Source organism: Amaranthus tricolor, chromosome 9 (assembly GCF_026212465.1).
Source record: "Amaranthus tricolor cultivar Red isolate AtriRed21 chromosome 9, ASM2621246v1, whole genome shotgun sequence".
In the NCBI taxonomy this organism is placed as follows: Eukaryota; Viridiplantae; Streptophyta; class Magnoliopsida; order Caryophyllales; family Amaranthaceae; genus Amaranthus; species Amaranthus tricolor.
This window is the reverse complement of record NC_080055.1, coordinates 26,781,361-26,851,562: the sequence shown is the minus strand read 5'-3', so window position 1 is coordinate 26,851,562 and position 70,202 is coordinate 26,781,361. Positions and strand designations below refer to the sequence as shown.

At 30.8% G+C, this 70,202-nt stretch overlaps 8 protein-coding genes across 14 annotated transcripts; 6 read left to right on the top strand and 2 right to left on the bottom strand.

Moving 5' to 3' along the window:
• The first annotated feature begins 2,627 nt into the window (after positions 1–2,627).
• LOC130824072 (protein PEROXIN-4) lies at positions 2,628–9,193 on the top strand. Its single transcript, XM_057688956.1, has 6 exons — positions 2,628–2,732; positions 3,138–3,207; positions 6,608–6,727; positions 6,805–6,933; positions 7,424–7,553; positions 8,852–9,193. The coding sequence occupies exons 2-6, from the start codon at positions 3,202–3,204 to the stop codon at positions 8,938–8,940; spliced, it is 474 nt and encodes a 157-aa protein (XP_057544939.1). The 5' UTR covers positions 2,628–2,732; positions 3,138–3,201; the 3' UTR covers positions 8,941–9,193.
• A 2,617-nt stretch (positions 9,194–11,810) lies between these two features.
• LOC130824258 (probable LRR receptor-like serine/threonine-protein kinase RFK1) lies at positions 11,811–24,012 on the top strand. 3 transcript variants are annotated; one of them, XM_057689188.1, is made up of 24 exons: positions 11,811–12,285; positions 13,711–13,882; positions 14,038–14,109; positions 14,193–14,261; positions 14,343–14,414; positions 15,013–15,084; positions 15,203–15,274; positions 15,363–15,434; positions 15,510–15,581; positions 15,658–15,729; positions 15,815–15,886; positions 16,494–16,562; positions 17,345–17,410; positions 18,283–18,345; positions 18,436–18,483; positions 18,677–18,720; positions 19,568–19,956; positions 20,039–20,234; positions 21,004–21,147; positions 21,643–21,761; positions 21,846–22,056; positions 22,329–22,566; positions 22,677–22,827; positions 23,256–24,012. In XM_057689188.1, exons 1-24 carry the CDS (start codon positions 12,201–12,203, stop codon positions 23,526–23,528), a joined length of 2,913 nt encoding a protein of 970 aa, XP_057545171.1. In that variant the 5' UTR covers positions 11,811–12,200; the 3' UTR covers positions 23,529–24,012. The 3 variants fall into 3 exon arrangements, with proteins under 3 accessions (XP_057545171.1, XP_057545172.1, XP_057545173.1); XM_057689189.1 differs by lacking the exons at positions 11,811–12,285; positions 13,711–13,882 and having other exon boundaries at positions 14,040–14,109; positions 14,328–14,414; positions 23,256–24,009; XM_057689190.1 differs by lacking the exons at positions 11,811–12,285; positions 13,711–13,882 and having other exon boundaries at positions 14,040–14,109; positions 14,328–14,414; positions 15,013–15,104; positions 23,256–24,009.
• A 379-nt stretch (positions 24,013–24,391) lies between these two features.
• On the top strand, positions 24,392–31,276 carry LOC130824259 (MACPF domain-containing protein CAD1-like). 2 transcript variants are annotated; one of them, XM_057689192.1, is made up of 7 exons: positions 24,925–26,521; positions 26,639–27,481; positions 27,654–27,889; positions 27,980–28,175; positions 28,805–28,988; positions 30,068–30,222; positions 30,484–31,276. In XM_057689192.1, exons 3-7 carry the CDS (start codon positions 27,654–27,656, stop codon positions 31,120–31,122), a joined length of 1,410 nt encoding a protein of 469 aa, XP_057545175.1. In that variant the 5' UTR covers positions 24,925–26,521; positions 26,639–27,481; the 3' UTR covers positions 31,123–31,276. The 2 variants fall into 2 exon arrangements, with proteins under 2 accessions (XP_057545174.1, XP_057545175.1); XM_057689191.1 differs by lacking the exons at positions 24,925–26,521; positions 26,639–27,481 and adding an exon at positions 24,392–24,911.
• Positions 31,277–31,538: 262 nt separating this feature from the next.
• LOC130824260 (oil body-associated protein 2B) lies at positions 31,539–34,025 on the top strand. The gene is made up of 4 exons (XM_057689193.1): positions 31,539–31,948; positions 32,063–32,145; positions 32,554–32,668; positions 33,668–34,025. Exons 1-4 carry the CDS (start codon positions 31,666–31,668, stop codon positions 33,904–33,906), a joined length of 720 nt encoding a protein of 239 aa, XP_057545176.1. The 5' UTR covers positions 31,539–31,665; the 3' UTR covers positions 33,907–34,025.
• Positions 34,026–35,016: 991 nt separating this feature from the next.
• Positions 35,017–38,140, top strand: LOC130823933 (cyclic phosphodiesterase-like). Its single transcript, XM_057688763.1, has 3 exons — positions 35,017–35,599; positions 36,597–36,651; positions 37,773–38,140. Exons 1-3 carry the CDS (start codon positions 35,312–35,314, stop codon positions 37,973–37,975), a joined length of 546 nt encoding a protein of 181 aa, XP_057544746.1. The 5' UTR covers positions 35,017–35,311; the 3' UTR covers positions 37,976–38,140.
• Positions 38,141–41,850: 3,710 nt separating this feature from the next.
• On the top strand, positions 41,851–55,312 carry LOC130824267 (floral homeotic protein AGAMOUS-like). Of its 4 annotated transcripts, none has more exons than XM_057689200.1 (10): positions 41,851–42,022; positions 42,333–42,415; positions 42,607–42,856; positions 48,831–48,918; positions 49,009–49,070; positions 50,129–50,228; positions 50,796–50,837; positions 51,511–51,552; positions 52,770–52,935; positions 55,070–55,312. In XM_057689200.1, exons 3-9 carry the CDS (start codon positions 42,621–42,623, stop codon positions 52,932–52,934), a joined length of 735 nt encoding a protein of 244 aa, XP_057545183.1. In that variant the 5' UTR covers positions 41,851–42,022; positions 42,333–42,415; positions 42,607–42,620; the 3' UTR covers position 52,935; positions 55,070–55,312. The 4 variants fall into 4 exon arrangements, with proteins under 4 accessions (XP_057545183.1, XP_057545181.1, XP_057545184.1 ...); XM_057689198.1 differs by having other exon boundaries at positions 50,117–50,228; XM_057689201.1 differs by having other exon boundaries at positions 41,852–42,022; positions 48,837–48,918.
• A 1,382-nt stretch (positions 55,313–56,694) lies between these two features.
• LOC130823986 (GDSL esterase/lipase At4g18970-like) lies at positions 56,695–62,202 on the bottom strand. The gene is made up of 5 exons (XM_057688842.1): positions 61,916–62,202; positions 60,709–60,833; positions 59,475–59,714; positions 58,209–58,449; positions 56,695–57,385 (listed from the first exon to the last, which is right to left on the bottom strand). Exons 1-5 carry the CDS (start codon positions 62,160–62,162, stop codon positions 57,171–57,173), a joined length of 1,068 nt encoding a protein of 355 aa, XP_057544825.1. The 5' UTR covers positions 62,163–62,202; the 3' UTR covers positions 56,695–57,170.
• Positions 62,203–63,297: 1,095 nt separating this feature from the next.
• Positions 63,298–65,738, bottom strand: LOC130823439 (GDSL esterase/lipase At4g30140-like). Its single transcript, XM_057688058.1, has 3 exons — positions 65,459–65,738; positions 64,930–65,103; positions 63,298–63,658 (listed from the first exon to the last, which is right to left on the bottom strand). Exons 1-3 carry the CDS (start codon positions 65,691–65,693, stop codon positions 63,420–63,422), a joined length of 648 nt encoding a protein of 215 aa, XP_057544041.1. The 5' UTR covers positions 65,694–65,738; the 3' UTR covers positions 63,298–63,419.
• Positions 65,739–70,202: the final 4,464 nt, after the last annotated feature.

Below are 70,202 nucleotides of genomic sequence, written 5' to 3'. Positions count from 1 at the left end.
ATTAATTTTAGGGAAATTCCACATGGTAGCATCCAGTTTTCATGAAATGCCAGTGGTAACACTCTTTTAAGAAAATTCCACATGGTAGCATCCAGTTTATGCACAAACTAATTGCCGTAGCATTTTCCGTTAAGTTCTTGTTAAATTCTGTTTAATTCATCATTTTGTAAATTTTTTCCACATTGTAGCATCCAGTTTTTGTTTAATTCACAATTTTAACGTTTAATTCACCAATTTAATGTTTAATTCACCGTTTAATTTATTAACGCCCATAAATGTTGTAATAATTTTATTTTCATTCAAATTGTTGGCATTATAAAGTTCAAAATGTAAGTAATCAAGCACTAATACTAATACATATTTACTTCGAACAAAATTAGAGATAATTCTAATAATAATAAAATGATGCACAAGTGGATACAACAAAAGGCTAAGATTTTGTTAGAGGTTATGAACACTGTTTCCCCATCATTTCCATCAACACCAAATCCTACTTGCCATCTTCCTGTTTGTTGACAAAGTTAATCATTAGTTTTTTGTAATATTGGTTTATACATTTTTTTTTCATAAATTGTAAAGAAAAAGATAAATAAATAGGTAATTTTTTTGTAGCAAATCTTTTTATTAGCAAGAAAATACTTGCTTTTATTTTTAGAATTATCTCTAATTTTGCTTGAAGTAAATATGTATTAGTATTAGTGCTTGGCTACTTACTTTTTGAACTTTATAATGCCAACAATTTGAATGAAAACAAAATTATTACAACATTTATGGGCGTTAATGAATTAAACGGTGAATTAAACATAAAATTGGTGAATTAAACGTTAAAATTGTGAATTAAACAAAAACTGGATGCTACGATCTGAAAAAAACTTACAAAATGATGAATTAAACGGAATTTAACAAGAACTTAACGGAAAATGCTACGACAATCAGTTTGTGCATAAACTGGATGCTACTATGTAGAAATTTCTTTAAAAAGTGCTACCATTGGCATTTCATGAAAATTGGATGCTACTATGTGGAATTTCCCTTAATTTTATGAAAGTAGTGTTAAAAGATTCAAACAATATTTGCTATTTTTTTATACATCAGCCGCAATATATATAGAAATATAAAATAATCTTAAATTATGAATAATGTTAATAACACTAATGAGCTAAGAACAAAGGAATTATCTTTAATAAAAAAATTTTCTACTTAATTCTGTTTTAACTTATTAAAACGTGATCTTGACTAGAGGTGCTCGATGAGGCGGGTCGGCCCAATGGATCAAGGGTTGGGTCACATTTTAACGGATCATTAGCGAGTCGGGTTAATAACGAGTTGGGTCATTAACAGGTTAATAAGTATTAATTGCAAAAAAAATTTACCACTTTTTATAATATTTTTAAATGATATTATTCTATACATAAGTGGGTCGGATTTAATTGGGCTTTAACCTGGCCCGATCCGATCCGCCTTATTTAAATTTTGACCCGACCCCCTGCCCCAGCCCGTTGAACACCTCTAATCTTGACGATAATTATATAATATAAGGAAAAATGATAAGAAACTACCTAATTTATAGGTTTATTTGCAAAAAACTACCTTATGTATTTTTTTTTGCAAAAAGTATCTAATGTGATATATTTCTCTGCAAATGACTACCACTTAATGGAAAATGTTAATTGACCGTTAAGTTTGAGGGTTTGACCAATTTGAGAGGTTAAGTTGTCTATATGACAGTACCTCATTGGTCCTCGTTTTTTAAATAATTAAAATTAAAACACATAATTTAACAAAATAAAAAAATAAAAGATATTTGACGTCATTTTTACCCATCATAACGATTTTTTTTCTAAAAAACGGACGTTGTTATCACCCTTATGGGATAACTCTTTCGAAAATCCGGTCGAAATAAGTACTTATTCGCGTATTTAATTTTTCGAAGCAGCATATTCGCGATTACCCATAGGCTATAAGGGTGTTTCGACCGGATTTTTGAAAGAGTTATATCATAAGGGTAATTACGACATCCTTTTTTTGAAAAATCATCGTTATGATGAGTAAAAATGACGTTAATTTCTTTTTCAGTTTATTTGTCGGGAAATAGGCGAATAAGTACTTGTTTCGACCAGATTTTCAAAAAGTTATCCCATAAGGATAATCTCGACGTTCGTTTTTTGAAAAAAATCGTTATGATGGGTAAAAGTGACGTCAAATATTTTTTTCGGTTTACGTATAGGAAACTAGGCGAATAAATACTTGTTTCGACCGGATTTTCGAAAGAGTTACCCCATAAGGATAATTACGACGTCCGTTTTTTGAATAAAAATCTTTGTGATAGGTAAAAATGATGTCAATTATCTTTTATTTTTATTTTGTTAATTTATGTGTTTTAATTTTAAATTATTTAAAAATACGAAAACTAATGAGAAACTGCCACATAGACAACTTAACCTTTCAAATTGGTCAAACTCTCAAACTTAACTGTCAACTAACGTTTTCCACTAATTGGTAGTTATTTGTAGATAAATATATCAGATTAGGTATTTTTTTTTAAAAATACATAACATAATTTTTTACAAATAGACCTATAAATTAAATAATTTGTAAAAATTTTTCCATAACATATTAGAAGAACTATCAACAAGTTATGTTAGGTTGGATAGTTTATTCCGGTTCTTTCCTTCTCTTACGAGTTCCGACGCTGTTTCTTGACATCTCTTCAGGCCTTAGGGCATCAACGGGTATGGAATCCCTTCTCTTTTTCTCACTCTATCATCAAACGCTTAACGTTTTAAAGTCTTTGGCCAATTTTTGTGCATTGAGATCTAGGTTAAGTTCTCAATTTAAAACTTATGGGATTTTCGGTAGTTGATTGTTAATTTAATGTGGAAGATTGAATCATTTTCGGCTTATGGTGTATAATAAAATAGGTCGAATTGCTTTGAGTTATTCACGCTTAGTTAATTCGTTAGGTTCTGTGGAAGTTAAAAATTGATTGGTTTGATTGCATCGAGCTGCTTAATTGTTATAGTTTGTTAGTTAGATTTTCGGCAGATTGATTTTTTTTTTTTTTTTCCTTTTCATGATCTTAATCGATGTCTTGTATTTGATCATATCTTTCGTTTATGAATTGTGATGATTTGCAGCTGATTTCTTGGTTTGTTTTTGAGTTTTTCCGAAGATTGAAGCTTGCTGACTCTGACTCTTAGTATGCAGGTTTGTTTTATGTTAATTTGCTGCAATATTTTCTTTCTACTTCTATTTGATTCATTAAACCATATCTGGGTCTGTCCTTTAAGTTTTCTTCAGGTTTCTAGATTGTATCATTTGAGTCCTAATTGCTCGTTGGCATTTGCAAGCTTGTCAGATTACTCAGATATATTTACCTTAATGCTGCTTGCTGTGTTTTGCTTGCCACTTATGTTTGTTTCCTGATCATTGACTAGGATACATACGAGCTTGTTGGAGCTATAGCTTTGTTAAGCATAACCGATTAGCCAATGTATTTTTTCTTGGAGTTTAGGTTTTGTCTTACAAGTTCAACAATGACAACAATTTATAAATTGAGCAATACAACGATTAAAATAAACTACAGTTTGAGCAATACAACTTTGAATATAAACAGAATAATGCAAGAGCAATGTAGAACGATGTTCAGGAAGAATTGAAAAGTGATTTAAGAATCTTGGTGTGTTGAGAATCGCGAATGAGTCTCTGCCTCAAGAAAGTATTTGGTGTGTATCTCAAATGCACAAAATAACACGTTTACAAAAGCCAACACGCCACTTATCTCTTGTATGTGCTTGCTCAAGAAGGATAGCCAAGTCAAATATGGAACTAAGGATTTAGAATAAAGTTGGAAGAATTTATTTTATGTCCTCAATAGACTCACCCAAGTTGAATATAGAACAAAGTGTTTAGATTCACCCAATAACACGTCTACACAAACCAACACGCCACTATAGTTTGGTAACTTTATTTAAATTTTTTCCCCCGAATTTAGATCTCTTGTGGTTGGAGTTTGAAGTTTGTGTTAAATTGGGCCAGACTTATTGTCAATGCCAGCATATAATTGGGCAAACACAAGGTGTACACACTTTATAAGCCAAGGGATATATCCCAAATCATATGACAATGGAAGGAAAGGTCCCAAAGACTTATAAAAGTGTGCACACTATCTTTAATTCATTGATGTTTGACAAACCGTCTTAACAGTTTGAACTATAATCCAAGCTGTCAAATGAAATTTTCTACTTCCCGATTCCTGAAAGAATTATCATCAACTTCAACAAACCTAGTGATCACCAAGTTTTGAGTTGAAACGCTATAGGTCTTGATTGTCTTTCCCTTTTAATTGAGTCTTTTTTTGGCGGAAGAGCCTAACACTATAAGGTACTTGTTGTCTTACGGCATGTCCAAGTTTCAAAAGGTCTTTAATCTATGGCATGGGTATTGAGAGAGTCGATAACTTCTACTCAAAACCTTTTCAACATTTTCTTTGTATACAACCTGCCGTAAGCCAACTATATGTAATTCGACTCTTCTTTTTGGCTACCCTTTTTTGTTGAAGCATGCATCTGGCTAGTTGATTTTGCAATTTTTTCTTCATAGGAGCTATCAAATTCACTTCAAGTTTTTCCATGCTCTATCAGATCTTTTCGTAACAAATTTGCAACCACTTTGATTTTCATCCATTACCTTGAAATATTTGGCAACTTTAGCTACCAAGATATTTCAACGGGAAGATAAGTAGAGTGCAATGCTTGTTGTCTGCTTGTACATTTGTTCTCGACTTCTCACATAATTACATAAAGAGAATGAAGTACTTGTAGGATCACCAACAAAGAGTTTGAAGTACTTGTCATTTGTAATTCTTCATTTGTTCTTAAATTCTCATAGAACCACATGCATTGGAATGGATTAACTTGAGTTCTTCTTTCACCCTCTATATTGATGTGTTAGGAAATGTGTCTATTTTCATCTTCCAATGCTGACAAGTTTCCATACTTGGTCTATATAGCTATACTCGAAGCATATTGTTCTAATTTATGAGCAGCAAAATACTCCCTCCTATTTTAATCAAATGTCCCATTTGTTTTTCGGTACTATTCACCAATCAATCTTAGTTTGTATTTTATTCTCACTCTATACATTAAAACACGGTTAAACGAAATTTTGTTTGATTTATCTCAATTTATATTTTATTAATATTAACCTTTTATAATTTTTTATCAAGCACAATTAGAGGTATTTATGATTTAAATAGTGCATCAACAAATGTGCAAAATCAAATGGGATTTTTGATTAAATAGGAGGGAGTAAGAAATTTGTAATGTCCTAACATTTTCTGGAAATGCTAGACTCGTCATGCTCAATTCTTGCATTTTCTGTTTAACTATAAACAAGGGGAAAGGTTTTTTTTTGACTTAAACTCGTTCAGTTTCATTCTGTAATTATCTGAATAATTACACGAGTTGCATCCAAATATAGTAGTATCCATTTTATGTCTCCAGAGAGACACTTGGAAAAATTTTTTAGAAGTTTATATGCAGCAATTCTCCATTTGATTTAACATCTATGGTTCCTTTTCCTTAAACTTAATAATAGAACCATCACTCCTCTTTATTGGAATATCTACCGAGTTGTATCTCAGTACACATACCTTGGTTATTTGTCATGAAGTTCATGCAACTGGTGTCAATGAGCCATGCATCTTTTAAATTTATCTGTGAAGCTTGAAAAACATCATAAGTTCAAAAATGTGCTGAGCTTCCTTGGGTTAGAATACTTTTGCTTTTACTTCCTGATAAAGTAACTTTCTCTTTGTGGTCAAATTTGTTGTCACATTTGTGTGGAGTTTTGATGGTACAAGAAATTTTTTTGTTTAAGACTAAAAATTTCTTGTAAGAGGCTATACACTGTCATTATGATTCTAAACATTGAATTTTTTTTTCTTTTTTAGAATTTAACGTTGATGTTTTTAAATAAATAGTTGAGATATAAAATTTAGAAATTACACTTAGGAATTAATTTTCACGCCCTTTGAGTTTGCTACTGAAAATGACATTCTGTGAGGGAAAATGTCACTCTCAGCAGCAAACTTAGAGGGACAGAGAGAGTATGTGGTAGGCGTGTTTGATTAATCAAAGGACTTCAAATACGTATATATTATTACATGTCCGCTTTTGAAAAGAAGATTGATTTTTTGTGAGGGTAAGGGAGATCCTATAGGCACCTATGCCCAAAGCAGGAAAAAGGGGTGTTTAAATGATAACTTTGGCCTCTGCGAATTTTCCAGCTTTATCTGTTCAATATTTAGACGCTGGAGTCATTATGCTGGACACAGTATTTACAAAGGCGTTAGGGCATAAAGCTTTCAGGTTTGTTGCCTATAGAGTAAGTCAAGTTAGTATATGAAGACCATGGATGTTATTTCTTGTGGTTCCACAATGTGGTAATTTCTCAACGTATATGGATAAATGTTTCTTGTAACGTTTTGTTTGATGTAATTTACTTGTTTTTTTCAGGGCTTCTTCATCCCTAACCCTATATGTTGTACTTTATTTAATAATAAATTTTTCCTTATTAGAAAAATAACCTTTAATTTTCTTGTCAGGCGTCCCGGGCCAGACTGTTCAAGGAATACAAAGAAGTGCAGAGAGAAAAATCTGCTGATCCGGATATTCAACTTGTTTGTGATGACTCCAACATATTCAAATGGACGGCTTTGATTAAGGTAAATATTTTGCTATCAGCATGAATTTCAGCTGCTCAATCTTTTTCTTAACCTTACCATGCCACTCCTTCATTCAGGGCCCTTCAGAAACTCCTTATGAGGGTGGTGTTTTCCAGCTTGCATTTGCAGTACCTGAACAGTATCCTTTGCAGCCTCCACAAGTGCGATTTCTGACGAAAATATTTCATCCAAATGTACACTTCAAGGTTAGAAACTCTGTTTTGGTGTATATGGTCTTTTCTTTAGTGCCAATGTTGGAACATTGGGTCTAAAAGAAACAACATTTCTCAGTCTTTGTTGTTTCTATGGGCTCATCACTACTTAGTCTTTAATTTAGTTGATGGGAGATCATCCATCCATTTTCTCTGACACTAACTTGTATTGTGAGTATATAAACAGTCTCATTTCCTCGGATGGCTGGAGTATGGGCAAAATATTATTTTAACTTAATAAAAGTGTAAACCTACACCTTGAGTAGCGTAACCTGGAAAATCCCCTCCCTAGATCTGAGAAAGCAAGATCTGATATTCAAAATACAAGGGAGGGAGGCTACTATTAACAACACCAAAGCCTTAATCCCATAAAATTGGTCGGGTTACATCAACAAGTAATCTAGTCCTAGAGATCATCCATATAAAGTCACTATAAAATGGTTGTTTACTCTCGTGTAACATAAGTGCTTATTTTGGCATGCAGACTGGAGAGATTTGCTTGGACATTTTAAAAAATGCTTGGAGCCCTGCTTGGACATTGCAATCTGTGTGTAGAGCTATAATTGCTTTGATGGCTCATCCAGAACCTGATAGCCCTTTAAACTGTGATTCAGGTACCGTGTTTAGACCTTGAAGATTAATTTCAATTTTCGTCTGGTTTTTTACTCTATATGTTATAATAAAGGAGGTGCGTCTTGGTTTTCATGGTAAATTGTGTTCTTTATCCAACATTGTAAAAGAAAAGCGTAACATTGCTTGCGTCTCAGCTCAAAGTCCACATCATTAAAATTTTAATACCGCCTGTGTATCAGCTCAAAGTACCATTGTACTGGCCCAACAAAGTCAGCTTGCATAGGGAGGGAATCAGTGTAGGTGGGTGGATGTGGATAAAGAACAGGGAAAATTTGCTAGGTTGATCTACTGTTGAGTCATGTATACAAAATATTTTCTCATGCTTTTTGTACCAGTATAATCAGGAAAATCAGAAAAGTAGCAATAAATCTTTGATTTGTTATAAAGATCTTTGATTCATAGGAATAATACATTTGAGAAAGAAAAATGGTATCTACTTGGTTTTTGAGTAGCAGTCTAGCAGAACAAATCATGGAAAGGTGGAGCCTAGTTTTTGTTGGAACAAATTTATTGGAGAGCTAAATATGGACTTGATTCTTGGAGGAAACAAACCCCAACTCAGAATCTATTATGGTCCAAAGGTTGTAGTGAAAAGGTATATGTAACCTTAGTTGTGGATGGGACTAAGGAGAAGTTGGTGGAAGAGCGGAAATTTTTGGCTGCTATTGATTGGTGTCTTCAGATAGGAACACTCTGAATTTGGAAAGCAAAAGATTTGTGCTTTGTCTTCCATGTCATGGCAATGTATGCCACCTTTTATACAGCGAAGGAGATTAAAATTTCATTCCCATGGATATCAATTTGAATGGACTCATGAGATGCAATCTTAAGCAAATCCAAGATCAAAGCAAAGGAATCAAGAATTCGGTAAAATGCTGAAAATATAAGACTGCTTCATAGTGACGTTTTTGGTACATAAAGGTAAATCAAGAAGCAACAACAATGCCAAAACCTTAGCTTTAGAAGCAAGGAGGAAAAACAAGAATTTTGTATTTATGTACTGTGTTTACTCTTAAGGCAAGAGTAGATGTAGGAATGCCGACTTTGAGTTGGGACGTTTTTTGGTAAAATATTAAACTTTAGCTGGGACAGACAGAGTAATTCTGTTTCCTTCCTTGCCGTCTCTTCTATTTATCGAATTTCATCCATACATATGCAATATTTGATCACGGCCACCTGTTTATAACTTTACACTGCCTTTTTAAGTGTGTTTTAAAGTCTTAGCAGGTTAATTAGAAAAGGTTGCTAATATCTGAACCCCACAATTTGACTCTTCCAGGAAATCTTCTGCGGTCCGGAGATGCAAGAGGATTCAATTCCATGGCAAAAATGTACACCAAACTGGCAGCCATGCCGAAGAAAGGATGAGCATAACCCCGATATGTTTTCTATTCCATGTCACTTGTATTCTGTTTTCACTGATGTAAGAAATGAAGAGGAAAATGTATTCTTCATATCATAATTATGTGTACAAGCTTCTATCAATACAGTAGACTGAATCAAGAATGTGTATTTTATTTGATTTTCATAACAGGGTTTTCAGTTGGGATTGTTGCTCATATGTATTTGTACTACATTACAACAAGCAATTGGATGAAAGTCCTTTATGTATGTTAGAGCATTGATTGCATCTCTAACTATCATTAAACCAAGAAGTGATTGCTAGAGGGATACTATTTCCTTTTGGCCAATGTATGTCATGTTTGTGTAAAATTTTGTTCCTTGCACATTGAAAATTAGTTTGGTGCTTCAGCTAAGGCTTCATAAGAAAATTCTTCCAAGTTGGTGTCAATAGTTATATTGTAAGCATGCGACAAATCATGTTTTAATGGGAATGAAATTGATTTCAAATATCAATTCAAGGTAAAATATGAGTACTAATTTGGAGAATTTTTTCACAATTAGAAAATTTTTATATAAATTTTATTGTAATTATATAATCAATATTTAAGTTCCACAAAACTCATGTATTAAATCAATCATTGTCCATTCAATTTCAAGCATATGATATTTATTATTATTATTGGCCTGAATTAGTTTTCTTCTAAAGAACAAGATGAAAAAGACAATGCCGCATACAGTTATAGGTGCCGAATTTGATGTGACATGAGCACACTTCATAGCAGGATTACGGTCACACAAAAACATGACAATAATGAACACCTATTACTATATTTATTATAAGAATAAACTGAAAATTAATAGTTGAATTTTTCTTTATAAAATTCATTTCGATGCATTATAATTGGAAAGTATTAGGTGGTAATGAAAATTTGTAAAAAAAAACTTTTGTGATTAAAGTTTCATTACCATGAAAATGATATAAAACTTTTGATACTATAAATCATTACCATTACCACCATTTAGTACTACTAACCAAACGGACCGTTATGGTAATAATTTATTGAGATAACTTTAGATTTTTTGCCAAGACTTACTATACATGATTTGGAGATATTATTTGCATATAGGTGCAAAATGCCTTGAAAGCTTTAAAAAATATCTTGGCAAATACATAAAAAAAATCATACAAGCTATTTTTTGAGTTAGACAAAATGCTAGAAATGACATAGATCGACCATGAGCTCACTACTTAAAACTTTTGCTACAACATAGCACGATATAATGGCAAGCAATCCGTGCCTAGGCATTGCACATGAAAGATGTTGCCACGACTTGAAATATGCCATTGATTTTAATATAGATTTAGTGTAAATATTTTTATTTTGCGCTACTTTTTAATAATTTTTTTACTATTTATAATGTTTTTTCAGTTGAAATTCACTTTCTAATCCATACTCCCTAAGCAAAAAATTGATGCACCATATTTTAATATAAATCTAATCCACACAAGACCTACTCCATTTCGTTGATTGATAGAATAAAATGGATAGAGCCATAGGTGTAAAAGTGCAAAATTGGAGAAAAAGTAAAAGAAGGAAGTGTTGAACATTTAGAGTATATAGACCTAGATTTGTACATACTACATACTTAGTATAGTAGTGGGACTAAAATAAATATATTATAAGTCCAATTAAATGCCTCAAAGAATTTGATGAATCATTACTTTGATTCATAAGTTTTGTTTGATGAATCATTATTTTGATTCATAAGCTTTGCTTGGTGAAACATTACTTTGATTCATAAGCTTTGCTTGGTGAAACGTTTTTGTTTGAAAAGGAGGTATTATTTGATGCATAGCTCTATAAATAGAGGTTGCATGCCAAAGGATATTCCATCTCATCTCCATATCATTTCTTATTTCTCTTTTAAGAATACTTCTATTATTGTTCTTCCTTTCATGAGATAATATTGAGAGAGTAATTACCTCTCAATATCATCAAAGTTCTTAATTCACTACAACACTTGTATTTACTATTGCAATTTCCTTGTGATAGGATTTTGTTGTGTAGATTGTATCTTATTGTGAATTTCATTTTATTATCCCAAGCACCTTTGTGGGAGAAATATCACAATAAGAAAGTGCATGAACGTCTTCTACTCATATCAAGTTTCTGTGCGATTTCTTTGATTGTGGCAACCATATCTTCATCGTCTCCTTGGTGATTCAACAAGAGTTCAAATATACAAAAGGTTACAAATAGTGTAGATTTATCTTGTAACATATATTTGTAATACATCATTATTGTAATAGGAAGGGGCAATTTTGTAAATATCAAGTAGGCTGTACCCGTAACTAGACACTTAGAAATTTTCTTAAAACTTGAAAATATATCATCATCACATTCAGTGTATCTCGCTCATCAGCTCACAATATGATCAAGGAGGAGAAAAGAAAATTGACAAGACGACAACCATACCCAAAAAAATTAGGCAAAATATTTTGATTTGAAAGTAATCTAAAAATAGTAAAGCAAAATCTAAAAATATTAAAAATTAAAACAAGACTAATTCTAAAACGTGGACAAAAGACCATGTGTTATGTTATGTAGATAACTTTGACTTAGCAGAATTTTATTTCCTAAATCTGACTTGGAAGAACCTCAAAATTTGTAAGAAAAATACTTACTAATACTATGTCTCATTATAATTAAATCAAAGATAAAACGTACGATTTTTTTAATAAATTTAAAAAATAATAATAAATAGAAAGAGAAAATAAATCATGCATAAAATTAAAGTAACAGAAAAAAAATATATAAATAAAATTAAAAGAAAATAGTAAACTATTATTTAAAAATAGAAATAATGTAAATTTAGTGGATATGATTTGAACAGAAAAGTGTCACTTAAGGCACAAGGCTTCTGTACATCATAAGTGACGAAAATGGCTGTAAATCACAGTGCTATACAATGAATGGGATTAGCCATAGTCAACTTAATGACCCACTTGCAAGCTACATTCTTTAATCCACAATTTTTTATTTTTGTCAAACTTTTGTCCAATTTCTTTTCCTGTTTGAATTAGTAAACTTAAATTGTTTAATACCATATCTTTCTTTATCCATAATCTAACCATCTTTTTCAAAGTTCAGTAGCAAAATCACTGTAGCAACTCGCAAATTGGGGTTGCTTGATCAAGGACAATGAATCATAGAGTTCATTCCTGTTGAATAAGCATAACTTTTACTTTGTAAATCATAATTTATGGTAACAGTTTTTCATAAATGATGACAAGCCCTTTTTCTCTGTTGATGGTTTTATTGGGTTTTCTTCTGTCTCCAATACAGTCCAAATTAGTTGAAGATGAAGGTTAGTATTTCATTTATTTTTTATATTTTAAGGTTGTGAAGTTTTATTTTTGTTCATATTAGGGCAAAGAAAAGACCTTTTGTTAATTCTGGGTCTGTCAAATTTTGATGTGGGTTTGTTAGTGGCTTACAAAATGACAAATTTATTACTAATTGTGGGTTGTATGTTGAATTATGGTCTCTTTCTTGTTCTTTTTGATTGGATTTGACGTTACCTGCTTTGGTATGACTCCAAGATTATTTGCATTTTTAGAGGGAATTGGAGGAGAGGACTAGGGTTTAGACTGTTTTTGAGAGGGATTTCAAATTGGATTGGTTGGCAAATACTTACGAAAGTAGCATTATGATGTGGGTATTCTATTTTTGATGGATAATTACATTTGGGTATATTTCAAATTAGCAATTTTCAAGTTGGTGGGATCTTGTAAGTAGTCTGACTATGTTCAATTGATTGGTAGTTTAGGTTTGAGTTTGGTATAAGATCATTAACTAGAGGAGTGTTAATGGGTTTGTGTTAATATCTAATTTTATGTTGAATGAGATGTGTGAATGTAGCTAGTTATCCATATTCACTTTCAAGTATTCTATCCTTTAACTTTTCCCTATCAAATTCAAAGGGCTCTTTCTTGGGTAACTAAATGGGGAAATTTTCGATGAAGGGACTATGTGTTTTTTTTTTCTTTTGTATCACCTGATTATAAGTGGTTGTAGCTAGCAATGACCAAACAATATTTCGGAAGATGGAATTTCACATTGACACAATCTCATGTCGAAGAACATTATTGATGTCCTTATTGGTTTAATTTAAATTGTGTACCATGTAGAAAAAGAACTTACCTGTAGATAGTACTAGTCCTACTACGGAGATATGGACTTTTTCCTTTACTGCTGGTTCTTGTGACATGCTCGTATTCTTCCATTGCGTATCATAATGGAGTATTCTAAGTTGGTGCAAAATCTTCTAGCTAGGTGTTCTATAGAAGTTTTCAAACTCTGTGTTGGACTCCGGATAGGGATGGTCATGGATCCAAGATCCTATTGGACTTGTCCCTTTTTTTTAAAATCTAGGTCTTATTTTTTGAGACCTATTGGATCCGGATCGGATTTAGATCTCAAAAATGAAAACTGGTTTTGGATTTGTGTTTAGACCCTCAGACCCGGGCCCAGACCTAGACCGGACCTCTAGACCTGGACCGTAGGTCTAGATCCCTTAAACATTAATGGGTCTATCTGGACCCGCTCCAGATTCGCCCCATGACCATCCCTAACTCCGGGCTTTCCATCTATGGAGAATAACAAGTTCTGTTTTAGAGGTTACCTTGAGATTTTTATTGAATTCTCTCAATAGTAATTTTGCACACCGTTTGACATCTTGAACTTAGAATGCAGTGATAGTGTGAGTAATATATCAATGTCTGCTATGCAGTGATCGTTCTTCACGAAATATTGCAAACAATGGGTGCCACGAACTGGAATTTCGATAGTGCTTCTTGTCCAATTCAATTGGTTGGCGGAACACCACAATTACCACTAAATGCTGAAAGCAAAATAGAGTGTGATTGTCAGCATGAGAACAACACTTGCCATGCTGTAAAAATGTATTACTCCATCCATATCTCGTTCCTAATAATTTCATTCGTGTCGTTTGGATTCTTTACATTCTGAAAAAAATTATTCCAGTTCTACGAAGAGAAATGAATTAAGTTTTTAGCAAAATTTGTGAATGGGAGATCATGTGTTATATGCATTGCAGAGTTCTCAAGGGTTACAGTCTACCTGGGATTCTTCCACGTGAACTGGCGAAGCTTTCTTATCTCCAAGAAGTGTAATACCTTGACTTCTGTTCATATACTTTGCATTCATGACTTTTCAGATTACAGTATGAATCATTCATTTCTATCTTTGTAGTGATTTGGCGTACAACTATCTATCTGGCGGAATTCCTGTGGAGTGGGCTTTGATGCAGTTAAAATTTATGTAAGCACATTCATATCTTTGGCATTTTAAGTTTCTTGGGTGCCCAAATTTTATAAAGTCATGCAGGTGAACCTCATGCAGCTCTCTACTTGCAAACCGGTTATCTGGTGAGATCCCGAAGGAGCTAGGAAATATGGGAAGTCTCACTACCCTGTATGTCTTGATTTCTTATCTTTCTAATTCCTAGAGAGTTATCTGTAATGTTCGTGAAAATTTCCATTGTTTTCCAGTAAGCTAGTAACTACCTGTTATATTTGTATAAAGCTGTCCTATATCTTAAACGTTTTCATAACCTTCTATGTAATAGTTCTTGACTTCTTGTTTGAATTTACCTTAGAAGACGGGTACTACTAGTAACAGTTACACAAGTGTACAAGATATTATAGCACTTGAGACTTGTCCTGAAGAAGCTAGCGAGTCAATTAAGCTGGATCCACTTAAGTTACATTGGGGCAATGTAATGTTGTATGATTGAATGAGATGACATAATATTTCAATGTAGCGGTTATTCTAAAATAAGACGTAGATTTTCAAATTAAGGTTTCTTTTATTATTTCAACTCATAATATTTCAAATGTAATGCTTTTGTGCATTCTATTGTCAACAAAGGATAGTTTTAGGCAACTTTATTTAAGTTGGTATTCTTGATTTTTCTAATCGAATAAAGAAGAAAGTTTGGTAGTATTTTTCTCCCCCTTCTGAGAAGACTACAAATGGGTGTTTATATTGTAATCTATATCATTTATTGCAGGAGTCTCGAGGCCAACCAATTTACAGGCCGAATTCCCGATGAGCTAGGGAAATTAGTCAACTTGGAGACTTTGTAAGCAATTTGTTTCATATGTGGGGATCAAGCTCTTGAAATTTCTTTTTTTGATCAGTTAAAATGTTGATACTTCTGCTTAAATTTCACACTTTCCGTCTTATGATATGCATTACAGGATGCTGTCCTCGAATAAGTTAAGTGGATCACTGCCTCACTCACTTGCTGGCCTGATAAATTTAAAGGATTTGTAAGTTTGGAACACATTAAACATATATCTTATTCTTATTCGCTTTTCCCACACCATAACTTGACAGTTTCTTTCGTTTCTTCTGAAGTCGGATTAATGATAATAGCTTTGATGGAGTCATACCCGTTTATATAAAAAATTGGAAGAAGCTTAATAGATTGTAAGTTTCTAGTCTCATTGACTTAACGCTGCTACGTTATACTCAACTACTGAATCATTAATCCGTTCGTTCCAGGGAAATGCACGCAAGTGGACTTATGGGGCCTATTCCATCTGCATTATCCTCCTTAGATGGACTAACTGAATTGTGAGTATATGCGATGAACTATTGAAATTTATTATTGTTTTCCGATCATGTAATTGGTGGGTTTCTTAATTTACAGGAGAATAAGTGATATCCACGGGTCTAGTCAGAAATTTCCAGATCTGAGCAATATGACTGGCCTAGAAAGACTGTATGTTAAACCCCGTCTTATGTGACTGAAAGATTAAGGCTGATTTTTAAAATTTAGTAAGTAATTCTGGAATATGGATTTCTAGTGTGCTGAGGAACTGCAACTTAGCTGGAGAGATTCCAGCATACCTTTGGAAGATGAATAAGTTGAAAATGCTGTAAGTGGCTAACTTCTTTCGTTAGAATTTAAAATAATAGTGGAATCGTATAATTGTAGCAGGAGCTAGTATTTGAGGGGTATACTATCTTTGCATCTTGTATTGGTCTATTTCCTTCACAATATGTATTAGGAAAAATTGTCCTGAATAATTCCACCTATTGCCCATCTGCCGTGAATAATCCCTACTATTGATTATTTTTAAATAATACAACCTATGTATAATTTTTTACTGACAACACCCCTTTCCACATATTAACCGGCTATTGTAGGTAACTACTAGCCGTTACACTCACTTATTCTTCCTCCTTATGCTTCTTCGTTGGTCTAAACCTACTCCTCTTTGGTGGTACTTAATTACAATAGCTGGTTAAAATGCGGCAAGGGATGCTGTCAGCAAAAAATATGAAAAGGTTGGATTATTTTGAAATAATTAATAGTTGGGATTATTCACAACAGAAGGACAATAGGTGAAATTATTCAGGACAATTTTTTCTATATATTATTCTCATATAGTTTGTTAGTAAACTCCTGCTTCTCAGTGCATAATGAGATATGATTGCTTCATGACTGATGCCTCGACTTCTTCTGTATGATTATTTTTACAGTGATGTTAGCTTTAACAAGTTAGTGGGAGAAATTCCAGATGACACAAGTGCGAAGGACCTGAAGTATATGTGAGTAACTCTTGGAACATATAATTGATTGAGATGAAACATACAATTGCTTGTGCCCAACAATTTTGCATTTTTATGGTACATTGTTTTTATTGTGCAACACCCACACCTTTCGTGCCATATTACTCTCATCATTTGAGTATTCACGTAAGCATTATGATCGAGGGCTCTCCTTGGAGTAATAATCTTTCTTGTTCCTCTTCCTCCAAGCCATGCATCATTCTTGGAGTAATAATATTTTCATCACCCACTCTCCGCCTTACATTTGCCTGGAGAAGATGACGAGACCACAAAATGCTCCTCCAAGCATAGCTAGGGTTAAACCCTGTAGAAGTGAACCATATAGAGGAAGGAAAATGTCTTGCCTTAAAAGTTTTCGGAAAGTGGAAATTAGGGTTGGTATGAAGCCTCCACACTTGTTTTGCTAGTAGAGTCAATTTGAACTTCTCTAAATCTTTGAACCCCATTCCAGCTTATTCTTTTGAGGTGCACAATTGATGCCACAGCTTCCATGGGATACCATTCGACGTAAATCATAGTGCAAATATGTGCTTTCGGTTGCGTTAACAGCTGCAAAATGGCTTCAGCTTCAAGGGGGAACCACAATAATTCACTCTAAATAATTTTTCTACCTTTTTAACTTTATTAAGGTGGCTCCCTCAACCATTTTTTTGTTTCACTATTCAGCCCTTAGACCTTGACCGATTCTTGTGTCATATTCTACATCATTCCTACTTTTGTGCTATGATCATCCTGAGCTTTTTTTTTCTTTTTGTGAACAGATTTTTGACGGGCAACATGCTTAGTGGAAACATTCATTCTTCTTTGTTGCAGGATGGAAGGAACATGTAAGCTTGTGATTTTAGTATCATATCTTTATTTTAAACTCTTTTAGATAGCTCCCTGTTCGTGTTACCCTGATTTTTTATGGTCTGCTTTTTTTCTTTTTTTTTTTTCTCTCCACCTTTTTTTTTCTTTGCGATGAATCTGATCATTCATCCTTGATTTAATATACAATCTTTTTGCCAATATATGCTTTCTATCAGGGATTACAAGTTCAAAATCGTAGGTTGCACTAAATAATTTGATGGGTATTACTCTTAGGTCTTAGCTGATACTTGATTGTCTTGAGATACAAGTAAATTTTGGCGTAGCCAATAACAACACGAACAGAAACCACACACTAGTAGGCAAGAGTCCATTTTTATTTGTGGGTTAGTCTGTCTGAATCAGAATATCCGCTGGTAAAAAGTGCAACAAATAAGTATATAACAGAAGATCTTTATGGTAGATATGACTTTTAAGAACTAGTAGTCATGGCCCTAGTTATGTAAAACAAGAGAGGCACCTCAAAAACCTTAATTACTCATAATGAGAATGGAAGGCGTGAAATGAAACGGTCCGCAAACTAGTTCACCAAAGTACACTAATACTAGTTTTCTGGTCTTGCTTATGTCGTTGACTCACAGCCGCTACAAATATGAATCACCCTATTTCCCTAAACGTAGAAGTCTCAAAATCAATGTAGAAGTGTTGTATCTTTGAATCCTTCAACATCAAACGTAAGTTTTCATATATGCTTTGTCTTATGTTTCGTTGGCACGCTCACTTTTGTATTATGATATTGGAAATTAACTTGTTCGGAGTTCGGACAGTATGTATGGTATGCGTCGCTTAGCATATTATGTATATAGTTGACAGAATTTTGATGCTTTTACAGTGATCTGTCTTACAATAAATTCACATGGCAAGATCCTGGGCAGCCCACTTGTGGTGAAAATATGTAAGCCTATGATTTATTTGACTTCTCATAGTTTGTTTCCATTTGGTGGTTTTGTGATGTTTTTGTTTTTGGATGTTGCGTTCTGACTAGGAAATTTAACATAAACTTATACCGAAGCTCTGCTACTGGTGCTAACTTGTAAGTTACTATTATTGCTTATATTATACATTAATGAACATTCTACAGATCTCCGCTAATTGTTCTTATAGAAGGTCAACAAGAAAGCCAAAGCCTTAAACCCAACATATGGGGTTCTTCTAGAAGCCTAATGTATCAATTTTGATTCACTTATTGAAGGCTAAAGTATCGATTTTTTCTCTCTTATCTGTAGAAAGGGAGTGCTTCCTTGCTCAAAGAGCATTGAATGCCCACGATGTAAGTTTCTTTCTCCTGAGATGCATTGGTTTTGCCAAACCATTTTCTATTGCAAAAAATAACTAATTCTACCTCTTTTCCTTTCACCTATGAATGAACACTAAATATTTTTGATATATGCACTAATGCATTGTTATTTTAGTGTTGAGAGATTAAAATAGTAATGAGTGAGGGCTGTCCTGTAGTTGGTTATGAACGTAATGATAAGTAAACACATTCTTTTGTTTGTTTTATAAAAAATGATTCACCTGTAATTTTTTGTAGTATGCAAGAAAGTAATAAAAATGTTTCTAGTTGATCATGCACGTGGGAGGAGAGTTATTAAACTATGTAGTGGAACGTGGATTCACAACATGGAGATAAACATCAAAGAAAATTAGATAAGACTTGTCTTGTATCATCATATAACTCTGTACACACATGGCCCGTTTGGTAATCGGTAATAAATGGTGGGAATGGAAACGATTTGTGGTGTAAATTGTTGTCATTCCCATGGTAATGAAAGTTTGATCATAAAAATTTTTTTTTCTTCACACTTTTTCATTACCACCTAATACCACATGTTCAAATGGTAATGCATTTTGTGAAGAAAATGAGATTGTTGATGGAGTATATCTATGACTATTAAACTTGACAAGAGACATTCATACTAAAATTACACTAACTTTCTATTACCATTCCAACCATTTAATGCCGATTACCAAACAGGCCGTCAAGGAATGTGCTGTGAGGAGTAAAGACTATACTTGGGAAACATTATTCATGGGAAACATTTATTTTTCAAATTGAAAGATTACATTATTAACATTGAATTTCTTGATGATTTGCTTTACTACTCTATTGGCAGATGTCTGTTCTTTACATGTTAATTGTGGTGGAGATGATTTTATAGCCGAAGATGACAACAGAATGGTTACATATGAAGGAGATGGAGGTGTTCAAGGCGGAATAGTCACATATTTCAGGAACAAGGAAAATTACTGGGGATTTAGTTCCACTGGTGATTTCATGGATGATGCTGATTTGTTAAGTATACGGCATATTACGAAGCGGCCTAGAAGTAATTTATCTGATTTATACACGACTGCACGTATTTCCCCAATTACCCTTACGTATTTCGCCTACTGCCTGAAGAATGGTAATTATTCTGTTAAATTGCACTTCGCTGAGATTGAGTTCACAAACGACAGAACGTACAACAGTCTTGGGAGGCGTGTTTTTGATATTTACATCCAGGTACTAATTGTTAATCTTTCTGCGTTGCGTGTACTTCAAGTCGATGATTATACTGATTGCTCTGATTTTATGTTGACTACAGAACAAATTAGTTCACAAGGATTTCAATATTGAAGATGAGGCTCATGGAGCTCAGAAGCCAGCAGTCAAATTTTTTAACACAAGTGTTTCAAATAATGTTTTGGAGATTCGATTTAACTGGGCTGGTAGAGGGACAACAAGAATTCCTACCAGAGGAGTTTATGGGCCTCTCATTTCAGCTATATCTGTCAATCCTGGTGAGTGTCGCATGTTTGGATTTTTTTTCACCTAGTTTCTTCCTAGTTCCTACTTAGGGCATGTTCTCTTCAACTTATTTTTTGAACTTATTACTTATTCTTATTGAAATCAGATCAGATGAGATTTTTGTTTGGTACTTGGGAACTAGAAATCTCACATCATTACATTGCTCAGTGCCACTAAAAAGCCAAAAAGGCTCTTTCTTGGGTGGAGTAAGAGGGTCACATGCATGCTACTTTATCCTTACAATAACGAGGAGGATGTACTCTTGATTGCGAAATAGAACTATAATAAAAAGGAGATTTAACGACTATTCTAATGAATTGTACTTGAGTGCATCACTAGGAGTGATATAAAAAATACCACATGTGCTTCATGTCATTTAGATGTGTTTAACGAGTTTTTGTTTAGAAATTTGTTTAATGGATGGGCGGCTTTGTCTGACTCTGCATGAAGTATTCCACGTGAAATTTTACCGTGGCTGGTCTATGTTTTAATTTCGCATCACCTGCACCTCGAATGCCTTTCAAGTACCGTGTTAAATTGGTCCCAATTTACGTAGGCATATATTCGTAATAATTTTATAGCTAGATTGCTCCTACTGCTGTCATGTAGAAATTCTTAGTTTTTGTGTGTTGTGTCGGTTCTATTGTTTGGTGGGATGATCTTTTCATATTTTGTTTGGAAACAAAAGCTACATTGTATTCCATTGTTATTCTATTTATTGCTCGTTCTGTTTCTTCTGATAGTACTGTCCCTTTTTTGCAGTTTCTGGACACTGCTCGAGTGACAGGAAGCACAAAAGAATTATTTACATCTCTGTTGGAGTCTTCTCGTTTATCTTGGTCATTTTGGCTTTGCTTCTTCTCTGGTGGAAAGGCTGCCTAAGAGTCGGGAAAAGGAATAAACAATGTAAGTTCTGACAAACTGTAGTGAGTATAATTTCCCTGTTTTTTAGATGCAATACTTTCCTTTTCTGGAAGCTTGTAAATAATTGCTGCATACTATAAGTGGATTTTTTCTCTGTCTCCTCAACACATAGGTTACTTTTAACACCCCCCCTCCCTCCCCCCCCCCCCCCCCCCCCCCTCTTTTTGACGTGGCCTCGAAAATTTACATGCATCTGGTCCCATATCGTCGTATTTAACAAAAATGATATTAAGGAGTACTTGGTGAACACGAATAACAATTGGGTGGAAGAAACAAATTTACAAGATTAATAGAGTGAATAATTTGTTGACGAGACGATTGTTAGTTCTCCAATTAAGACATGCCATACAAATGAGTCTGAGGTGTGTGCCAGAAAAATATTGTAATGAAAAACCCATCGGTGTATCGTATCTTTGTTTCTGAACTTCATGGAAGGTTGCTTATTGTCTGCTATGGTCTAACCAAGCTCATCGACAGATCTTGGGGGACTGCAATTACAAGTTGGTGGGTATACATTGGAACAAATCAAAACTGCGACAAATAATTTCAATCCTTCGAACAAAATAGGCGAAGGTGGTTTTGGACCTGTTTATAAGGTATTTTTTGCTTCTTGGCGGCTCATTTGTTATATTGTAGGTAGTTCTTAAAGTTAAACATAAAAATATGGTGAATTCTTGCAGGGTTTATTGCCAAATGGAATTCGTATTGCGGTGAAGCAGCTTTCTTCTAAATCAAAGCAAGGAAATCACGAGTTTCTGAATGAGATTGGCATGATTACTTGTTTGCAGCACCCAAATCTTGTTAGGTTACTCGGATTTTGTGCCGAAGGGGATCAGTTATTGTTGGTATATGAATACATGGAAAACAATTGTCTTGCCCGTGCTTTGTTTGGTAGGTTATTTGAATTTTAAACAAGGTATAACCAGTGAAACACAATTCACTAGTTAAATCGCCTTTTGGGTTCGTGATTTGGTCAAAATGGTTCAAAAATAGCCTAAAACCGACCATAATTTGCTTATTCCAATTCGCGATTCCAAGGCAATTAGCGAATCATGTGACACTGGGTATAACCATATTAGTATTTCCTTGGTGGGGACTCATTGGGATGATGATGATGATAACCACATTTTGTTGATTTTGGGTTTATTTGGATGCAATTGTAGGCCGTGATCAAAATCAGATCTTCCTGGACTGGAAAATGAGAGTTAACATATGTATCGGAATTGCTAGAGGTATAGAGTTTCTTCATGAGTACTCGACTCTCAAGATTGTACATAGGGATATTAAAGCTACAAATGTTCTTCTTGACGGAGAGCTGAATCCAAAAATTTCCGACTTTGGATTGGCTAAGCTTGGTGAAAATGATAAAACCCATATCAGCACACGCGTGGCAGGAACAATGTAAGTTTTGTCTAGGAAGCCATGTCAGCCCCCTGCCCCGCTGCTTAGCCTTCGATTTTAGCGAATTTCATGAAATGACTCACATAACTCTTTCTTGTTGTTCTTTCTAGAGGATATATGGCTCCAGAATATGCATTATGGGGTCACCTAAGCTACAAGGTTGATGTCTATAGTTTCGGAATTGTGATTTTGGAAATCGTCAGCGGAAGGAGCAATAGCAGTTATGTGCCAAATGATGACTTCTTTTGTCTTCTAGATTGGGTATACATTTTTAACCTACTCAACAACATACACCATTTCATTATCTCAATGCCATCAAGTAGTTTTCATAGGTTTGTAGTAGGGATGTTCAATGGGCCGGGCCCCCATTTTGAGCCCTTATCCGGCATGGTTTTAGAAGGGCTTTGTAAGGACCGGGTCAAAAACTGGCTCTACTATAATTTAAAGGAAGCTGGCTATAAAAGGGCTCAATAAGGCTCTACTTTGGAGGGGTCGGTACGGAATCTTACCTTTGTTAGCGAATAGCAATAAAATCGAACTTGTTTCCGATTGACCCTTGGTAGCAAACATCATCTGAAACTTCACATAAATAAAATAACGAGCATTTTTATCTACTCGCTTTCTACAATTTCTTCCTCAACACTTCGTTGAGTTGAATAAATTTCTTATAACATCAACTTACATTTCAGGCATGTCACTTAAGACAGAGTTGTAACTATGTGGAACTAGTTGACCAAAGGTTAGGGTGTAATTACGACATCGAAGAAGCAGAGAAAATGGTGAATGTTGCTCTTCTTTGCACTAATGCTGCCGCCTCAGAAAGGCCTATCATGTCCGAGGTAGTGAGCATGCTCGAAGGCAGAATGGAGATACCAGATCGAGTTCCCGATTTTCAAGATTACACTAACGACCTTAGATTTAAAAGCGTAAGAGGTATCCATTACACCGGTGCATCAAAATAGCCCTTGCAGTTGCAGAAGTTCATGACTCTATTTTTCTTTGGCTTGTGTTTTCAACTATTACTCGGTTCTAAACTCAGTTATTAGTTATCAGTTATCAGTTGTATACTTGTATTATAGTTCTACACTATATGTATATAACACTAATAGATAATTGTTTTCTAAAACTCAGTGCGAAGCACGGTTTTAGGTTGTATTCATAATAACAATTTTATTTTGTTTTTCAATTAAATTTTTATCGGTACATTAATACCAAAACTTTATTTGTTAATATAGGATTTGATTTATGAATCAAAACAATTGAGAGTAGGATATTGTTGCTAACAAAGATATTACTACATCTGTTTGTTTTTGTTTGTGATCCACCCTCATGGCCCACAATTTAATGAGAAGTATAGATACTTTAAATGCATGTTTTAGCTAACAAAAATTAAATTACTAATGAAATAGAATCATTTTGATTTGTAAATTACCATAAAATGAAAAAATAAATACCAATAAAGTAAAGAAAACAAAAATAAGATAAATTATAATCCTAAAAACTATAGTCCATTAAATTCTTACACATAAGGATAATTTGTCAATATTACAAATCACGGCTATTTACTTAGGCTACCATACTTTAGAAAATCTCAATTTTACATGTATAAATCAGTTTATAGGTAGACTAAAACTTGAATAAATCTATCTCTTGTCAAAATTTACATTTCAAAACTCCATCGTTGATCTGAATGAACACGTATTCGCAACAACAAAAAAAAAAAGAATTTAGGAAAAGTTAGAAGGTTTGAAAGAGGACCAGTCAACCAAGAATCTTCCACTTCAATTCACTAAAACGCGTTGAGTAGACACCCAACTAACATTAATGCATCATCATAGTTCAAAAGGCTCAAACTTTGGACAAAACAAACTATTTTTCTCCTTCAAAAGTCCAACCTACCCCACCCATTAATTAATTCTACAAACATTTGGAAACCCCAAATTGAAAAACCCAAAAAAAATTTGTAAAAATTGGAACTTTGTAATTGTAACCCACCAAAATTTGCTGCAATTTCTATCTGTTTACATAAATTTTAAGTTCTATAATCTTGTTTAATGGCAGAAGCATCCATGAAAAACCCAAGAACAACAGCAAAAAATGATGCTTTACTTACCACATTAAGCAATGCAATTCAAGCAGTTGGTAGAGGATTTGATGTTACTTCTGACATTAGATTGTTATACTGCAAAGGAGCACCTGGGTCTCGTTTGATTCAATTAGATGAAGATCATACAAGGGATTTTGTTATCTCAGATGATGTTATACTTCCTAATGTTTCTGATGATATTCAATGTTCTAGTGGGAAGAAGGCTTGGGATGCTACTCCTGTTTGGAGCTTTCATGAGGTGAATTTTTTTGTGTGTTTATTTATAATTATATGAATGAATGCATGACTTTTTTGCTTGATTTTGTTTTGTGCTGGTATTATTTCTGGGTATTTGTTAAATTTTTTGATGTTGTTGTATATATTTAGCTTGTTAATGGGTTATATATGGCTTGAAACCTAGATAATTTCTTGATTAGGGTTTTTTTGTTGCTTTGCATTTGAAGATTTGGCTTCTTGTTATTAAAAGAAGTTTTTTTTTATTGGAAAAGTTCACTTGTATGATCTCACATCGAACAATTTGAGAAAGGTTGACTAACATATAATTTAATGGGCTACTCCATCTATAACAAATTGATTTTAGGATGAAACCTCATCAGTTTGTTTTGTGTGCAGTCAACTCTCCTCTTGTGTGGTCTTGTGTACAAACCCAACTTTATCAGTATTTTTGTTGATGTGGTTGTGCACTTGAGCTCATTATAGAAGGGGTAGAGTAATTGTTGTGAGGTAGTGGATTAATTGATTAGAGGAAGAAGATTAAAATAACATTCAAAAAAGAAACAAACAAGCAAGAAATACTTGCAACTTGCAAGATGTATGGGTGATTTTTTTGCTCTTTCTAAACCAACAAAAAGTTGATTTACTTATGTAATTCAACATTACAACATCAATTACAAGAACTTTTTTTAGTCAAGTGTTTGCCTCTCACAACTAGATTTTAATCTAGCACAATTTCTTCTCACTTTCTCATGGTTTTTCTAAAACCCTAGAATAGAGGGTCGCCTTTCTCCTCCTCTAATCTTTTTCTCTTCACTAACCGATTTATAGGCCCCCAAAATCAGAGGAAAGACTCCTTAAAACCCTAAGATAGAAAACATTATCCAATTCGCAATTAAAGTATTCTCTCGGGAGATCAATCAATTAGTTCAAATTGAATCATCCAATCTTTGTGACTTGCCTAGAGTGCCCTAAAATAGAAACATTTTCTTTGAGAAATACTCAGACATTAGAAAACTTGTTTACATTGTTTTATTTTACTCGATCGTAGTGAAAATTAGGAATATTTTGGACAACAACGTAAAAATAGCAATTTCGGAACAATCATCTAATTTGAAACGTGTTTAGTTTAACCACCTAACTTTACGATTCTTTCAATAAACAATTACCCATTGCAACCAGTTTTGACAATTCTTCACGTGGCTCTCCCTTTCATGTTTCTCTTCAATTTCACTGCAATGTGACCATAAGACCCCATTCTATTTCCACCCTTTTCTTCAATTTTCCACCTTAAAATGCTTCATCGTCAATCACCAAATAAAATTGGTTCATGGAAGAGATGAAGGCTTGCATTCATTGGCAAGGGAGTAAGTTTGTGTTGGACATGCAAAGAAGATGATTTCTATGGTTTTTCAGAACTATAGAAAAAGTTTTGATTTGAAGGACATAGCTAAAGAAGATAAGGAGATGCCAACTTTGCAAGGACTTGACATTGGGTTAGGGGAGATGAGGCTTTAACTAAGTGTTCGTCAAGAAGGAAACAGTGAAGTCAAAAGCCAACATAAATTTATTCAGCTTGAAGAGCAACTACTCGTCACCAGATTAGCACCCAACTACTAGTAGAGTTAGAAGAAGGTAGAAACCTCACTCCTAAACTGTCACATGGCATAATTTTGAATTTTGCTAGTAGATTTCAAATATAATTGGATTATGCCTTGGAGTTATGGAATTTTGGGTGAATTTTGTGGGCAGAATTTGAAGATAATATTTCGCGTGTGGATGACGATGGTTGGAAGTTAGATGTGGAGGAATTCGATACATCCGTGATTCTTGAGGTGTATCTAAGATGGGACCGCAACTTTGAGCATCTCCTTGAATACAAAGGAATTCATAAAGAGCCAATGTACAAGCCAAATATTAAATCATGGGTAAAATTTAAGTGGCTTATGCGAAAAAGTTTCATGCCATCGAACTACCAGAAAAAAAAATGTACATTTGTTAGGGTTCATCACGCGAAGATAGGCATGGAGTGGAAGACTATTTGTACTTGGGATTGAGCAGTTGACATAAAATGCCAAACTGATGAGAAGGAAGAACTAAAATTGGGTGATTTCATTGGAGGGCTTGGTGTGATCTCTATGTGAGCAACTTGAACCTTGTTCTTATTTAACATTTGATGGAGCATGTAGGTTAGCAGCAACATTTTACAGGCAACATGAGAAGGAGGTTTCTTTTAGTTAGTTTGCGAAGGGCAATTGAAAATATGGAATCGAGGCGCATTGCATCACTAAATGAAGTTTTAGTGCTTGAGAGTTGTTTTACTATTGGCGATTGAACTTTGAGTTTATAAGTTTGGTGTTTTCGAGTTTCAAGCAGTGTAAAAACAAGGCTGCTTCCCATCAAAGGTTTTCAAAAATAACGAAACACTACTTTTCCGTATTGTAAAGGTGTAACAAAACCGTGTTTTGGGCCGTATCAAGGGATATCTTATGATTTTGACAGATATTTAGGCGGTACGATAACCGCATAACTGTCGTTACCGCATCACTGTTACGTTACTAGATTCGCGAATTGAACTTGTCTACAACAAAAGAGGTAAACTTTTATGAATCTTCGGTTAAACCTTTTTACTTTATGGACATTCTTTTCTATCTGCCTAATTTTCATTTGTCATATTTGCTATTTAGTTCTTTATATTTGATCGGGAAGCTTATCTCTTATTCAATTTGTGATTAGACACTGTTTTCACACTCGTCTTTGAATCCAGATGTCAGAGCATTTCAATAAGAAGTCAGGGTTATCCAGAAGCATTCCCCTTGGAAGCTTTAATGCCATGTTTAATTTTAGTGGAAACGCACAAGCAGATGCAGCATCTACTAAGTCTCTTGCAATGCTGGGCTATTTCATTCCCTTGTACCGACTTGAATTGAAAACTAGATTAACATTAAAGGATGAAATTAAAGCTTTTGTCCCTTATTCTTGGGATCCTCCGGCATTGGCAAGGCAAGTTTATTTGCTCGTCTATTCATTGTTTCATATCTGACTAGCAGCAGCTTCAATTGAATAGCTCATGTGGGTTCTTTTCTTTTTCAGTTTCATCGAAAATTTTGGTACCCATGTCGTTAAATCTACAACAATTGGTGGGCGGGATGTAGTTTATGTCCGGCAGGACCAATCATCACTTTTGTCAGTATCGGACATTGAAACTTATATGAAAGACATTGGGGAACAGAGGTTTTCTGACTTGAGAGGCCAACCTAGTGCTTCCCCACTGAAATACAAGGACAAGGTTAGTATTACTGCTTTGCTCAAATAAGAGTGAATTCTGTAAGATACAATAGTTGCTGTGTTTTATTTCATGTCCCTTCAAATGTGTATTTCGGGTGATAAAGTTTCTTTTTCTCTCTCAATCTATAATGGTTTGTTTGCGTGTGTGTTGGAGCCTTGGAGGGGCGAGTTGGAGCAATGCAATTGTTTCCCTTTGCCCTATACAACAATAACATGACATTACTAGAGGTGTTTAACGGGTCGGATAATTATAGGAATTGGTTGCGAAAAAAATTGAACCACTTTTTTAATATATTTTTATATGATATTATTATATACAATTATACATAGGTGGGTCAACCCAACGGGCCATAAAGTAGAATAAAAAAACTATTATATGAACTTTTAGAAACGGGTCAAAGTAGGTCGGGTTTAAACGGACTTTGACCCGTCCGGCCCATTTAAATTTTGACCCGGCCCGTTGAACGCCTCTAGCAATTTCCCGGATGTCATCAAGTGGCTCCCACGGAGGCAGGGTTTTGGGGTTCTGCTGTACTCAACTTTACTCTTGGTAATGATAATAATTCCTTTTCCCCATGTTTTGTTAAATATAATCTTAATAATCAAAACTTAATAAACATGTTCTTGCAGGATGTTACTGTTATTTTTAGGAGGAGAGGAGGGGATGATCTTGAACAGAGTTCCACCAAGTGGGCAGAGACCGTAAATTTAGCACCGGATGTAATTGAGATGAAATTTGAACCTATCGTGTCTCTAATTGAAGGCGTGCCGGGTCTAAAGCACTTAGCCCATGCTATTGAGTTGTATTTGGAGTGTAAGGTTCTATTCACATTTTAAGCATCTACTCTCCTTATTTCCATTTTCTTACTCTTGTTAATTTTTTCGTTCTTTAAGTTTATAGGACGACCAATGAATGCAGTATTATTCTGTTCTGTATGGATAATTTTTAATTTACCGGTCTCTGACACATTCTACTCTGTCCCTTTGAATTTGTTACCTTTGCATTATTCTTTATAGTTTTTGGTTTGGTTTTGGGGAGGATAAGACAAAATTTGGAAATGTGTGGATAGTATGACGATAGACATTAAATTTGTGGATGAGAATTGATGAGAGAAAGCGGGACCATTTCCAAAAGAAGGAAATGTAGTTAGTTCAAAGGGACGAATCAATAAGGAAAGTTTAGCAAATTCTAGAGGATGGAGGGAGTATACACCAAGTCTTTAGAGATAAAATGAGACCATTCTGAATAAACCTTATATCAATAGTTGGGTCTCCAATTGAAATACTTTTATCTAAAGAAATATAGTTAATTCAAAGGGACGGACAAATATTCTTGGTTGATGAGAGGAGTTCTAAAGGAGCTCTAAAGAATTTTGCTAGTTAGGAATTTTGAAAAACCTAACTTGTTAGGGTTTTACAAGAATCTAACCGGTTTACCATTTACATTTAAGGAAAGAGAATTTTTTGTCAATGGTTTAATTTAGTAAAGAAATGAGAAACAAGAATGAATAAGAAAACAAAATGTAGCTGTCAAGTCTTGTGTCTTCGAAATTTGAGAACCGGAAAAGGCTCACCGAAATAGTCGTAAGGATCTCATGTTTATTCTTTATCTTTCTCATTGGGTAGGGTGTATATTTTTAGATCATGAAACTGTAAATTTTGGACATCGATCGGGCAAAGATTTATAATTTCCAAGAAATGGAAATGGCCCATTGAATTATGTGCATTTCTAATTTATGTGTAAATGCATATGTTTGCTATCAAAAACGACACCTTTGTTATCCGACTTCTTCAAAACCCAACTTGGTGGGAGCCACTTAATGGCATTGAGATACCGGAAGGAATGAATAGTTTGCATTCCACTTTATTAATTCGTATTCATGCTTTTTCCAGACAAGCCGCCTCTTGAAGATCTACAATACTTCTTAGAATTTCAAATGCCACGAGTCTGGGCTCCCGAACATAGCAACATACAAAGAAAGGAGCCTGTTTGCCCGTATCTTCAATTCAGTTTGATGGGTCCCAAGCTTTACGTAAGCCCTGAGCAGGTAATCGTCATCTTTATTCTGATTTTCTTATGTGAGTATGTTCACTGTCACATGATTCACTAATCTCCTTGCGAATCGCAAATCAATAAAAGCGAATTATGGTTAGTTTTGGGCTATTTTAGGGTCATTTTGAGCGAATTGTGAATTCAAAAAACAAACTAACTAGCGAATTATGTTACATAAGACAATCAGAGTGCATCGAAATTTTGCAACGTGAGAATGCTAAGTTTGTTCTTGTATTCTTGTGGTTCAATTCAACAGGTTACAGTAGGGCGTAAACCAGTCACCGGTCTGAGGCTTAGCCTTGAAGGTTCCAAGCAAATTCGGCTAGCCATCCATCTTCAACACCTAGTATCACTCCCGAAAATCCTCCAACCGCATTGGGATTCCCACATGGCTATCGGTGCACAAGTATGGAAAGGACCCGAGGAACAAGATAGCCGTTGGTTCGAACCGATTAAATGGAAGCACTTCTCTCATGTAAGCACCGCTCCGATAGAATATAAAGAGACATGCATTGTCGATCTTTCTGGTGTACATATCGTAACGGGAGCTCAGCTTGGAGTTTGGGATTTCGGTGCTAAAAGTGTTTTATATCTCAAACTCTTATTTTCCAAGGTACCGGGTTGTACTATAAGGCGGTCTGTATGGGATCACAGCCCGACAAACCTCGCCACATTACATAAAGCCGATGGGTCTTTGACTGGTGAACAAACTGCAGATGATAGGAAATTAGATAGCACTGGTGCTGTTGCAAAGCTCGCAAAACTAGTTGACTCGACAGAAATGTTTAAAGGACCGCAGGATTCGCCTGGTCACTGGTTAGTAACCGGTGCAAAGCTCGGCGTTGATAAAGGGAAAATTGTTTTGAGGGCCAAGTATTCCCTTTTGAATTACTGATGTTCTTTTCTCTGTTATTTTAGAGATGCACCATTTTTTGTAGTCCTGTAGTCATCTGTCGATGATTGATTGTATATTCGTAATAAGCGATGTTCCCTTTACAATTCTTGAGTTGCGTTTGCTATTAAAATTGGATGATTAGATTTTGTTAGAAGTTTACTAGTATAGATTACAGAGTGGTAGAATCATCGGGCCTATATTGTCCAACTTTAGGTTTTCCCCAAATAGATTTGTTGTGCAATTGTTACTGGTTCAAATATATACATGATCGTGTTCCAATCTGGTTGGTTCGTGTTCTTCTTGAGATTCTATCGAATGTTACAACTCGAACATAGGTATTATTAGAAAAGTTTAAACATTACAAATCAAAAAATATGGTATCCCTTTTTTGTAGCAAATGAATGAGCTATTTTGAAGGTGCACATTCCACTTGTTTGTTCTTGTATCATCACAAACATCATCTTCCTCCAAAGTTGAAATCATTTAGTTTCTACTTATAATTCCCGATAAGACGGTGAGTGAACGAGTTAAGAAGATATAGAAATGGCGTCGAGTGATGAAAAGCCGGGGCTGATGCCAGGAGCAGATGACGGGACGACACCAGGGAAGGCATTAACAATGGGGCATCAGATAATGGACAAAGGATCAAAGCTGATGCAGTCTTTGAAACCTATTAATAAGATAAGCGAGCATGTTACCACCTTCTCGGTTTATAGCCAAAACATATCTCGACAGATTGAGACTCATCATTTTATTTCTAGACTTAATCAAGATTTCTGCCAATGTGCTGTTTATGACTCTCATCTTCCCAGTGCTCGTCTTATTGGTTCTTTCTTTTATCCCTTTCTTTTATAGCATCTGTCGTATTTAATTTGCATTTTTTTTGTTTTGATTTGATTTTTTTGTTTATTTTATTAATTATAATGTATCACTCTGATAGGAATTGAGTACATAATATCTGAGAAAATATTTGAATCGCTTCCACTAGATGAACAGAAATTGTGGCACTCCCATGCATACGAGGTACTTTTACGCTACTTATGATTATTAGTGATTAATAAGGCATATCAAAAGATTCAATAATACCAATTCATAACCCTAGTACCGTTAAATGGCTCCCACCTAGATAGGGTGAGGTTTGAGAGGATCGAATATATACAACCTTATCATTATTAATGATAAAACTAATAAGAAGGTTGTTTCTGATTGACTATTAAAAATAAACGTAAACCCATTATAATATGAAAATAAAGAATTAAAAATTTTTGACTCCATCTAATAAGAAACATATATAATGCATATCAAAAGATTAAATTGGTAAAATAAAAAAAGTTAAAGATAATGTCAAGATAATTTTTTATGCTTCTAAGGCATTGTGCAAAGTAATAAAATAAAAATGTAAATTAATTATTACTATATAATATTTCATAGATAAAAGCAGGACTTTGGGTAAATCCTGGTGTTCCAGGAATGATTCAGAACCCGGAGCTCCAAACATTCGCTAAAACTTATGGCAAATTTTGGTGCACCTGGCAAGTTGACCGAGGTAATATTATTCTTTTGATAACTCTTAACGCTCATGGTTCATATCGTTTGTTGTCGATCTTAAAAATGAGAATAATGATCATATAATTTAACGCTAGTTAGAAAAGGTGCTTGACAAAGTAATAATTATGTTTGTTTTATTAGAATTATTGTTTCTATTTATATTTATGTTTGTAAAATTTTAAAATTGATAAATACTTTCTCCGTTTTAAATGATTTGTAATATTAGAAAATTATATTATTTATGTATTACTTTTAATTTGTTATCCGTATTTAATCTATAAATAAGATCGACCTTAAGATTTTAGAGGCCTGAGGCAAAAAAATAAATTATAGACCCTAATTATAAAATATATATTTATAATTACAAAATTTATAATTTCAACAAATATTACACACCAATAATAGAGCTCGATGTCATCTGCTTTTTATTTGATAATCGTGCAGGTATTAAGAATATTGTAAGTAGACATTTAGAATGTTGTAAGTACTTAAGTACTTACTCGGTGCCGGTGGGGATCAAGTATATTGTAATTAGACATTTTAATTACTTTTTCAGTGGGCATTAAGTATATTGTAAATAGGTATTAAGGATACAGTAAGTGGGCATTAAGGTTTAATGGGTTGGGCATGAGAGATGTCTCTTAGGAGATCGACTGTCCAATAATTAGTAAAGGTAACGATTATCATTAATAACACTTTGGGGGTGGTTAAAAATAGTCAAGTGGAATCTTATTTGATTAATTAATTAAGGGTAATGATACTTACAGCCCTTAGGGCTGTACATAAAAATCAACAACTCCTCTTTATCATCAATAAATATGACTTTTCAAAAGAATCTACTCTAAAAATTAAAAAATAATTAATATTTTATATAATTATTTTAACTTTCCAAGAAAAAATAAATGCTAAATTCATAAATTGTAATTAATTTCTTATGTTTTAAAAGAAAAGATAATATTAAACTACATAGATAAAATACTTATTTTATAATGTGAAGGGGATAAGCTACCATTAGGTGCACCGGCGCTTATGATGTCCCCTCAATCAGAAAACAGAATATGCACGGAATTGATCAAGAAAAGAGACGAGAAATATCAAGTGTTAAATGAGAGTTTGATTTCATCAAGATCTAATATTGAAGAGCCACAACCGTTGATTTCATATGCAGATCACTGGAGACAATCAGGGAAGGGATTTGCTATTGATATACAAAATACTGATATGAAATTAAATTAGTTAATAGGCAAACCTAAAACATTGAGATTTCAATGCGTCAAAAACACTTGTAATTTTTACACTGGCTAATTGTTTTCCAAGTTTTCTTACCATTTTGTAAGCAAATACTATAGACGTCTATACTCTACTAGATTTATTCAAAATATAATATTTAAATAAATTCACTTATTAGATAATATTTGTATTTTTTGTCTTATTCTTCAACGAATCCCTTCGTTCTACTAAATTGACATAAAAAATATTGAAAAAAAAAACTATAAATATATAGTATAAACTTTTGATGATACCAACTTAGGGAATTTTTCTAGTCCAATACCAACTTTTGTATAACCATTAATCAATATATTTTTTTGTCAAAATTATCGACTATAAATAATAGTTGGTAACTTGGTAGGAGTATTATTCTAAGCAAACACTCTTACATTGATATTATTCATAGTTAATAAAAATAGGTATTATTAAAAGAAAATCAGTAAAACATTATATTGTTCACCAAGAACTTTTTCGAAATACATTTATGCTATGTTTGAGAACGGTGATTTCATTGAAAATATAAATTTGACACAAATTTAGTATTTGGTAAATAAAAAATTTCAAATTTAAATTTGAATCAAATCCATCATTGTTATAAAAAATGACTAAAGAATAGAATTTAAAAATGACTTTCAAATCTTATCACTATTAAATTTTTTATTAATAATTTTATAATTAAAAATTATAATTTAAAATGAAATAAGTGTTGTTAGTGCATTGTTTAGAGGAAGGAGTATATCGTAAGTAAGTAGCATGGGCATTGGGCACTCCATCTTTGTACGCTTGTGGTCAATCGCTTAACGTGTAAGTTTGATTCCACTTGGCCACTTGCCTCCGTGAACAGCTAAATGAATAACTTTAACTAATCCTTTTATTTGGCCTTTTGTTTCCTTCTGTTTGTTTATTTTAGAATTTTTTATTCTAGAAAAGATAAATTTAAATAAAATTTGTGAAATATGTAAAGTATTAAAAATTAAATATATTCACGTGACTCAAGTCAATGGATGTTTTGACCGTATTTTTATTTGGTATAAGTTGCTACTTCGAAGTTCTCACTTTTCATTTTGAGGTGTTTCATCAGTTATTCTTATAAGGATTTTTTTCATTTATATCACAAATTTTGAACAAAAATAATCTTACTCATCTTCATTTTATATTTTAATAATGCTTATGGTTCACACATATCTTCCACTAACTTTATTTTAACATTTTTATATTCTTCTGATCCCCACATGTTTCCCACTAACTTTATATTCCTTATCCTATTAATGCTTATTAGGTGCATTAAAAGTTTTACCCAATTCTCAAAGTAATTAATTAATTGATAGTCTAAAAAACATAAGAGATTTTATACAAATTTGTTAATCATAAAATGTCGGGATCGGAGGGAAGGGCGTATGCGGTGGTCGGAGTTCCGTCAACGGAGGCGTATAAGAGGTTAAATAAGGTGATGAAAGCCCTACGATCAAATTTGGGAGGGCCCAAATTTGATCCTCACCTTACAATAACAGGGCCTATAAATTTAACAAGAGAGGATGCAATTAAGAAATTTAGAGAAGCATGTAAAGGGTTGAAGGCTTATCCTGCTCATTCTCAGGCCATCTCCGCCGGCGATTCTTATTGGCAATCTATTTTTGTTCTGCTTCATTCTACCGCTCAGGTTATATTTTTTTTTTTCATTTTAATTTATTTAGGCGGAATTGTCAATATGTTGAAAATAAATCTATTTATTGTTGTTTATTTTTAAATAACTCTATTGGTATAATTACTAAAATGAATTTTATAACTAGACTTAACAAAAGCTGATTCAATTTGTTATTTGATTTGCAACTAATCCAGAGTTATTAAAAAATTTGGATTGAAATTATTGTCCCAATTAGTAATTGGGACAACTTCATATGTTTATTAAATTGATTAGATTAAAGTTAAAGTTTTAAACTTTTAATAAATTGGAAAAATTATAAGAATTTTTTTTAATTTTCCTACAATAATATCAATTTTTATTAATCATGAATAATACTAATAATACCAATATTGGGGTGTTTTTCAAGAATATATCTAACATGATCAAAATCAAATTATAAGAGATTATATGACAAAAAAATTTGATAAATTAGTTAATAACCTAAAGTTAATATTACTTTAGAAAAAAACCCGCATATATAAGTTGGTATTATTTCTAGTTAATCAATAGTTAGTATTATTATAGGGAAATTAACGAAAAATTCTATTATTAACGGTTTGATTTTCATAGGAAATATATAAGATAAACAATTTATTAATTAAAAGTTTAAAATAAAATTTTAAAAATAAAATGTAATCAATGGAAAATTCAAGATGGTTAGGTGAGTGATAATTTTGGTCACATCAGAAATGTGATATTCAATCCAGTTAACAAAACAAGTTAAATTTTGGTCAGAAATTTCTAACTCTTCAAAAGTGATCATATTATATTATTATGATAGAATCCTAAATTTTCTTAAGTGCAATCTCTTATAACGAAAAAAATAAATTCTAAATATAATATATTTAATTTAAATCTTTAAAAAATGGGTATTTTCTTAACTTTTTTTCAACATTTGTAGTAGTACTAGCTAGTTTTTTTGTTCTTCGAGTTTATAATTTTCATCAAATTAATACGCATCCATGTTCTGCAGCTTGTCGAAGTTAGTGATCATTTTAATGCACATTTTGGGTACGACCCCCCCACACGTAAGTGTAATTTTTATTTATTTATTTTTTTTTACATTTTTCAATGTTGTTATTGGTTAGGTCGATCACAAAAACTGTTAATCAGATTAAATCGGATTAAAATTTTAATTAGTCTGGTTGGGCTGAGGCGGGTTAAAGTCATTTTAGATTTGGACTGTTTCAACCCATTTAACAAAGTTCTTTCAATAATTATTTTGTCCAATTTTGTAGTGCCTTGGATCGACCCGTGTGTGTGTATATATATATATATATATATATATATATATATATATATATATATATATATATATATATATATATATATATATATATATATATATATATATATATATATATATATATATATATATATATATATCATATTAAAATTAAAAATATAAAAATATGAGCTTTAGAGTTGTTTTGTAAATTTTAGGGTCTTATACTATATCTATTTCATAGACCCTTACAATGTAAAAGATATATTGAAAAAAATTAACGAAAGTAATTATAGGAGAGTGATAAACATAAAACGATAGCTCATTGTTTTTCTTATCTTACTTAAAAGCTGTTAAGGGATTTAAATAGAAACGAAAAATAACTAAATTTCCTAAACTAAAACTCGGAATAATAAAAAAAAAACATTTTGGAGCATATTTCAACAAAAATACTAGTATATAATAAAATCTTTTCATTATTAAACTTACTATTCAAATTAACTAGCCAATTCATAAACTTTTGAACAAAAGAGATTCTGAACTTGGAATGGATGAGTTTGAAACCTGTGACCTGAACTCTATTACTATATTACATAATCAAATCAACTAAAATTTAAACTAATGGTTAATGCTCTAATATATTATATCCTCTATCAATTTCTGATAATGACTTTAATACACAAGGCATAGTAAAACAAAGTAATTTACAATGACAAAGTTGAATAAACTTTGAAGTCATTTATTTCATTGAAGTGTATTTTTAGTTATTACCACACTAACAATAGTTTGGCTAACATAATTTGTTAGCTAATCCCTTTTTTTTAAACCGTGAATCGTTTAAGTTTTTCTGAAAATAGCCCAAAATTAACTATACAATTCGCGATTCGCGAGAAGATTAACGAATCATGTAACACTGTTTGGCAGAGTACAAGCCACATATCAGCCTTTTATATGGTCACTTAACAGATGAAGAGAAGCATGAAGCAGTTGAGGAAGCCAAAAAATTAGATGATACCATTGACAATATGTGCTTCACAATAGACTGCCTACAACTCTACTCATTAACTATTGGTGATGAGACTCTCAAGTCCTGGGTAAAGGTGGCTGAATATCATCTTACTACTTAAATAAACTAATTTGTTGCATTTATTCTTCTTGGGTTATTTGTTGATTAATGTTATTGCAAGGAGGATTCCTTGTAAAATATGATTGCTTTGTAATGTTCAATAAATACATTTTAAGTTACTCTAAAACAAGTTGTTGTTCCCTAATGAATCACTCTTTAGTACTGATAACATATCTATCATATCCTAGAGCTTCAACTATCAGCTTAAGCTTGTTATATACAAGCTAATAACAAAGTCATTTTGTTTAGGAACAATTCAACTAAAAATTTAAGTTGATGTTTAATACCATAGAATATATTATATACTATATCTCTCTCACGCCCCCTCATATAAGAGTCATTTGGGTTGGAACTGTGAATGCAACACATGCTTGCTTCATACATGGTGCTATGTATTTCACTTGAAATGAAGGAATGTTTTAGGCCGTGACAATTTGTCATAAAATCTCACCGTGGCCCACTCGTGTGGACACAGGCTACCTGTGGGCTCGAGCCCATAAACCCACGGGTCAAGAGCGTTGACTTGCACATACACTTGGTGAGGTTTATTGTTTCCCAAAACCATATGGTCGTAGGAAGGTTAGCCCACCCAATATATATGCAAGTCCACAACTCACTATTTTATCGATGTATTTTATCGATGTGGGATCTTGTCTCACATGTGAAGTATTTTTCGACAGAATGATAAGAATCGAATCTGGACTATTCTGTCACATTGACTTTTGATATCATATTAATAAAATATACATAATCAAAAGCTCAAATTAATAACTAAAACTCTGTAAATCACCGAATTAAAAATCACACTTGAAATGGATGAAATAACCCAAATTAAATTACAATAATCCATTCCCTATGTTATATATCAAAGTGTTAGGTCAAAATTGAGAACGTCCAATGTTAGCACAAACCTTGAATTGATGTTTCCTTGGCTTTGAATTGACAAAGCAAAACTAATGTACTTTTACAGGTGAATAGCATTTTCATAATAGTAGACCAACACTAGACAACTTTAACAATAAAATGGTCCACAAACAAAGTCTATTTAAGGTAATTTGATAGTAAACTTTAGAAAGATCATGATATGTTCGGGCCACTCAAATTACAGAAATTCGGAGTGGAATATTAATTTTGGATAATTAATTACTAAATATAATATTTTAGACTCTTAGTTATTAAATATTAAAGTATCGTTTTAAAAATTTTCAGATTGACCCAAAGTACAAGTCTCTCTTACCCCTCATAGGGTAGGGCCTGATATATTTGACATGTTTCTTTGTCTTTCGAAATATTACTCCATCTATTACAAATAATCCCAAATACAAAAAACAAATTAAATAAGAAGATGAGAATTAAAGAAAAAATTTTAATCATAATTAAATAAAAAAAGGAGGTAAATTTAATTAGACTGGCTAAAAAAGTTTGACTAATTTTTTTGACGAGAAAATATAAAGAACTTAATACTCTTACGTTTTGTTACCTAATATTAGCACCCCTATGGCTAGGAATAATTTTTTAATCAAATGCTCGTATATGTCAAAAGTCTAAGATGTAGTGTGTAGCTTCCATGTAAAGTGCACAAATGCAATGCTTTTTATGGTTTGATTAATGAGTGAAAAAACTTGCCTAATTAAGGAAGTTCTAACTCCACAAGAAAATATCAAATCTTTCGATCTATTATATTTTCTTTGTTATTTAGTTTATGTTTGTTGAGTATTCAGTGCTGAAATAATTCTGAAAAATTAAGGGGTTAAATGTTTACTATAATCTTGAGTTCAAATATATAGGATATATAGGGGTAAAGGCTTCAACTATTCAGTCTTTGCCCTGAATTATTTTAATTTAAAATTTAATTTGTTTTGTATGAGATTGTCTTACTATGAGATGAATTGTATAATTAGTCTATTTATGTAATTAATTACTTTAAAATTGTAAGAAATCACTTTAAAGTTATAATTGATTACTCTAAACCTAAAACTATAAAAATAATCACTTTAAAAAACTAAGTGATCACTTTAAGGTTATAAATGATCACTTTAAAACACTAAGTGATTACTTTAAAGTCATAAATGATCAATTTAAGACAGTAACAATGTACATTGAGTCAACCTAATAAACTGTTAGGCAGTCTCATTTGAGAATTTGTCTTTCTGCTACGTTTGGGAATAAATGTTTTATTTAAAAATATAGATTTGACTTAAATTTAGTGTTTGACTAATAAAAAAAATTTTAATTTGGATTTGGGCCGTCAAAATTTTTCATTGTTATGAATGTGGTTAAAGATAAGGATTTGGAAATAACTTTCCAAACCTTATCATTCTCAAATTCTTCATTAATGATTTCATAATTGAAATCTACAATTTAAAATAAAATGTAATCAGAAGAAATTTGAGAATGTAGACAGGTCGGCAAACTAATTAAAAAGTATTGAAACAAGGGAAGGGCAAGGGTGCAAGACATTATCCAAACCCTGTTGGATCCCAACTTATTTTGAACGCCAAAGTCTATTTTATATATACCTTGGGGGTTTGGGTACGGATTTAAATTTATGTTTGATTTTATCTAGAATTGATTATTAACCTTCTATTATAATTTTTTTAAACAATTATTAAGATTGTCTTAGACTCTTAAGGTCTTATTAGAGTCTAATTTTTAAATCCTTAAAATCCATTTAAAAAACATTTGTTAGATACGGTTTAGGTTTAGATTCAGGCTCGACACTTGACGATCTAAGGGTCCGACTTCGAATTGGACCCTAAAATTCAAGTTTGAATAAGGTTCGGATCTAGATTCTAGCCGAGCCCTAAATTATGTGGTAGAGCAATTTAGAGAGCTGCAGATCACATGCCAATCACCCTCACCTTTTGTCTATTATTGCTTTTACGGCCTACTGCTTTTTTATTTTTAATCATTGAAGCACCATCACATTTTGTTTTTTTTTATATAAAATCATTTCTCTATGAAACTTTTTCTAAATTTTAAGAACATTTCAAAATGGTTTTAATAAGGGATAACTTCACCACAAAAAATTATAATTAAGAACGATTTATATACACTATAAATCTATAATAATGTTCCAATGTTAGTACATAAAAAATTATAATTAAGAACGGTTTATGTACACTATAAATCTATAATAATGTTGCAATGTTAGTATATCGATTGACTATTTTTATAAGGTTAACATGTGAATTAAATTTCAAAAAAAATTTCAAATTTTTTGAAGATTACTTCTTTTATTAAATTCTAATTAGGACATGTTTGGATGAACATTAAAAATTTAAAATTAACAATTGACAGATATATTTGAAGTTACCACACTCCTCACTAGAGGTTTTAAAAACAGACCAGATGACTCAAAATTTACCCGACCTTGTAACCGAACCCAATTTGACCCGACTTTAAAAATGATTTACAATTATGTAAAAAACAATATGGACACAAAACTTGATTTCAAATCGACCCGAAACACCTAACCTGATAACCCGAATGAATACCTCTAACAGTGAAATTCTTACACTTTGTGGGGATTTTCACTTTCTAGGGATTTTCAAATTCTTATACTTCTAAAAAATGTCAGCCAAAATATGAAAATAAATAATTCCTAGAAAATAGAATTTTCAAAAGAATTAAGAGGTAACTAACTCATACCTCTAGATGTATACATTTTTAATTTAAAACTATTGATAATTTTTGTGTGCACTAAGTAAATACAAATCTAACTCGAAAAAAATAAAATGAAAATTCAAGTCACTTGTTCATCACCACTCATTGATATACAAGAAGAGACCTCATCTAAATGTCTCATTCACCCCATTAATAATAATACAGCCTTTTAACAACTCCTTTTTTCTTTTCTTACTCTATAATTCCATTCTTCTTTTCTTTTCCACCCTTTTTCTTTTTTCTAGATAAAAACTATAAACTAACTGTTAATGGAGTCTTAATTTATTAAAATTAATTTCCTTTTTTAACCCTCTCTTTTTAAACCAATACCTTTCAATTTAAGGAATTAAATACCCTAATTGTCTTTCTTCAATCTGAATAGGTGAGAAAAGACTACATATTCCAAATTTCCAATTGATTAAACCCTTAACTGTAATTAATTTTATTTATTTTTTTTTTGAGTATAATATGGTAAGTCGAAGGAAGAAAATTACGGGCTAGGGTAGGGGGAAACAAGAATTATTATTAAACTCAATATCTTACATGAAAAAGTGGCATTTGTTCCGACTGATGATAATTTTTTAATTTTTTTAAAATTTTAAAATTAAATTGAAATTAAATGGGTTATTTCTATTTTTATAAATACCCACCTTCAAAGGTAAAGTTTGCTTATTTACATTATGTTATTACAGATTTTTATAAAAGGAGAAGGAAGAGAGACAAAAACACCAAAAAGCAGAAATCTTTGTTCCATTTCTCCAATTTTCCCCTTCAGGTTTGTTTTTAATTAAGTATATATCAACTATTAAACGGTTAACATGTTTGATTGTATAAGGTTCTAAAAATTAAGAGCTTTAATATTAAATTAGGTCGTATATATTAAAAAATTATAATTTTTAAAATTGCATAAGATCTTTAAAAAAGTTTCAATTTTTATTTTTGGGTTTGTAAAATATAAATTTTCAGAAAGCAAATCAAGCATGGAATTCAATACCCAACCTATGGAAATTGGGTCACCTTCAAGTCAAAGGAAGTTAGGAAGAGGAAAGATCGAGATCAAGCGGATCGAAAATACTACAAATCGTCAAGTTACTTTCTGTAAGAGAAGGAATGGATTGCTGAAAAAGGCTTACGAATTATCAGTTTTGTGTGATGCTGAGGTTGCTCTTATTGTGTTTTCTAGCCGTGGCCGGCTCTATGAGTATGCCAATCAAAGGTACTTATGCTTCATCATTCTTCCCCCTTTACCCTTTTGTTTTAGTTTATGTAATCATCTAATAAGTTCTTTACTAGTCGCAACTTTCTTATCTAATTTCATATGGGTCGTCCAACCCTGCTGATCATACTCTAATCATAATTTTTATGAACGGGATATGTATTAGGTATGATGACTATGAATCTTAACTTTTCTTCATCTTTCAAGCTTGTGTATGTTATCTAATGCAATCTTTTAAGTTCTCGAGTTGATAAATCTCACTAGTCGCAACTTTCTTATCTCTTTTGATAAGGATACTCTAATTGAGTTATAAATCTTCTAATTTCTAATATTTTGGTACAACTTTCAAGATTTAAGATTATAAAGAGTGTTTTCTTAAAAAAAGAAATCAAACTTGTCTTTCTTTCATACAAATTTGTTTTTTACTTTGAAGAGCTTTAATAGTTAAGACCCTTTTCATTCTTTCTTTATATGAGTGTTCTTTTACTTATTTGATTGATAGAAGCATAGATCTGGGTGTAAAACAAGCAAATAGCAGTAATTGGGCAAATTTTATTCTATTTTTAAAGATTTTTTTCACAAAAATGAAACCTAAAAAGGAAAAGGAAAAGTAATAGGAGTAAAAAAAACATTGAGAAAGAATTGGGAAATAAAGTATGCAGTCCTCTTAGATGAGTTTAGTATCTATTCCCCTCTCCATTGTTGCTAAGTTTACTTATTTCCACTTTCTCTCACTAAAAAGCTTATCTCTCTAAAAACTCAAAGTACAAAGTTGTCATAATTTGATAACCCATGCCCTTAACTTCTCCCGTCTCTTGACACTTCCTTAATAGCTTGTCAGTTACCCATTAAGATAAAACCAAAGGACACCCAGAAAGTTGGTTTCAAACACCCATCATAATATGGAGTATTGATCTTCAAACAAACTACTACTAGTAGATAGTATATACATGTAGGGTACCCAGTCGCAGATTTAGCGTGAAGTCTCTGAAGTCAGTTGAAATCACTTAAATTTCAAATAAATCAAATATTACATATTTAAACGTAAAATATACACTAGATGGGTTGGATAGGTTAGTTAGTATATAACCTTCCACATATCTGACCAGGGATCAAAATCCAGTAGACGTGTTTACTTAAATGACACACTTTTTTTTTTTTTTTTCGGATTTGCCACTAAAGGTACCCCTAAAAATATAATTTGTTTTGATCTATTGAAGAATTTCATCTTTAGTGTTATCACTAATAAGACTAAGATTGTTTATACCTTACCCTATCAAATTTCACCCTAAGTGGAAGTCATTTAATGAGTAGTGAAGAACTTCATAAAAAAATTAGGGTTTTTATAAAAAAATGTTAACAAATTAGCCAAAATTAGGGCTTACAATTTAGCATATTGAAAGAGGGTTTTAATTTATTGTTGAAAACAAATTCAGATTTTGGTAACTGGGTTAAAATTAGTACAAGGAAAGGTAGTATTAGTTAACAACATTATTATTTAACTAGATAATTAAATTTGCCAGATTTAGTTTCTTTGTCTTTTTACTATTTTTTAATTAAGTATAAATTAGGGTTATGAAACTTTTTGGTTGGATGACTACTCATTCCTTAATATAGTTGTTCCATTAAAACAAATTAAAGAAAACTAGCTAATTTAACTCAAAAAAAAAAAAAAAAAAAAAAAACTAGCTAAATTATCAATTGCGCCATTTTTCATTGATGTAAATTTAATTTATAATGTAATTTCTAAAAACATGATTTTCTTCAACCCAAACACTTTTTGAATGAAGAATATATTTTGTTAGGTGGATTATTTAGGGAAACTGAAAATAAATAAAAATCATAGTAGAATTATACTCTTGAACTAGTATTACACTACGGAGCTATTTGGTAAATTATTTTATTGGGCCCTTTCAACTTATTTTGGCACAAATAGAGAGTTGCGTAGTTAACCATCTAATCATAATTTTTGGTAAATTACTTGATTGTATCAACTTATTGTTATAACAATAAGTTAATCAAACCAGCCACTGTAATGAACTATAAGCTATCAACTATCAGTAATTTAATAAACACCGAGTTATGAATTTATGAAAGTGAAACAAGAATCTTTTGGTCACATGATCACATCATACAATGAGATAGAGGAGAATTATTAAGAGAGGGGAATGGGAATTGCTAAGCCAAGTAAGAAGGGGGGCAATTCATTCTGACAAAGGAAGAAAGAGTAGTCATTATATCATTTCCATACATGGTGTTTACTCTTTTAACTTCAATGGTGAAAGCAAATCAAATATGTATTCAGTTTTGGACTAAACCCACCCTCTTAGATTGTGAAAAGATCTCACTTCTCTCTTAGTTCAATTTCATTTATTTTTATTTATTTTTATTATTTTTAAAGCATTAAGTCTTAATTAAGATGATTCGTGGTGATATTATTTCTATTTGACTGACCCACATATATTTAATGTGTTAAAGTGTTCCTTTATAATTTTAAAGTGATTAATTATAGAAAGAGCTGATTATATGAGACCGTCTCATGAGACGGTCTCGAACAAGCTGTTTTAAAAATATTTTTTTATTTATAAATTGTTTTCAATAAAAGAGAAGGTGTGCTTCCTTTAGTGATCTCATCTTTGCTGAGTCTAAAACAGCAAAAACAACAAAGTCATTGTGCTTTTATTAGAGAGTATTGTTGAGCTAATCAAATTGCATCATCCATTTTCTTCCTTATTCTTTATTCACATTTTTTTGGGAAATATTAGACTGTTTTGTGACTAGATCTTGTATCTATATTTTTGTACAATTCTCTCCCTTTTATGAGAAATTTTCATGTACTTGTTCTAAATTCTAAGTTTTTTTATAAGGAAATTAACCATAATTGAGTTTGTTAATTCTTTCAATGCTCACCATTTTGTACTCAAAATACTATCTCATTCATTTAATTATCACCATTTTAAGTAAACACAATTTGGATTTTACTTTTACTCCCACCCACCTAATTTTTCCTATTTTTAGACTGAGAAAAGGAAAGAACATGAGAAAATTAAACCCGAGACTTTACATGAAAAAACGTTACCTGCTTTAACTATAACTAGACTCAATTCTCTTTTTCTTATTATCACCTTTTTGGACAATTTTTTTCTATAAATTGGAATAACAAATTTAAGTATAGTTGCAATTATATCTCTCTTTATTTTTATTGTATTTTTTTGGGTTAAAAACAATGTAATTAGATGGGATGGGAGTAAGAAAAGGGCTTTAGTAGACCACACAAATAGTTTTGGGTTAAAACATAATATTAATAATTTCACAAATAAATTAATTAGTATAGTAAAGAAGTTACTATGATATACTAACCATAATATTGTTTGAAAGATTCATTTTAACTATCAACTCCCTCGACTCAATCTCTTGTCGCAATTTTCTTTTTAGTTCGTCTCTTATAATTTGTTACAATTCTTTTTGGGATGTCTTTACAACTTCCCTCTACTTTCATCAACAGATTTTAACTCTCTTCTAATATTATGTTTTAATCTTTGTGTAATATAGAATTGTTAAAATATCTTGAAGAAAGATATAATATAGGTTCAAAAGCAATAAAATTTATTTTTCATTATCATCCTTTTTTAAATTTTTATTTTAGATAAAATAGGAAATGTACGGAAAAGGTTGAGTTGGGTAAACCCTTGCAAGGAAGAAGAAAAGAAGAGCCCTACAACCTGCAGCTACTGCTTTGGGTAGTCAGACTTAATGTTGTTCATTACTCCATTTTTCCTTTAAATACTACTCTATTATTAAACTAATTTTAAATGATATAGTTGGAGTATCTTTATTTGATTGACCTAGATACATTTATTTTGTTAATATAATTATTTATAATTTTAAATTGATAAATTACACAAATAGACTAATTATATAAGTTGATCTCAAAATAAAATGGTTTAATACAAGATAAACTGATATATTTTTTAAAGAAACTCTACAAGACAAACTATATAATTATTATTTTCAAGTTAAAACCCTTGGGATATTAGGGTAATAAAGGGGCTTATTCATTTATTAGATTTATTACTCATTGGATAATGTCACGTGGCGTAGATCTCAGCCATTAGTTGTTTCTAGCCAATCATAACGTTTGATCACGTGACACCGTGGCAGAACTTAGCCAATCACTGCCTCGAGGAAATTAAGGTATCACCAAATTCAAGAAAGTTAAAAATGAATATTTTATTTTTAATTTAATGTGAGAAATACTAAATAACATCACATCAAACATAGAAAATCAGAGATGAATTTACTGACGTTTATTTCAATTTACTGTTTATTTTGGCTTTTCGTGTTCAACAATTTTTCAATGACTAAGAATTTGATTTGACTACATTAATCACTTTTATTTATTGAACTTCGTTTTTTTTGAAATTTTTTAAGATTCTTAGTGTAATTGTTTCAATTTATGATTTTCTTTTGCTAAAAAAAAATATTTTTTGGGTACATTAGTGTGTTTAGGTTTAGTTATAGTCATGACAAGGAAAATATTTATTATTTGCAAAAACTTGTATTCAATCACAGTTAAATTTTTTCCGTTCTAAATTACTTACAATATTAGCAATATTTGCACTATTCACTCATCATATTTAATTTGTAATTAATTCTTAATTTTAAGTTAAAACATAGTTAAGTGAGATCTTGTTTGATTTATCTCAATATTACATTTTCATAATTTTTTATTATCTATAATTAAAATATTAAGAATTGAATCAATGCATTGGACTACGTGAAAAAAAAAATATTGCAAATAATTTGAAACTAAGGAAGTATCTAATAACATTATGTTTTTAATTATTTAGAAAAATTATTGAAAATAATCTCAATTATTGACCATAATCAACTCAAAATAAACCTCACTATTGAATAACTCAAAATAATCCGAACTATATTACACTTAGATTCTTCTCCTAATAATCTTTTACTTAATCAAGAAAGTCTTGTATGACTTTGTTCCACTATTCACACTATTTTAATATGAACCAATCTTAAAAGGTATTAAATAGTAAATAATTTACATGACAAGTACAACAAGGCATAATTATCAACAAGTTACTGGTGCATACTAAAATACTATGAATCAAGTTTATACAAAACTTTAATTACTTAACCTCTAATAATAGATAAATTGTACACTAGACATCTTAAAAGTTTTTCAATGCTAATTGGTGAATTTTGTTTATCAGCTTTTCATTTTCTTTATTTAGAGAATAAAAAAATGTGAATATTTGAGAATATTTTTCATAATTTTTCATAATTATTTTTGTTTTTAGACATAAATAAACTATTAAGTATCTTAAACACCTAAAAATAACTATATTGCAAAATAATAATTGGAGTTTTTACCCTTATTTGCCATATATTGGTGTTTGGTTGTTATAGTTTGCTTAACTTTTTGATTGGCTTTTGACTTATGGCTTGTTGATTGGTTAAACGCGAAAAAAAAGTATATTTGGTAAATGTCTTATAAAGCAGCTAAAAGTTGACTTTTAAGCCAAAATGAAAAAGCTGCTCTAACTAGCTTTTTTCGTTGACTTTTGACTTGTTGGCCTACTTTTTTCTAATAAACAGTCAACAATCAATACTCAAATTTACCAAACATCTTTACAAACAACTAACTTTTTTTAGCTAACTTAAAATTCAACATAAAGAACCAACATTTTTAGCTAGTCAAACAAGCTAACTAAAAAGCCAACAGCCAACAACTAACAGCCAATTGCGAAACACCCCATAATTTTGAAATAATATCTTCTTGACGTAAGAAGTGTATGCATGTTGTGTTTTCCAAATTCGACAACAAGTCCATCTCAATTTTACATATTCAATCAACCAATGTAGATCTAGATCAATCAACCTCTCTAATTTTATCAATTTGATTTTCACTTTCTATATTGATATTTGAAATTGTACTAATTAAGTTCCTTAGCCACAGTGTGAAGGGCACTATTGATAGGTACAAGAAAGCTTACTCTGATCAGTCTGGTGCTGGCTCTGTTGCTGAAGCCAACGCTCAGGTATTAGTGTAGGGATGAGAATTAAACCTTGAACTACTCACTATATTTTGGGTCAACGTAATAATATAGTTGTTCTTGAACATTTCGCAGTACTATCAGCAAGAGTCTATGAAGCTGCGAAAGAACATCTGCTCATTAAACGATAGCAACAAGTAAATCTCATTTGATAAATTCTTAATTAATTCATATTTCATAGCTTGTAAATAAATGGTGGTATGAAAAATAAGTTTTTATTAAAAAAAAAATTTTAATAGAATATTTTGTGAATTATAGCCTTAAAATTTAGAAATTTTTTAAATTACAGTTTTAATATTTATTTTTTGAGAATTACAGCTATCAAAGTATTAAAATTTACAACATTCAGGCCAAATTACAGACAACCGACCACTTAAACTATAATTTAGACCTCTAAAATGATCGAAATTATGTGATTTGGTTTGAATGATGTAAACTTTGATAATTTTAATTTGTGACTGTAATTCGCAAAATTAAAACATTAAAACTGTAATTCGCAAAATTATTAAACTTGAAGGTTATAATAAATTCGCAAATTATTTTTTTAATAAAATGTATATGTACTTTCATGGCAATGAAACTTCCATTTTCAAACATGTTTTCACATTACAATTTTTCATTCATACTCTCTCTCCCGGTTCCTTAATCAAATTTCCACAAGAAATATTCACGAAAATTAAGAAAAAATAATTACTTCTAAATAGTAGATATATCATTATATTGAATTATAAATTTAATAGAGAAAAAGTACAAATCATAAACAATATGAAAATATTAAAGGAAGGTTAGTGGAAAAAATATAGGGTCATAACAAATAAAAAAATATTTTTATAAAATAAGCGAGAAACATGTGGAAATCATAAGGAACAACAATTGAAACATCTAAAATGGTAAATATGAATTTTAATGGAGGGAGAAAGTAATACATTTTCAGGTAATTTTTGTATTTTAAGTGGATATTACTTTTCAAGCCTGCAAAGCGGTTGATTGATCCTTTCTCAAAATAATCATTATTTATAAAAACAAACTAAAATATTATATATAATAATTTTAAAAAAAAATCTTTGATCCGTAGAATAATTGATCTGCTTATTTTAATAGTCTACCAACAACTAAACAAGCAATAGCCGATATATAATAAAACAATGATAACTAGAAAAAAAAGTCTAATATAGCAGAAAAGGGCGCTTTCCAGGCATATGATGGGTGAAGGGTTGACCGAATTGAAGCCGAAAGAGCTGAAGAATTTGGAGGCTAAACTTGAGCGTAGCATTAGCAGAATCAGATCAAAAAAGGTAAATAGTATATATTAATGTGAAATTTTTTTTTTGTAATTCTGGATTTTTCTTGAGTCGAAAGATTTTTTGGCCGCAATCTCTCTTTTATAGGTATGGATTATTTGACGCCTTTCTTTCCTCTTCATCATATTTTCTATGAGTGGAATACACTTGGTACAATAATGATGATGTTTTGTTTGTAATTTAATATGGGCTTTAATTGGGCCGGGCTTCCGGCTCATTTTTATTGCCAAAAATTATTTTAATCTCCATTATCAATTTATAACAATTAAATTATCATTTATATAATAATCAAATTGAAAAAGTATTAATAATCCCCATTGACATTGTCACTTATAATATTTATATTATCCATTAGTTATACTAATTATTGAGGCCTATTTTCAACCCTTATTGAGTCCTCTATAACCCTTTTTATTTTAATTATAATAGAGTCTGTTTTCAGCCTGATCCTTACAAAGCTCTTAAAAAAAACGCGTTCGATAAGGAATAAAAATAAGGATCGGCCCTTTTTCTTTCCATACTCATTCTTATTTTCTGATTCCTTAAATTTTTTTTGCCTAGAATGAGCTGCTCTTTGCTGAAATTGAATTCATGCAGAAAAGGGTGAGTAATTATTTTTTCTTTCTATATATGTCATATTAAATCACCTTTATTTTAAGAATTGTATTTTATCTCGGCTATATGTTATATTAAATCACCTTTATTGTAAGAATTGTATTTTATCTCGGTTGGAGAATTTATGCTCTCTCATTCCCTCAATCTATCTGTAATTTAAAAACAATCACCTGTAAGTTGTACATATGTTAATTTAGCTTATTGTATTTACAATAGAGCTAGCAAAAATTGTTAAAAATAATCCTATATTATCATTTTTTTCTCAAAATAATTTCCAATATGAATTAATTTAAAATAAACAATACTATAGGGGTAATCTTCTCAAAATAATTCGAAGTATTACTTATTATCTTTTTTAAATACATCCAACTATATTAGTAAAAAACATTAATCTTTGATTTATTACGAGAAGTTTACCGCAATTATATGAATTATTTTGAGTTAACTAATAGTAAAAATTATTTTAAGCGGATAAGTCATAGTTATTTAAGATTAATTTTAACAAATTTTAATATAACGTATACTTCAATTATTACTATTTTCTATTTCATTTAGTTTTTGCATCTCTATTTTATTTAGTTATTTCTCTTAGAAATAATGAAATATTTTATTGCAAAACAAGGTGGATTAATTATTTTCGGAAAAATGATTGAATCTGCAGGAGATTGAACTGCACAATAATAACCAGTTCCTGCAAGCGAGGGTAAATTCTATTTCATTTAATTTAGTTTAAATAAATCAGTTTCACATGATCAGTTGATTATTCTTACAAATACTTTATTTTAAAGCTATTTTAAGTAACTTGCAAATTAAAAAAAAATTAATTAGTTTGGGAATTAATCAGTTTCACATGATCAGAATTTAAAATGAATTAGGATTATATCTGTGCTATACACTGCTGGGTTCACTTTTATTTTTTATTGATTGTTTGGGTTCATAATATGTAGGACATTTGACAAAACTTAGCAAAGTCCTCGTATAGAACGTTTTACCGCTTCTTGGATATGTATAATGATTATCAATTAAGGCTTATTAAACATTAGCAATTTTATACCAAATATAATCATAATACATAAAGTATTTATGATGTTATCATAGTGATACACTTGAAAAGATATTATGATTTGATAATCCCTCTTAAATTGAATGCTAGAATCAAATTTCGGAAAGGTATACAGAAATTGCCGAGTGACTCTTTGTCCGCACTCTCCTTTATGGATATGAGTTGTCGTCTTCATTCCCTCCTCATACCCTAATCATATTTCCTATGAGCGGGATATACTGGGTATTAATGATGATAATGATGGTGGTATACTAAAATTGGTGAACTTGTACGTTCTTGATAACAATTAAAAATAGTAGTGATTAAAAAAATCATCAATCGTACCATATAATGTTGTTACATGCATGTTTTGTTTGTATATTACATACTATGGGTATCTTTGATAAATCTGTTGAGAATTTATAATAGATAAGATAAGATAGCATAAATTACTCCTAATGTATTACTTTTAACTTTAATTTACAAACTTGTTACCTTCTTTAGTAAAACTCTCACTTTATAGTGCATCTCATTTGGAATATAAAGAGAGATGTTAAAAAATAATTACCTTACATTAATTAGTCTTACATAAATTTGTGGGTTAGATTAATATTCAAATATTAATATTAGTATGAATTTGTGGAGTTTATGTCATCACCAATTATTATATTACATTTACGGTTACAAATACTTCAAATAAAAGTCTTCATTGATAATTTACATTTCATTAAAATTGCATTGTAAGTTTGACATTTAGCACAACTTGTAAAATGCGTTGTAATAGAGATACATAACATAAAGTGCTTATGAATTAGTATATTGTATGATGATTAACTAGTGAGCGATATTGATAAAAATTAAATAATTAAATAATACAGATATCTGAGAATGAAAGAGCTGAGCAAAGCATGAGCTTAATGCCTGGTGCAAATGAATATGAATTTGTTTCATCCCAATCATATGATTCCCGAAATTACTTCCAAGCTCTTCAACCCAACACTCACTATCAGCGTCAAGACCACACTCCACTCCAATTAGTCTAAGGTATGTATTATTCTACATTGTCTTCCACTTCCTCCGTCTACTTTCTCCATTCTGAAATACTCACGCCCGATTATAATATATTGTGTGGAAAAATATAACTATCAGCCACAAGTATAATGGAACAAATAGAATATAATTTGTGATAAATTTATCGTTGGGCTTGTACATATATTACAAGATCCTTACAAGAAAAGAGTTTCATAAAAACCAATTAATAATGGAAAGAGTAGTCCATCAAGCTTATATATCAGTCAACCTTTTATTGTCTTTTCGTCGATGTGGGATCACATATATGTGCATTATTTGAGCCCATTTTTTTAATTGGGTGGGAACATCCTTATTCTAACATGCACATTTTTTTTGTGGAAGAATGAGATTTTTTTGTTTGTAATTGATTGGTCTGATACCATGAATAAATTCATAAATTAAGTTTAGGATTTAAAATTAATTATGTATTTAACTATAAATTCTTATTGTACGATGTGAGCACCTATAAATAACATAATAAGAAAATAGAAAACTTAAAATAGGAACAAAAAAAAAACTAATTTAAAAATAATAACTTTCGTCTAAAACTACTCTTCTTACAATTTGCATAAAATTTTTATTTGAAGTTGTCGTATTTACTTTGAACCCGTTTTCTTTTTAGTAATTGGTTGTTTAAATTCAATTATATTAATCATCGGAGCTCCTTATTATAAACCCTAGGTTTCATTTAGTATAAACCAATCTTTATTATTCATTTTTTGGATTGCACCTCATTAATTAATATATACAACTATTTAATTTTTATATAAAAAAATTGAAGTAATCAACTTTGATTATGTAGTATTTTGCTTTAGCCATTTTACTATTTTTGTAAGTTTAATGTGAAAGCTTTATGTGGAAAATGAGTGAGATGGAGGATGTATAAGGCCCCATGCCTTAATCTATCTATCTATAATCTATAATTATTGCTAAAGCAAAACACAGTTAACATCATCACTACTTAAGATTGTTTATATGTCACAACCTCAACAAAAATTTTCCCTCCAACATTTAATGATGGTGTCATTATTTTTATGACTATTTTTTTTATCTTTGACTTTATTACTCACATCATTTGTCATTTAATGTATTAGAAAATCATATATATATTATTTTATTTTTTCAATTATTTATAAAATATTTTATTTATTTATATATATGAGTATTATTTAGTGTATTGGATATTTTAAGATGTTTAAAACATAATATACTTTTATAGAATTTTTTTGTTATTTTTTACAATCGGTTACTTAAATGCATGCTTAATTCTAATATGATTTATTTAGGTTGTGACTATTTTCATAAATTCAATTATATTTTTCATGAAAAAACTATTTTTTTTCGTTTAAACTTTGTAAAATAATTTTACATGCTTTTCTGTTAAATTTAATTTTAAAATGTGTTATTAATAGTTGTAATACTTTATATAAATTAATGTATTTATATCGGAAAATTTATTAAAATTGTGCATCGCATGGGCATTATCTAGTTACATTACTAAATCACATGCTAAGTTAATATAATTAATATTTTATATTTATTTTAATTTATAGTATGTTTAGATAATATTTTAAAAATAAGAGAAATTAGAGGAGGAAAATTTATTATGGTTTCTTTTCAAATCTTTCCAATAGTATAGAAAAATAAATCAAGTACAAAATGTAAATGAATAATTATCTCCTCCAGTTCCCTTCCCTACATTTTAGTCCCTCTATTTTAGTGCTTTTTCCTCTTATTAATTACATAAAGTTTTTCCTTATAAAATATTTTACTTTATTTTATAAACAATGTTTTCCTTAAAGCCAAACTAGGCCTTAGAGTGATAGGCCAAAAAGCTTTATTAATACGGATATGATGATTAATTATTTGAATTTAAATTATTAGGTGACGCTTGTTATTACTATGATAATTTTTTTTATGTATTTTGAAGTCATATGTTATATTTTTTATTTATAAATAAAATATTTAGTCAATTTTATTAAAAATATGAAAATTTTAAAAACTGACAACTAAAAAGTAAAAATTTTTCTCACTCTAGTTCTTAAAACTAATTAAAATAAAAAAAAAAAAAAAACACGCCCTTATGTTGTGATATTTAATTTTGCAGTAAAATCCAGAGGAAGGAGCAAAGCGACCTAATGAAATGGCTAATGTATTATGTATGGTCTATTCTTCTGTCATCAATTTTAGCATTCAGTTTTAAGGAAAAACAAAAACCATGTAATTGTCAGTATGTGTGTGCAGTGTGATTGCATCACTATATGTGCAACCTTAACATGGATATTTTAATTTCTGTCATCCTGTGTGGACTATTTTACTTTTATTTATGAAAATTTTCAATTCTTAAGTATTCTTTCTGTCTAATTTAATTCATACTCCCTCCTATTTATTATATGTGTCTTATTTATTAATTTTTAGGTAGTCAAATGAAACCATATGTATAGTAGAGAGCTCCAATTTATAAGAAAGTCTGAGTAAATAATGGTGATTGTGAAGTTAACAAATCACTCTTATGTGGTAGAATTTGATAGAGTCGGAGTTTTGTGATTTTTATTTACCTTTTTTGGTTTTGTTTATTTTTGTCTTTTTTTGGTGATTTACAAATTACAGTTATTGATTAGGAATTATTGTCAATTCATAGTATAATAGGACCACAAGTGTAAGAAAGAGAGTCTAATTATATGATTAAAAAAGTACCCAAAATAAAAATAAGACACTGACTAATTATGAAAATGGAACACATGTGCTGAATAGGAAGGAGTATTATTTTCTATTTTGTGTTATCAACACATTTTACATTATTTTTTTAGTTTATAGACTCCAACATCTTTTTTTAATCTCATTCACACATTTAATTTTAATCTTTCATTTATTTAATATCATATCTTATAAAATAAAAAACAAAAAAACATTTTGTCATAGTTTTCTTAAAATCTACACATATCCCAAATGAAGCTAACTCATTGGGATATATTAGTACTTTGTTAATTAGCTTTTCATCTGATTATTTGTATTTTTAATATTGAAGAGAATGAGTTGAATAATTCTGTGAGATTCGAAGTCAGAGTTAGAGTCATCAATTCAATATTCCGCACATGTTAAAGTTCGGAGGAGAAGAGTAACACATATCATACCCAGAATAAGTTACTTGCAATTCTGGCTACATGAACCAATTTAAAACTAAATTCAGTTAAAGATCAATAAGTTTAAATAAGAATTTTTTAATAATTTTGGATTAATTGTACTCAATTTATTTGGAAAGTTGAAAATACTAGTGATGAACTAAAACTCTAAATTTAATGAAGGTCAAATAAGTCCAAATAAATTTAAATAAGTTCAGATAGTGGCAAATCTAGTTTACGACATGGTAGTTTAGTGGCCTTACTATTATCATACAAAACTTTCTTCTATTGTCAAAATTATAAATAATTAAAAATTTATATTAGTAAATCTATTTTGATTTTTAAAGTCCTAAAAACATTATTTATTTGTGGCCCTCTAATCATCATGGGTTGATCATCGTCTGTTGTAATTGCTATCCAACGATAATCGTCCTTGCATGTGCCCATTGTTTTCTATCGTCTACCAAATCATAACATCCTTTTCATCAAAATTCTTTTGCTTACGTGTGTCTTTTGTTTTAACTTTTATGTGAGATACTCAAATTATTTCAACTTGGTAAAAATATCAAGAAAATGATTGATTGATAACACAATATTATTATTGCTCTAAATAATGACAAAGGTATAAGTAAATGAGACATATTGTATGAATAAAACAAAGATAAATATGATGATTTGTAAGGTATTTTACGAATAGATGACATTGGAAAATATAGCAAATATTATGAAACGGAGAGACTTTGGGATTTTATTTAGGTGTACCACATATGTATTAGACTGTGACAATTCATCACATAATCTTACCGTGGCCCACTCGTGTGGATATGGGACACCCGTGAGATCGGGCCCACAAACCTACGGGTCAAGAGCGTTAACTTGCACATATATTTGGTGAGGTTCATTGTTTTCCAAAACCATATGGTAGTAGGAGGATTATCTTATCTAATACATATGCAAGTTCACAACTCATATTTTATCGATGTAGGCTATTGTCTCACATTTTAATACAAGTATTGTAATTTGTAAACCAAAGAGGTCCTAAGGTGGCCTTTACAATTAGACGTGTAGGACTCCTGATTAATATTGCTAAGTGTTTGTTATTAATCGAGAAATATCGATAGGATGAACAAACGCTGGAATGGGAGAGTTGAATGCAAATGTTGCTCCAATTTGATTCACAATTTCAGTTGGATGAAATCCGTCCATGAATGCATATGTATTTCTGTTGCTGCATGCTTCACTAAATGCCTCACATTGAAAATCACTTCTTAGTTTGCAACATGTTGAATTTGTGATAATACCTGCAAATTCGTAATTTTAATTTTTTAATTATTTCATCACATTCTTATTAATTGTCATATCATTTACATTTTTTTACTCATGGGTAGTTGAAAAATATTTATTGTAATAAAATGAGTCATATCTTCATGTATTTGGTTTGCATATGTTTGTTATGGGCCTAATACCATTCCTAAGAAGTTTCTAGGATTCCTGTATAAACCCTTAAAACATAGTCATCGTATTTTGTATTCAACTCACTCCCTATATATCAATAAAATATGTTTTTTCTCTACCTACAGACGTAGCGAACACATTAATTTTCAGGAACCAACTCAACCAAAAGCGTAAACTTATGGTTGAGGCTCTAGAATAAATATATTTATACGAGAGCCTTTTGGACTAAAAGTGTTGATGTAATAAAAACCTTCCTTATGAATGTTCCACTATAAATAAAGGCTGGTTGAGATTCGAATCTGTGACTTCTTTTCACGTTAACTCTGATACCATGTCAATGAACTAATTCAACAAAAAAACTTAAACTGAGGGTTCAGGCCTCATAATAGGTTATATACTAATTTAACATTAATGATCTATGTAAAATTTATGTGTGATCTTTATTATTTTATGTTTATCTTTCTTGCATTTTTCATAACATTTAAGATCAAATATAAGCTATGAAGTAAATGATTTTTTAAAAATATCACTTCTCGTGTTAATTAAATTTCAACGTCAAACAAATGAGTTTGAAGTCAAGCTATGATTGTCGTTGAGCGCTAAGTTATAATTTAGCAACTAGTAGTATAAAGTTAAAAGTTTCGAGAAGGTTCTAAAATAGGGACATACCAGGAGGTAGAGGAGCCAAAGATTGCATGGCATAGAAATTGATAAATGTAAAATTGGCTCCAGGAAGTCGTGCATTGAAATAATCTACGAGGGATATTAGCTTTGAATTGAAAAGCTGTACGGCTTGGTTAATTTGTTGGACACATTGTGTAGCATTATTCATTGCAATTTCAGCTGGAATGCAACCTAATTGACCAACTCCAAATATTGCTACTTTTCTTGCTCCTGAATTATATAGTAACTATCACAAACAATAATGTTGCCATCGTTAGTTAATTATAATAATATAATGGACTATGATAAAATGACTAAATTAATTAATATGAACGCTTTTTATTTATGTGAAGTTAGATATTATGTTTGTCATATACTAAGAGTTAATAGAAAACAATCTTATTTTCACAAATTCTTGTGAGAGGCCATTTCTAGTTGGCTGATCCATTATATATTTTTAAAATATTATAAATAGACATTTATGATATTGAAAGTACGCATTAAGGATACAGTAAATAAGCATTAAGGATAATGTAGGTAGGCATTAAGAGTATGATGAATAGACATTAATCTTTAATGGACTATGCTTGAGATACGTCTCTCAAAGAGACAGTCTCTTAAGAGACTAGCTGTCTTATTTTAGTATTCTTATCACTGACAAGGGTAAGGTTGCATACACTCGATCCCCCAAATCCCACTCTAAGTGGAAGCCGTTAATTAATGGCATTACCGCATTAGGGTAATAACATATTGTTGTTTGTATAAGTTTAACAACTTCATTGAAGCAAACTAGTTAACATGAAAACAATGTTGGAATTATGTTCATATATTTAACACAAATTTATCTTCTTGCTTAAACTTTTGAATGGTTGATTTTTTAATATGGTATTAGAGCTCAATGTGACATAACAAATAGTCAGCAATTTGAATCTCATCTAACCTCTTATTTCAAGTGGAATATTTTGCACCATGTATGCGAAGGCCATGCGTTTTATATACACTTTTAGTTTAAAGGGCACTCGTGTGAAGAGAACAATAGAGTTAGAGTATATAACATACATAGCGCTTTAAAAAAGCTTAAGCTTTTGATTAAGTTAATTTTTTTTTACATATATTTGCATAATCTCTGAAATAATTTAGGCATTAGTAGAAAAAATAACACTTCATTAAATTAAAGTATCAAGATTCCTTAACATAATATGAGAACTTATAAAAACGAATATTGTATAACTCAAGGGACAAAATAAGTTGATGGAAGAGATAAACGAAAACCTGCAATTGTGCCCTATAACGAGCAATAAGTAGAGTAGAGAATTGGTCAGGGTTGTAGAGATATCTTGTGGGATAATATTGAGGCATGAAATAGTTGTTAATATAGTCATTAGTACCCATATTTACTGTGTACAAGCACTTGTTTAGGTAATTAGCAACTGGACCCTGGACCATTGCCTCTAGCTTTGAAATTGTGATCATGTAATTTTGTAATTGTCGACTCATCCAAATTCGATCACCCTGAAACGTAGAAAAGATAAATTTTAAGGCTTTATTTATTTAAATTTTTTCCGAAAATTAACGTCCTACAAAATAATTAGATTCTCTCTTGAGAAACCGTCTTTTTTAAGACGACTCTCAAAAGTCCGGCTCAGCCTAAATCTAATTTATGTTAATTAAAAAAAAAATTGTTGCTGAAATCATAAAACAAAAGCGCACGTGTGAGTGCATTGTAAAAAGTCACATAATATATTTGGGGTTATAACAACATTTATTTGGGGTTATAACATAATATATTTAGTGTTATAACAACATATATTATTATAACATAATTTATTTAGGGTTATAACATAATATATTTGGAGTTATAAAAATATATATATTTGAGGTTATAACAACATATATTTGTGGTTATAATATAATATATTTATAGTTGTAACAATATATATTTGAGGTTATAATATAATATATATGGGGTTATAACAACATATATTTGAGGTTATAACATAGTATATTTGGTTTTATAAAAATATTATACCCAAAAACAGACTATTATATACCCAATTATATAATGTTATAACCCAAAACATAGATCATTATATACCCAAATATATATTACTGTAACCCCAAACACATACTATTATAACTCCAAACAAAAACCATTATATACCCAACTATGTAATGTTATAATCCCAAACATAGATCATTATATATCCAACTATACTCGTGTGTTTAGAAGTTTAATTAATTTTTTTTAAAATTAAAAATTTACCGGCTCAAACTTGAGACGTTTCTTGTATAGACGGTCTCAAGGAAGAATTTGTGCAAAATAAGTAACCTAATTAAAGAATTGTTAAGACAAACTTGATATTTGATACTTGCTTAAAATCACCCTTGTTAAATATGAAATTTTTTAATTTGTGTTTTCTTTAGATTAATTGGTTTGCATCAAGTGTTATTTCTAATTTAGGTCCATAAATTAAATATAAAAAAAATATATTTTAATTAATGGTACCAAGTGTGATGAAGTTTGTGGGAGAATTCCAGCAGCACCAGAAGCAAAGTTGACGCCTGTCAATATTTCTTGTCCCATTTGATTGCTATATGGCGTTATAAATCTTTGAAATCCCAAGAGTTGAGCTGTAAAATTACACACAAGCTAAGCATAATTTATTACGAAAGGGAAATTTAAAGTTTAATACATACATATCACTAAAAATTCAAAAATTACAAGAATCGTGGAATATAGATCAGATAATGGCAAACTTATTTAAATTAAATCGATAAGTAGTTATATAGGATTATTAAATAATTATGCAATATTTTAAATTGAAAAAAAATTTCATGATGATACATATGTATAAATAGTCAAGTGATTTGATGAGATGTAGATTTAGTTATGGCATTACTTATATTCACTTTGTAGCTAATCTTGTAAGAGAAATTAACTTGAAATTATCGTCATTGATTAGCAAGGAAAAACCGAATTAACGCCAAGAGCTTTATCTTTCTTAAGCCATTCGAGCCAAAAAAATTTATTCTTATGTACAAGGTTATATGAAGTTGAATGATACATTAACTTGAGTTATTATTATAAATGTCTTTTTTATAAAATAGTTAAAAATCAACAATAAGAAATAAAAAAAATATTATAATATTTAGAAAAAATTACATAGAATAATTCAACCTTTTCATAATTTTTCTTTAATAATCTCAACTATTGATTAGCCATGAATAATCCCAACTTTATGGGGTATATGCCTAGGGTAAGCATAAGTATTCAGATGACCTACTATAGTAGGTAATTTATCAAAAAAAGTAAACTGAAAATTAATATAAAGTTAGAGAAGAATTTTAAAAATTTACATAAAAATTTCTAAAAGAATTTTAACATTAGTTTTTGACATATATTTTAATTTATCTTTTAATAAAATAAAACTTGCAATAACAGGCCATTTGATTACCTGAGTTTGCTCTAGGCAAATACCCTATAAAGTTGAGGTTATTCATGATTAATATGGAATTATTGTAGAAAATCATGAAAAAGTTGAATTATTCTAAATAATTTTTTTCTATTATTTATTAGGCCTAAAATTCAAGTGTCTTTAACTTTCGTTTCAGACCCAAAAATGAACAAGATGACCAAGTTCAAAACAAATAGAAATGGTTAAGAAAATATTAGTAAAAAGAACCAATGCAATATTATATGTATATATACTTACCGATAAAATCTACAATGGTAAGACCATTGGTGAACCTTCCGGTGGAAATATGTCCAGGAAAATCAAGACCATAAGGTGGATAATTTGCTTTAGCCATTGTTGTAAGCCCATTATTATTCCCAGCGTCTGAGGAAGAATCACCAAATATGAAGTAACATCCCACTTTTGGTGAACCATTAACCAAACTACTACGGACCGTGCTATATATAATAAGTGCACTAATGCCTAAAATTCTCCACATATTCATTGATCTTTTTATTATTATTGGTTGTTCATTTACTTATGACTAACTCTAAATATTGTGATTGCACCAAAAGCAGATACCATATTTATAGCAAGTAACTCAAATAATATAATTTCCTAATTCGGCAACCCATGTTTCTTTTTATGGGTAATTGCTTATTATATAATAATTATCATATCAGTTTGTTGAATGATGTCACTGCTGCAACGCCAGTCTTGTTTGACTAGTATTGTTCTTGGTTATTATGTTAATACTATCTACTTGCCTAAGATATTATACTCCTAACAATTAGTACAAAAATATTGAGAAATTATTTAATAAGGATTACTACATATATTATATTGGTAAAATAGAAGTAAGAGAAGATATGTGGATAACTGTTGAGGTGTTCACTCGGGGCATCGAGTCGATTTCGGCTTAAATGTTTTGAGTTGGTTCGAAACCAAGTCTTGTGTACACATTGATTTTTACATAGTTTTAAATGTATTTTAAAGTCGGGTTCAATTAAAACATTGGGTAAATATCGGATCATCGGATCTGTTTTGAACATCTCCATAGATAAGTATATAAAGAAAATAGTGGGAACATTACGTAAAATAGAAATATTATAGAGCTAAAAAAACATACTAAAATAAAAAGTGTGTCAATCTCTTACGATTAAAGAGTAATAACTTGCCTAAAAGTGTGAATTATTTGGCTAACTGTTGTATAGGGTCTGTTTATTTTTTGACTTCTTTCTAAACGATCTTATACTAATTTAGAGTTTGATTATATATATACTTATTAAGTCTTTCTAATTCTTTCATGTGAAAATCAAATTATTTGGTGTTAAAGTATATAACATATCCTGAGGTCTCAACCATTAACTTTAAGTTTTTTGTTTAGTTAGCTAGTTTCTTAACAAGGTATCAGAAGCCAGCGTGGCCGTGAGATTCAAATCTCAACCGCCTTTCATTTAAATTAAAATAATTAGCGTCAGGTTTGAAGAGTGTTTATGTTATATTTACATTTCTAACCAAAAAAGCTCTTTTATATATGAAGGTTTAAGTTTTTGGCTGAGTTGGTTCAATAAGATTAATATGACATGTTGATACCACTCATGATATGCAATGAATTAAGATCATTTATTTTAGCTAGTTACATTTATTTGAATAGATAATAATATATAAGAATAAACAATTACAACATATGTACTCCTTTATTAACTTATTAATTAATAAATAATCATGAATAGCACATAGCCGAAATAGGAGTATTATTCTAAATTTGGAGGACATTATTGATGTCAGTATTAATTAATTGACTGATATTAAGCGGATGAGCAAATAATGGAAGTAATGTGCCGAATGAAATTGTGGCTGCAAATCTATTCACCGATTCCGTTGGATGAAATCCGTCCATAAATGCATGTAAATTTCTGTTACGGCATGGTGTAGAGTTTGGCTCACACTGGAAGTCACTTCTTAATACTTTGCAGCATGGTGATGATGAAATTAACCCTGCATGCAAAATCATTTCTAAAATAAATACAAATATTTACATAAATAAATAAAACATTTTTAATCTCAACCATCAGATGCATCATTTAGAACTTTTAATTAAGTTGCTTCTTTATTGAGACGATATTAAATATATTTAAGTCAAAACTTTAAATTTTATCAACCCCGTTTTAATAGAATTATAAGTATCAATATAAGAGGATATATATGAAAATCTGAAATTAAAAGTGCAAGTATGAAAGGATATATATATTGGAATCTAAAATATAATAAGTACACGGACATAATATTAGATTTATTTAGGTTAGTGGTACGGTACATAATACGTATATATTTTGAAATTCAAAATTCTAAAATATATACGAAAAAATTGATCATAATGTCTACCTTAAGAGATTGATTAATGAGTACATATTTTCGTTTCAAAATTACAGATATTTATCAAAATGTCATTTAAATATATACCCTAAAGGTTGAATATATACCCAGCCTATCTAATTAACTAGTCTTAGCATGAAATGTTAAGAAATCAACTCAACCAAAAGCTTAAACTGATGGTTGAGACCCCAGGATGCGCATAGGTGCTGGATATTCCACTTTGAATGAGGGGTGATTGAGATTCGAACCAGTGACCACTTGTCACGTTGCCTTTGATACCAATGCAATGAACCAACTCAACCAGATTAACATGGAACATTTTAAAGATAAAAATAAGGGAAATTCCACGTGGTAACTCTGAGATTTTGGGTTTTCTACGTGGTAACCAAGACTTGTAAAAAATCCACGCGGTAACCCTGAGGTTTACAAAAATTGTTCCACCGTGACCCTTTTGCACATAAAACGTTAACCAACGTTAATTTCGAAGTTTTAAGGCTATTCTACGCTTATTTATGCGACTCACCATTTCAAATGCTATCAGTTTCAACCTCTTCCCTCAAAACATAAACTCTAACTCTACCATCTTTGGATTTAGAGATTTGGATGAAAGATGGTAGAGTTAGAGTTTATATTTTAGGGGATAAGGTTGAAATTGATAATATTTGAAATCGTGAGTCGCATAAATAAGCTTACAGCAACTTTAAAACTTCGAAATTAACGTTTGCTAATGTTTAATGTGCAAAAAGGTCACGGGAGAACAATTTGGTAAACCTTAAGGTTACCGCGTGAATTTTTTTAAAGTTTTGGTTACCACGTGGAAAACCTAAAATCTCAGGATGACCACGTGGAATTTCCCTAAAAATAAATATGATACGTGGGATGCACACACGTACCAATAGGAGATAATGATTGCATTGCGTAGAGATTAATGAAGGTAAATTTGGCTCCAGGGAGATTTGCATTGAAATAATCCACCAACTTTTTAAGCTTGGTATTGAAAATCTTGACAGCTTGATTGATTTCATCAACACATTTAGTAGCATTATTGTTAGGAATATGCAAAGAATATTATTGGATTATTATTAGGAAGATATTATTCTAAGAGATAATTGAGATATTTACTCCATGATTATAGAGTTGACTAGAATAATTTAATACCTAAAATAATCCTATGACATTGTATTAATATCTTTTCCTTGGAATGAAGATGAACGAGCCCTTTTACTACTTTTCTTGATTTATCAGAGTTTGAATTCCGGCCATGAGTTCATGACCCTTATATGACATTGGTTAGCTCTGATATTATATCATAAAATCAATTCAATTTAAAATTTAAGCTGATGATTAAAAGTGATCAATATAACATCTATATTTTATCATCTGCAATACAAAATAATTTTTTTAAAAAATTAAAAAACTTACTTATAAAATCTGCAACGGTGCGACCATTGGTAAACCTTCCGGTAGCAATTCCTCGAGGAAAATCAATTCCATAAGGCGAGTAATTAACTTTAGCCATGGTAATAAGATCATTATTGTTACCGGCATCTGATAATGAATCTCCAAATATGAAATAACAAGGCACTATAGACCCACCACTTACCAATTTACTACACAAAATAACAACTAATATTATTGCTTCAACCCTTTTCCACATTTTTTTCTAATTATGGACTTACTATATATTATTCTAGTTTTATTTGTTATGTTGTACTAAAAGTATAGTTTTGAGGTTACGTGTTTCATGATAGCTTTTTATAGCACGAAATCCCAAATCATATACTAATATACTCAAGAGTCTCTTATTTCATTTTGACACACATGTTATTATTATTAATTTAACATAATATTTTGAAATGTAATTTGATATAATTAAAAATTATAAAAAAATTTACATTTAGACGAATTAAATAAGATCTTACTTGATCATAATTTTACTTATAAATATAAGTTAAATACAAATTAATTAAAAGTAATAGATAAATAATACTCCCTCCGTTTTTTTAAATTTGTCCACCTTATTATAATGGGTAGTTTCAAAAGTTTGTCTACTTTGGAATATTTTCCATTTTTGAAACTCTTTTTTCCCTAACATATCCTCATAACACCTCCCTTTTTTTCACTCTCTTAGTTCTCTCGTATGACCCGCCCCTTCATTATAACCCCCTCAATTGTCGTGTCTCTCTGATCTCTCTTTTTCTCACTCTCTGTCGTCAAACTCGCCATTTTCATGGCTTCTTTGAACCATTGCCCCCTGTTAATCCCTTAATTTTAGTTCATTTTTATTGAACTAAAATAAAGATCGGCCTTTTCTCTACATTTTGAGGTAAGTTTCATAATTTTTGGTCCTTAATCTCCAAAATCAACCCCATATTCTTCAACTGCCATTAACGTTTCTTCAAAGCTTTGTTTTAATTTGATCTTTCTTCCTTGTTTTTTCGGGTTTAAATTTAAAAAAAAACTGACCTAGATCGTATTTTGATTTTTGAGTATGGAAAACAAGAGATCTATTAGTTCTTCATCAATTCCTAGTTATCTTTATGATGGCCTTTGTGATTATGGGGATTTATGTTCGTGTTCCTTGCATGGTCGGTCACACTCATACTCAAATGAGATTTTAAGGTGGTCTAAGAAAGAACTTGAGGCCTATTAAAAGTCCATTGAAGATGACGCATGTTCACAGTATCGCGAGACTATTTCTTCTCCTCTTTCTTATTCATACCTTAATGGCTACTATTATCTTCAACTAAGCTGCTGTGTTGAGAATTGAGGTGATGATGTACTGTTCATTTGTACATGCTGCAATATATAGCCCCTTGCAAAATTTGGAAAGTCATCTTTGCTTTCATTATTGATTCTCAATCATTATGCTAAATTAAGGAAGTAATCCATATATAGTCTAATTAGCCAATGAAATGGCTGTGTATATGTTTAAGTATTCAGAATTTTCCCTCCATTATTTTTAATTGCCCTCCAAAACTTTCCAAAAAAGAAAAGAGAGTTGTAACTGAAAATAAAATTCTGTTTTGGCCCTTTGTAAGTTGCTCTACGGTTTTCCCTTCATTAATGACAATAATATTTTGTTTTTTTGTTTTATTTATGTATTTTGTCTCTCATAATACCAATACAATCATTACTTCATACTACTATTTAATTAAAATAATACTCACTTACTACAAAGATTCTACTTTTCTTAATATGTGTGAAAAATCCAAATAGGATAAACTTAAAAGAATAGAGAGTGTATCAAAAACTAAGATGCGACTGATGGTCCATGGAGTATATAAAATTGTACGTAATATATAAACCCATGTTGATGCTATTTTTCCATTTGTATTATAGAGAAAGAAAAAACAAGAAAAGTATATTAAATTAGCTAAGTTTTTTTTTAATTCGAATGATGATGCTGTATCGTTATTACGTTATATGCTTTGTTTGACTTGTATTCTTTAAAAGCCCATCTTACAAAAGTTGACAATTTGCTGAATTATTGCAACTTTCTAGTTACATTATGATAATAACTGAATAGTTGTTTTATTTTCTTCTGTTTTTAATGAAGTTCCCACAAGAAATATTTATGAGAATTTTTTTAAAAAAATTTAAATAATAGATATATAAATATTAAAAATATTAAAAAAATTAGTAGATTAAATATGAGTACTACAACTAATAAAAAAATGTAGTTGGAAACGCCTCTCTGCGGATCTGACTAGGGATAGGAGTAGTTGGAGACGCCTTATCCACGCCTTCGTGTCCTTTCTTTTAGTTCTTTTTTTTTTGTAGTGGGTTCTCCGTTTTATTTATAGGCCTTTTAGTTATCTTTCACGTGTATCTACGTCTCTTTATCTTCCTCGAGTCAGGGGACTCCTTTGGTCGCGCTCTCCTTTATGGGTATGAGTTGCCGCTGTCTTTCCCTCTCCAGACCCTGTCTTTAGTTTTTTATGAGCGGGAGATACTGGGTTGGATGATGATGATGAACTATTAAAAAATTGTTTTTATAAAATTAGTAGGAAATATATGAAAACCGTAAGAAATGTAAAAATGTTGATATAAAGTTAATGGAAGATATGTGGGACCATAAGCATTATTAAATTAAATATTAAAATAAGGATGATTAAGGTTTTTTTTTGTCCAAAATTTGTAATATAAATAGAAATTTTTTTTATAGTAAATAGAACATCCCAAAATAACAAATGAAAACTTTTTTAAAACACGGATGGAGTAGTTGTTTGGTAATACTATAATAGTTGTTGCTTGGTTATGACTTTATTAATATTTAAAACAAGATAGTGTGTTATGGAATTCAATATAATTTCTTTTGGTCTAATTAAATTTTCTCTATTTTTATTTTAATTATAATTTACACTTTTTAAATTTTCATCTTATCTAGAAATTAAGATTTAAAATAACAAGATAAAAAAAATCATGCCTGATATTTTATTTCAAATATATATATATATATATATATATATATATATATATATATATATATATATATATATATATATATATATATATATATATATATATATATATATAATGAGGTCAGCCCAAATTGCTAAAGTTATGACTTTACAAAAAAACCAATGGATTAATGAAAATAAAAATTGTGAAAGTAAATGATTAGCATTTCTATTTCTATTTATTTCTATTACAAAAGATTAAATTTTGGAAAAAACAAATTTGGGCAGCTTTAAATTTTCAACTAAAAATCCCAATTACCCATTTGCATTGGCAAGTTAGACCAAGCATGAAGTCCAAAGATGAAAATATGGGAATGGCGACGGACATCCCAAGTTTTTCGGCACTACATGATGTATGGAGAATATCATGGGAATATTTTCCCACATGTTCAAATCTTTAGTGTATCTTTAGATGTTACATAATATTCGTAGGATTATTTGATCACATTACACCTATTTTCTTCATTTCATGGTTATAAGAAATTCGACTTTTGATATCTTTAAATATACTTTATAAAAAATATACTTATTCGTACCTCTTTGGTAGAGAGTGCCAGAGGAATATTAATAGCGAATTATGGGTGAGGAAATATACGCTTCATACAAAAATATTAATTTTTGGAGTACGAAAAATATTATCATCATTAATCCAATATCCCGCTCAAAAATAAAGTTTGGGTGAGAAAATATAACGGACAATCCATACTCATACCCCTTGAAAGAGAGTGCCAAAGGAATATTAATAGCGAATTATGGGTTAATCTACAAAGTGGTATCAGAGCAACCTTGTGATTCTATGTGATGTAGGATCACCTTCATCTAATTCTCATGAGCTAGCTAAGATCAATACAATGATACATCAAATGGAAGGCGCTCAAATTCAAAGTCCAGATGTCAAGCCCTTTAATTTCGTAGTCATGAACTAAGTGTTCATTAATTTGAGTCTTATATTTCATTTCAAATATTTGAGTCCTTTAGAAATGATTAAGCCAGGTTTAGGATCAAGCTTAATCATGTCTCATGTTTAGTTAGTTGAGTTGTAATTTTCTTTTAAGTCTAGTATTTATTTTTGGCTCAAATGAGTTCGAAATTTACAAAGCGTGCGAAGCAAGAATTGAAGCAAAACATTCAGCCATAAAAATCAACAAAATGGCTGAAAATCATCAAGGATATATGAAGATTATTGAAGGACATTTGCAAATCAATTCAAATCAAGCCAATCACTTTATTTTCAAATATCCTCTAGATTTAAAAATATAGTTGTTGGAGACTTGTTTTTATCCACTAGATTTAAAAATATAGCTGTTGGGAGCTTGCTTTTGTGTAATATTCAGATTTTTCTTACAAGTTGTAATCTTTAATAGCTGAATTCTTTAGTATAAATAGGCTACTTGTTCTCTTGTAATTCATTCACTTCCATTACATCTTTAATACAAACAACCTTTGAGCATTTCTTGTTCTTTCTTTACAATTTAATTTTAACTTGGAGTAGTTGAAAGTAAGTTGAAGTTTCTTTGCTTTTCATTCTTTTGGCTAAAGATTGAATGTGTTCTTAAGAGCCCATAGCTTTAATTTCGTGGTGAATTCTATATCGAAATTAAACTTTTGGTTCAGCCATTTTTAAGTTGTTCAATCAACATATTTTTCTTAATTTTCCTTGTTTCAAACCACAAAATCACCAAACAATTCCATTACAATAGAAA

Excerpts from the sequence above, each read along its gene's own strand:
- LOC130824072 (XM_057688956.1), top strand. Across the intron at positions 6,728-6,804 it reads AATGGACGGCTTTGATTAAG|GGCCCTTCAGAAACTCCTTA; the intron begins GTAAATATTTTG and ends TCCTTCATTCAG. Across the intron at positions 6,934-7,423 it reads ATCCAAATGTACACTTCAAG|ACTGGAGAGATTTGCTTGGA; the intron begins GTTAGAAACTCT and ends TTTGGCATGCAG.
- LOC130824258 (XM_057689188.1), top strand. The coding sequence starts at position 12,201 with ATGATGACAAGCCCTTTTTCTCTGTTGATGGTTTTATTGGGTTTTCTT. Across the intron at positions 13,883-14,037 it reads ACTTGCCATGCTGTAAAAAT|AGTTCTCAAGGGTTACAGTC; the intron begins GTATTACTCCAT and ends TATGCATTGCAG. Across the intron at positions 14,262-14,342 it reads TTGATGCAGTTAAAATTTAT|CTCTCTACTTGCAAACCGGT; the intron begins GTAAGCACATTC and ends AACCTCATGCAG.
- LOC130824259 (XM_057689191.1), top strand. The coding sequence starts at position 24,621 with ATGGCAGAAGCATCCATGAAAAACCCAAGAACAACAGCAAAAAATGAT. Across the intron at positions 27,890-27,979 it reads GATCCTCCGGCATTGGCAAG|TTTCATCGAAAATTTTGGTA; the intron begins GCAAGTTTATTT and ends TTTCTTTTTCAG. Across the intron at positions 30,223-30,483 it reads TTTACGTAAGCCCTGAGCAG|GTTACAGTAGGGCGTAAACC; the intron begins GTAATCGTCATC and ends TCAATTCAACAG.
- LOC130824260 (XM_057689193.1), top strand. The coding sequence starts at position 31,666 with ATGGCGTCGAGTGATGAAAAGCCGGGGCTGATGCCAGGAGCAGATGAC. Across the intron at positions 31,949-32,062 it reads TCCCAGTGCTCGTCTTATTG|GAATTGAGTACATAATATCT; the intron begins GTTCTTTCTTTT and ends TCACTCTGATAG. Across the intron at positions 32,146-32,553 it reads GGCACTCCCATGCATACGAG|ATAAAAGCAGGACTTTGGGT; the intron begins GTACTTTTACGC and ends AATATTTCATAG.
- LOC130823933 (XM_057688763.1), top strand. The coding sequence starts at position 35,312 with ATGTCGGGATCGGAGGGAAGGGCGTATGCGGTGGTCGGAGTTCCGTCA. Across the intron at positions 35,600-36,596 it reads TGCTTCATTCTACCGCTCAG|CTTGTCGAAGTTAGTGATCA; the intron begins GTTATATTTTTT and ends CATGTTCTGCAG. Across the intron at positions 36,652-37,772 it reads TGGGTACGACCCCCCCACAC|AGTACAAGCCACATATCAGC; the intron begins GTAAGTGTAATT and ends ACTGTTTGGCAG.
- LOC130824267 (XM_057689198.1), top strand. The coding sequence starts at position 42,621 with ATGGAATTCAATACCCAACCTATGGAAATTGGGTCACCTTCAAGTCAA. Across the intron at positions 42,857-48,830 it reads TATGAGTATGCCAATCAAAG|CCACAGTGTGAAGGGCACTA; the intron begins GTACTTATGCTT and ends TAAGTTCCTTAG. Across the intron at positions 48,919-49,008 it reads TTGCTGAAGCCAACGCTCAG|TACTATCAGCAAGAGTCTAT; the intron begins GTATTAGTGTAG and ends AACATTTCGCAG.
- LOC130823986 (XM_057688842.1), bottom strand. The coding sequence starts at position 62,162 with ATGAATATGTGGAGAATTTTAGGCATTAGTGCACTTATTATATATAGC. Across the intron at positions 60,834-61,915 it reads TACCATTGTAGATTTTATCG|CTCAACTCTTGGGATTTCAA; the intron begins GTAAGTATATAT and ends GTAATTTTACAG. Across the intron at positions 58,450-59,474 it reads GTTATAGGGCACAATTGCAG|TTACTATATAATTCAGGAGC; the intron begins GTTTTCGTTTAT and ends TGTTTGTGATAG.
- LOC130823439 (XM_057688058.1), bottom strand. The coding sequence starts at position 65,693 with ATGTGGAAAAGGGTTGAAGCAATAATATTAGTTGTTATTTTGTGTAGT. Across the intron at positions 65,104-65,458 it reads CACCGTTGCAGATTTTATAA|ATTCTTTGCATATTCCTAAC; the intron begins GTAAGTTTTTTA and ends TAATCCAATAAT. Across the intron at positions 63,659-64,929 it reads GCAATCATTATCTCCTATTG|GGTTAATTTCATCATCACCA; the intron begins GTACGTGTGTGC and ends TTTTGCATGCAG.